At 37.8% G+C, this 60,948-nt stretch overlaps 1 protein-coding gene across 1 annotated transcript; it reads right to left on the bottom strand.

The window, feature by feature from the left end:
* Positions 1–3,815: 3,815 nt before the first annotated feature.
* On the bottom strand, positions 3,816–60,731 carry ADGRA3 (adhesion G protein-coupled receptor A3). Its single transcript, XM_074147276.1, has 19 exons — positions 60,390–60,731; positions 45,008–45,079; positions 38,038–38,109; positions 36,726–36,797; positions 35,761–35,832; positions 34,019–34,179; positions 32,372–32,585; positions 31,242–31,406; positions 24,355–24,556; positions 20,847–20,996; positions 17,886–18,047; positions 17,420–17,623; positions 16,126–16,339; positions 15,762–15,970; positions 10,419–10,543; positions 9,784–9,907; positions 8,387–8,532; positions 5,688–5,783; positions 3,816–5,400 (listed from the first exon to the last, which is right to left on the bottom strand). Exons 1-19 carry the CDS (start codon positions 60,680–60,682, stop codon positions 4,158–4,160), a joined length of 3,996 nt encoding a protein of 1,331 aa, XP_074003377.1. The 5' UTR covers positions 60,683–60,731; the 3' UTR covers positions 3,816–4,157.
* Positions 60,732–60,948: the final 217 nt, after the last annotated feature.

Genomic DNA, 60,948 nt, shown 5'->3' on the forward strand with positions numbered 1-60,948 from the left:
AGGCAAATCGTACTGAGCAAATGCTGACTTCAGAGAAAATGCTATGTTCAGCAAAGAGCTTCATTTGTAGACTCAAATTGTGTATTTTGGGATTTGATTCTTTTTGGTTGTTGGGTATATTGGAGGGTCTCTATCAGGGAATACAGCGATAGGACGAGGGGTAACTGTGTTAAACTGAAAGAGGGGAGATTTAGATTAGATATGAGGAAGAAGTTCTTTCCTGTGAGGGTGGTGAGGCACTGGAACAGGTTGCCCAGAGAAGCTGTGGCTGCCCCATCCCTGGAGGTGTTCAAGGCCAGGCTGGATGGAGCTTTGAGCAACCTGGTCTGGTGGGAGGTGTCCCTGCCCAGGGCAGGGGGGCTGGAACTCCATGATCTTTAAGGTCCCTTCCAACTCTAACCATTCTGTAATTCTATGCTATAAACCTAATTTAAACTAAAACCAAAACTCCCACAACAGAACAGGTTCCCCAGTTTTGAAAGCAGAGGATTAAAAAGCCACAGTGTTTGTTTAAATTAGAAGCTTTCTTCATGTTTCATCTGTTAATCTCAAACTGTAAGGACAACAGTATTTCTCTTTGCTATTAATCTCTAAGATCTAGAAACTGTGACCCAAAAAACCCAGCCAAAAACACTGAACAAAACTGATCCATCAGTTTGCTCATGGATGTGGAAAAGCAGCAATACAATATATGAGCCCAACAGCTTCAGCCAGCACCAGTGTCTGCACAGAACTGGTCAAAATGGGATAATGTAAAAACAGAAGAACTTAATGAAAAGTAATTGTTTCTTCCTCCCAACACCTGAAGTATTTCTTAACATACAGAAATCTAAAATAAGTAACATTTGAGCTGTTCTGGTAACACATTACCTATGAGCAAATAGTAATACAGGGAGCTCCTTGTTCCGTGAACAGGAAAACACTTGCACCGTCACGTCTTAATCCTACATTCAGGGAATGACTGTTTGCGTGTGTGAATATTGAATACAGATGGTCACTGAAACAATTAAAAAGCTCCTTTTGAAGATTTACCTTTTTGGTTATGAAAGACACTATCCTCAAAGATGTCTGTCTAATCAAAAGTGACTTATTTTCTATGTGGTTCTTGACGCATTCCCAGAGATTACAGTTAACGGCACTCCAACAAGATGCCTTTCTGCTACCCTGTATGTGCCGCTGTCACGTCTATTACACACCACGTAAAGTACCTCTGTTGATGGAGACACTTTCCCCATCTGTTCCATTATCACCGTGACGACCAGCACCAACCACTCTTTCCAGTCTCTACCTGTTGTTTTGGTTTTTTTTTGGTAGAAAGCAAAGTTATCTCCAAAAACGCTGTTCTCACCTCAGTTTGTTTTATCTACTCCCCTTTCTATACCTGATGAGTGATTGCAGCTACTTTCTCATTGTCCAAACTGCCAAAAATGAGGGGTTTGTGTGATTTTTTTTTTTTTTCCATTGGAGTGATTTAGGTGGCTTTTCACGCCAAGTTTAATTACAACTCTGAAAAGGAGCTTGCTTTACGCTATTAGGAAAGAACATATGAAAAAGTCTGAACGTTTTCTGTTTCCAATTTCCTTATAAGATACTGTACTTAACTCCACTTTTTCACAGTCTAACAACCTGCCTTCCAACTTTTAGTTACGTAAATTCTTTCATTTAAGATTCTTCACGAGAAATGCAGGAGATGAGTGTGTTCTTCAGTATTTGTCAAGACTATATCCGAGAAGAATGGCTGAATTCGTCATCACCTGAGCAAAAGCACTTGTTAGGTTAGAAGAGAATGCAGCTAACTACGTAGCTGGAAGTGAAGGAAGCCCGTTTATTAGCGTGGTGATTTAAGAAATATTTTTACATTAAAACCCCCTATATGTACCAAGGCTATTCATAATTTATTTGGTACTTGGCAAAGAGGTTTTTTTTAATGTCATCAAAATTTAAGGCGAGCTATCAAGCTATACACAAGTATTACATACAGAATTAATTTTAAAGGCATTTTTAAGATCGGTTTTCAAGAAAGACTTAACAGATGTTCAATTCCAAACCTCTGCAAAAGGCATCAGTCCAAAAGCAAAGGGCAAGTGGGTTCTAAAAGATAACTGATCTTATCCTAAATTACTATCATATCTTGTTCAAATAATAAGAAATATTTGGACATGTTTCCCTGCTGTATATGGGTTATATTTTTCTAGGCCTATAATTTTAAAGAAAACACAAGGTAGGCTTAAATTACTTCCATTAGTACATATATTTTTTACTATTAAAAAAAAGGCAGCATAGTATATATTCCTGATTAATATAATCTAAAAATACCTGCGTTTGGGGTGACAAACTGTGTATGAAGGAACCTCAGTGAGTTTATTACTGCTCGTTGTGTAAAATCTACAAATTCAGCTGAGAGACGAGATGAGTGTTTGCTTCTCTTCACACATGCCTTTACAACTGACTTGTCTGTAATTCAGTTTTCCTTCAAACCATCACTAAATCAAAAGACAGACTCGCAGCATCTGGAAGGTAATGGGATCAAGTCACTTGTTTTGACCTCTAGGTTCAAAAAGTATTTCTGCCATCAAGACAAACTCCCCCTACACCAAGCAACAACCCAGAGACAGCTTTTCTTGCTTGTCTGATAGCTTAAAATGTAAATATTTTACACATATTTAGATATTTAAATTCTTTTCTTTGGTAATGCCTATAAATTCCCTTTTTTTGAGTGCCTATCCATAGGGTAGCTGTAAGAGCTACCTCTCTGGAAGCCAGTAAAACAAAACAGCAATCAAAACTGAGTCATACACTTACCAAAATGTTGCTTAAGAATTCTTAAATGGCAACTACTCACAAGAAGCAAAACCAGAATCCAAACCTGAGCAACTGTCCCACTGGAGAAGTTCATACATCAAAGCGATGAGTAGAGGGTGCTGTAAACCTGGCGAGCAATAATTAAACATACATAAATTATTTAACACAACATTTGAGTAGTGAGAATGTTAGACCTGTATCTAGATTCACACGGACCCACTTTGCTAAAATATTCAGCTGTGACAAGTCTGATTTAGGTAACAAGTAGCCACTACATACAACCCAATTCCATTTGTTCCTCAAAACTGAGTTGTGGTATCAGCACTAGATACAGAACCATTTTCGGCTATTTAATACACGTGGTTTTAGCAACCCGGGTATCGGTACCAGAAACAGATAAAGCCCTAAGCATTACTCTGCAAATACAACCTCAAATTTGTCACAGCAGCAGGACGACACAAAATACAATCTTGTTTACATTGAAGTGTCAACCATTTTAAGTACAGAAAACTATATTTATAATTGGCAGACAATCTACTCTATAATATTTATTTTTACATAAAATATTTTTACCTGGACTCTTAATTTTTGTAATTATGTGCAGTGAAATTTAAACTAAGAGTTTAATTTAACTACAATGTTTATTTTTCAAGATTTACATTATTGCATGTTTTAGCTATTTCCACTGCAGGAATTTACATGCTTTTTAAAATTGTTAAACTTATTAATTTACCTCTGCTCCTGAAACATTTTGGTGGTTTTTTTAAAACACAGATGCTCTACGGTACTGGAGAAGATTTTTCTGCAAATTGCTGCATACGGATGGGGAAAAGTGAATTTGCATCTCAAAACACTATCTAACTGAGATATTTGCATTGTCTATTTCAGACACCAAATATTTTCTTTAGTACCTGAAACTTCCAAGTTTCAGATACTGAAGTAGTAAAATCAAGATGACATTCAGTGCGATAATCTGTAAAAAGCCAACAAACCATTGCAACATTGAGCTGCTGGGGAAAATACTATTTATTATACATTTAAATACAAATTTGAAATGTGTTGTGGACACAATCTGCAGGGTTACAGCTAAAAAATAAAAACGTACAAAGTTACGTTCTGCATCGCTCAAGATTGACGCTTCAAAAAAAAAAAATAATCTCACAAAATACCAAAAGTTCATCTTTGTAAGAACGGTAAAGATTATAACCAATACAATTCTTTTGCTTGGCCTATTATCTTTGTTCCCTCCCTGCATAAAGTACCTAGAGCTTGTAAACAGTCTGTCAAAGTGTTAATAGCTTTAAGGAATGTGTGATCACAGTCCGGATGGATTCGTCCCGCAATGAGTTCTAACGCTACACAGTAGTTTCGTGTTTCCACAACCCAGTTCTAATATTCCCGGTACTGTCCGCAGTGAGCAAGGGGCCGTCCTGCCCACTGCTTTTAAGTGGTCCATTCTGAATGGCTAAATTCAAGCCGTAAGATTTTTGTTGGTTTTCAAGTTCAACCGCTATCGGTTTCCTTAGAATATCTTTTTTGTTGTTAGCGGGTATTGTTTTTTCAGTATTTCTGCTACTTTTTGGAAGAGTACTGCAAGCATCGCTGCTGTCTTGTTGGGACTGGTTGTACTGACGTTCTCTATAGGCCAAATAGGCCCTTCGGCTCCTCGAGTGCCCTTCGCTGTTGCTCTGTCGACTTTTAGGCAAGCCGTTCTGCACGCTTCCCTCCACGCTGGTGGGAACGTCGTAGGCGTATTCCCGCAGCACCGCGAGCCTGCTGGCACGGTGGCCCTTGCTTCTGTTCTTATGGTGCCGACTCGGGTGTCCGTTTGTCCGGAACTGTACCTCTAAGGGCGCCACGTGCATTTTGATATCGTTATCCACTGAGTGTTCGGTGAGACTGTTATCCAGCTGAGGACCCGTGTTCAGCGGCAGAGGAGTAGGGTGGCACTGCGCCGCGGCGGCCTGTAAGTTCGTTAGTTTACAGCCTTGAGAAGAATTTTTCAGGCTGGAGGCGCTTTTATTTGTGCAGGAGGATTCCGCGCTGCTGTTGGTGCACTTGGGGGCCTCTCCGTTGGTTCCGCTGGAACTGGAGGGCTGAACGTTTACCTGCACCGAGTAGGTACTCCTGCCAGGGCAGCAGGTCGTTATCCAGGCGTGCCTGACGTCCTCCCTGTTAACGCAATGGTGGACCATAAGAAAGGCGCTGAGGCTTAAACAGGTCACCCCAAAGAAACAGCTGAAGATGAGGTCCATGGGATAGTACAGGGAAACCGACAGAGCTCCAAAGATCCACAGAGCAACGTACAAAAGCAGGGTAAGGCCCACCCCGAGCAGCTGGGCCTGGAAACTGTGCTCGTTCTCCAAAGCAGACGTGGAAACCAGCGACACCGACAATGAATCCTGGTGAGCCAGTTCCCCATGTTCGTTGGTGGCCAGACGCTGCTGCTCCTCAACAGGTTCCTTGAGTTCGTATTTACGTTCAGGGTGACGTTTTAGTTGTATGAATATGCTGAGGAAATACATACAGTTTATGAAAATGATAAAGCTCGCTGGTCCGTAAAATGCTCCTAAGCTGGGTTCCCAGGTCATCCAACAACTGGAAAAGAAACAAATCAAAGAATCAAAATTAACGTCTTCTCACAAGTCACTTACACTTTATCAGTTCTTAATGGTACTTTGAAATTATCTTGGCTGTGTTACATTTTCTGGAAGAATCAGAATTAAATACAATTGAGTACTTAGAAAAGCAAACCCGCAAAATCAGAATCATAGAACGGTTTGAGTTGGAAGGGATCATCGAGTTCCAACCCCCCTACCATGGGCAGGGTCACCTCCCACTGGACCAGGTTGCTTTGACAGAGCTCTCAGTTGTACGGTACTTACTAAGGAGCATTAGGTCTGCTGCCATAATTTCGGATGTTTGCTGCTGCTGTTATTCCACAAACTATGATGGGGATCCCTCCACCGATAAGGTAGAACCTAAAAAAGTAAAGCCAGTGCATGCTTAATGGCAATGGATTTTATTCAGCCACCAGGAAGAAAATGAGAGCTTTCCAGGATTCTGGGAATATGCAAGTTCTTTAAGAAAATAAATAAGGTGAATAAGGCTTTAGCAGTATCAATTTTTTCTAAGGTTTCCTCACTATGATTTTTTTCCTCCTGTTGTAAACCACTTCTCTCACAGTTGTTCTCCTCCCTCACAGACACATACACAGTTAGAGGGAAGAAGCAAAAGCTGGGGGTCAAGCTGAAAAAGAATACGGAAACTCAGAAGAAAAATATTAAGCGGTACATCCTTTGCTCCGGAGATGAACTCGCCTGACACTACGGACGCTATGTTCAGAAGGTCAGCCATAAGAACTCTTGTTGCTTGGGGTTTTTTTGTGTGGAGATGTTTGGAGGGTGGTGTTGGTGTTGTTTTGATTTATTTATTTTTAACGGACTCTATAATTTCATAGTATATACCTCCTGCTTCCCTGCAGTGGTAATAAAAACGGTCTGCCTTCCCAAGGAGGGGGGCACAAGTTGTTGGAGTATTGAACTTTTCATTCCCATTTCTGTGAATTCACATTGAATTCCTTCGTGGCAGATCAATAATTACTGACAGTTGTTCAAATTAATGGCACTCTGTCTTGAATCTTATGTTAATCCAGCCCAAAATCAGGTCGGAACCCACAGTGAAAACTACTGCTGTGACACATGGATGGGGAGCTGGTTTTGTCAACAAGAGACACCTATTCCAATGGTCCTGGACCTTCCCACTGCATTTCAGATTATTCACCAGAAGTTACTGCTGTTCCACTTCAGACACAAAACAACAGTCTAAAGTAAATTAAGTCTTTCTTGGAACTCTAGGTACACTGAACATATTACATAGTCGCTGAATCCTACAAAGATCAAATCCTGTCATCGTTGCATCAAGATACGGAATAAACCAATCAGGGTGGGTTTTTTTTTCTGTTCCAAAAGACCCTTTGTAATTCTGGAAAGGCATAGGAAGGAGAAATATAAACAGCGTGGAGGCAAACAGAGAATCAGTTGTTCTGTCTCCTTAAACTCAAGAAAAAGGATGGCTGATAACAGCAGGTGACCGGTTCCAAACAAACAAGCAGCTCTCACACAAACTCTTTGCCCTTTGCCACTAGAGGTAGTTTTGGTTTGAACATAAGTTTAAAAGACAACTGAATGAGAGAAGAGGAAAAAAAAAAAAAAAAAAAAAAGTCCTTCTATGACTGTTCCATGCAAAAACCTTGCAAATCTGACAACGGAAATCCCTTATCTGCAAGAAGCTGGACATTGAAAAAATCTGAAAAATATGAAGCATCTTTCCCCTGTTCTGATACTCATCTCCAGGGTTACTGCCACAGTCACAGGTGAGGTGACCAGAGCTGAAATGGTACGTACACCTTTATGCCTATGCAGTGCTGAGCCTGTGAGGCTGGGAATTGTACTCTTAAAACTTTCCAAAGCAAGAACTCCATGACAAAGGATGAAAAATTTAAAAAAAAAAAAAAGTCACAACACACATTGAAAAGGCTACTCGGTACCCTGCTGGAAGGCACACTACTGGCGATGGGCATGATATCCTACAGTAAATAAAAAAGATATACTTTTTTTATTAAAATAAAAGTAATAAAAGTTAAGGAAAGCAAAGACAGCACCTAAGGGGTATAAATATTAACCTTCTACCTTGTGAAATATTTCTATAAGCTTGCATATAGTACTGCAAATTTTAGTTGATAATAGTCAGAAAAGCCCTTCTGGTTTTTGGTGTCTCTGTACTTCAAAATCAAGCTTTCTAAATATTTGCTTATAACTAATCAAAGTTAATCAACTTCTGCCACCTTGTGGAGAATTTCAGCTTAGCAGTTTTTAATTAATACCCAGAGGCTCAGGAAACTACATGAACAAAGTATGTTAATGTTTTCTATTAAAATTATTTCACACATGGTGAATTTCACAGCTAATTCATTTTTCCCATTTCAGTGATTTCAGAAATAAAAAAAGGAAAATCTAAGAGGAATGCCTCACAAAGAACATTACTTTCATTTGACAGTGAGTGATACCTATTTTTTCAAATTATTTGTAAGCAATCTTTGGAAAAACATATTAAACTTTATTTACTTAAATTGCAGTTAATTGTGTGATAACTCAGTTCTCCATATTCTTTTATGATAGTTTAATGGGAAGTGTTGCTATCTAAAGTCCTAATCAAAGCTCCAATGGTAATGCTGAAATACTACCGATTTCTTAATTTACTAATCAGGAACACAGCATTGCAACTAATATAGAATCATAGAATGGTTTGGGTTGGAAGAGACCTTAAAGATCACCTGGTTCCAATCCCCCCTGCCATGGGCAGGGACATCTCCCACTAGACCAGGTTGCTAAGACAAGTCTTCCTTCACCTTATTCTCCTTGACACAATGCTGAGGAACAGAAGGGACTTTACAGACCTGGAAAGAAAATCTTCTATGAAAGGCACTTGCAAAAACCAGTAGTGACCTGTTATGTTTTCTGGTGAGAATATGCACGTAGAGACCCGGGAAATATTGAGCTGCAGATATGAATGAGAGGCTCACCTCAGCATCGGTCTGGGTGGAGGAGGCGGCTCATCAGGATCTTGACATCTTTTTGCTTTTTTGGTTACTTGCTTGTAAATATTACGAGATGTCACTCCCAGCCACAGTACTGTCGCAAGAGTGGAATAGTGGAGAATTATCCCAACCTTAAAAAAAATTAAAATGAACCCTCAAACATTTCCTTTATACCAAATTAAAAAATAATTATTTAACACACAACTTGCATAAAGTGTGAATTTTCAAAGCCTCAGTTCAAGAGAAGAAAAACCCCTCTTATTTTAATACAACTGTTCTAAATGCCTAATCATTGTGGTTTTCAAAAAGGTAAAGCATGTTATCAAACCCATCTTCCTATCAGGTGAGTCTGGAAAGGCTCCATAGATGCAGTTTCCTCTAGTGGAAGGAAAACTTAATAACACGGGAAGAACTTTGCTGGCCAACATTTCCCATGTTACACATCAATAATACACTTTAGGAAACTGTATTTTATGAAACACTCAACTTTAAAATGTTTTGGGTTTTTTGTTTGTTTGTTTTTTTAATGTTTAAAATTTTATAAACTGAACAGCGTTTTCTTAAAAAAAGCTCTTTGAATTCCCAAATTCCTGCAGTTTTGTTGTGGAAAGGCCCAATCTGGTTGCCCTGTATTTCCTTACTTAGAAGCCAACACCAAGATTAAGTGACAGCAAGAAGCAGGTTTCATATCCCCCTTAAAATGACACCTAATCAACCTAATAACTCCTGTAAATTCAAACAAAAAGCATTCTAGAATATTACAGTGAGGGATTAGAAACTTTTATGTATCACTGGATGTAATAAAGAAAATATTAAAAACGTGCTGATATCACTCCAAACTATTTTTATACTGCAACTGAATTAGAGATGGCCAAACCTCAGCAGAACAAATCATTATAAAAGAGGAGTCTCAACAAAGCTGGTGATGTTTGTTTGGAGAAAGCAAAAGTTGACTTGAAACACTTCTCTCCCCCTCCCTTCAGGATATACTGAGCAAATAGAAAAATATATTTTAATATCTATGGAAATCAGTTCTCACACGGTCTGTAAAGGCTACAATACAGGCCTATAAACCAATTCCATAATAAGTAAGTTTCAAAAATTAAACTAATGGGTAAAACTTATTTTTTGTGATAGTGTTTTGAACAAAAAAAATATTTCTGTTGCACTTCTGAAATACTTTTCCAGTTTTCAAGTAACAAATTAGTTTTATCGTTATGGTTGGATGAAAATACAAGTGAAATCTGTAAGGTAAAAAAAAAAGGTGATTTTTTTTGTCTAAATTTTACATTCTGGTGAAAATGCCTGTACAGGGGGTGTATACATATGTAGGAATATGACACTGGTAACTAATTTTTTCAAGCATTTGCATGTTTACTTACTGCTTGGCAAATACTGGCATTCCTGGTCTGAGTTATGCCTCCAATAAACATCACACACGTCAGGAAAATATGAAAGCTCAGGTTAACCAGCATATGCCAGCTTTTTACACTGATCCTGATCACACTGTTAAAAGGAACAAATTAGACAACATAAAACACAGCTGCATTATTGTCTTTCAGAAACTAGCAAGATACACTTGTGATAAATGAGATATAATTACTGTTAATGATTGTTTGACTACCACATACTTTGTAATCAAATATAATCTCTGGTCTTCATCACAAGAAATTAAACCACCCTCCTATTAACTAGCTTTATACAACTATTTGGGGCCTGATTCAAAAATGTTAGGCTTCAAGCCTTCACATCAACAGAAATGTAAAAAGCTGAACAGTTTGTTAAATTCTACCATCATTCTGGAGTGGTCTCTTCTTTCACCATGAAGCAAAAGTGAAGAATTATAGTTATGAGAGCTAAAGTGTCATACTGCAGAACAGATGAAATAGCCACTTGCTTAACTGTTGGTTTGCATCAACAAATTTTGTAGGAAAAAGAACCCCAAATGCAGATTACTATATCGTGTTCCTATCAAAAAGAAAACTAATTTTTTCAGCCTAGTAATTTTGATTCTTACCTGTGATGGTACACGTAACTGATGATGATCATCAACAGGCACATCAGCAAAACCATGGCAGTGGCATAAATCACTGGATGCAAAAGATCCGCCGGCTGCGTGTATAACTCGGCTCCTGTCAAGTCCTGACAACAAAAACAAAATTAACATTAGTCCACCTTATCTCTTCATTTTGTGTGGCTGGAGAGAAACGACAGAGGAAACACAAAATAAAGAAGTAATAGGAACCTTCTAGATGAACCTTTTCCCCCACCACAACCTTCTAATTATTTATTATTTGATGTTCCTGGCTTTCTTCCACAATTACCGGCTATTCCGGCTGACCTTTACAGATGCAGTCGCACATCTTAAATTTCACATATGCTTGAATATAAAGAGAAGTTAGCAGCTACATTTTTTGATTCTTAAAACTATTTTTTTTCTTCTTAAAACACTTATATGTATAGCATGTAGAACTGAGTTTCAGTTATGATTATTGTCTCCTGCAACAACCCAAAGGCGGTTAGAGAAAGTGCCCTCGGCAAGTCTGCAGATGATGCTATCGACTGGGGAGACTGATCAATAGATTGGAAGATATTCAGAGGGACGTTGGCGAACCAGAGAAATGGGCTGATAAAAGATAATGAAATTTAGCAAAGGGAAATGCGAAAAGATCTGCACTTAGGATGGAATAACAACAATACAGGCTGGGCACTGGATGGAATAAAGAAACATTTGAGGGGGACTGGGAGGCAGAAGTTGCCCACAAGACAGCAGTGCAGTCTGCAGCCCAAGACTACACTTCACAAAACCACCGCAAGTGAGTGAATTGATGATTCCCTTCTGTACAGCACCATGAGACCACCTCTGCAGAACTGTCTTCAGTCTGAGTCTCCCCAGTACAAGGAAGGATCCAGTACATACCGGCTGCAACAAGTCTAACATATCACTGGGATGACTAATGAGCTCAAGGACATAATGTCCAAGGCTGAAGAAGCTGGGTTTGTTCATCTTTAGGAAGGAAAGGCTGAGAGAGTTGGGGTTGTTCAGCCGGGAGAGGAGAAGGTTCCAGGGAGACCTTATAACAGCCTTCCAGTACGTAAAGGGGTCTATAGGAGAGATGGGAGGGACCCTTTATCAGGGAGTGGAGCCATAAGGATGAGGGGTGATGGTTTTAAACTGAAAGAGGGGAGATTTAGATGAGATATTAGGAAGACGTTATTTCATGTGAGGGTGGTGAGACACTGGAACAGGTTGCCCAGAGAAGCTGTGGATGCCCCATCCCTGGAGGTGTTCAAGGCCAGGCTGGATGGGGCTTTGAGCAACCTGGTCTGGTGGGAGGTGTCCCTGCCCATGGCAGGGGGGTTGGAACTCGATCTTTTAAGGTCCCTTCCAACCTGAACCATTCTATGATTCTAAAAGGAAGATGGAAGAAGTTTCATTGTTGTATTGAACTACCTACTGGAACTGTATAAAGAAGACTGAGGCAAACTCTTCTTGGAGCTGAACCATGAAATGATAGGCGGCAACGGACATTAATAAGCGACACAGAAAATACTGATTAGATACAGGAAAAAAATTCCAATGAAAGTGGTCACATACTGCCCAGAGAGACCGTGTAATCTCTGTCCTTGGAGATACTCAAAGCTTGACTGAATATGACCTGGAGCAATATGATCTGACTTTGAAGCTGAGGAAACTCTGAGCAGGTAATTGGACCAAAGGACACCCAGATGTTCCTACCAGACTGTTATTCTATGATCACTGCTTGACCCGTGTAGATAGTTGGTAACTCAAATAGAATTCAACAGCTCATATGCATCGTTTAAGTTTTCTGAACCCACCTGTCAAAACATTACCCAAAAAGTAAGCATGGAATGGAACCTTGGATTGTTCAAGCATGGCAGTGTTTCAAATAACATCTAAGGAGTGACACTTTCCTTTACTAGCAAGCATAACAAGAAGAAATAATTCTGTTTGGATGCAGTAACAATTTACTAGAGTTCCATTTCCATAAAGGTTATCAACACTGAAGAAACCCTTCAGTCCCTTACAGCACAAAATAAACCAAATTTGCTTAACTAAGATCAGTGGAAAAATCTATTAAAAATAATTTTTTCATAACAGACAGGATACAGAAGCTTCTCTCACCTATAAGTCTGTTCAAAAGTGTGCTGGGGGAAAGGAGAACAAATTTGGCATTCACAAGGAACGGTACAACATGAGGAAGAAGCTTCAGTTTGTTTTGAGAAAAATCACAGTGATATACAATCTCTTTTTAAGGTTAAGACAGGTAATCTGATTTCATGGACAGGAAAAGAGTTCTTGAATTGAGGCTTACAATTAAATTAGAGTCAACAGTCTCTTCACCACGCCTTCAACTCTTCTTTCATCAGAATATAAACTTGTTGTTCCTAACTAACTCCCCAACCTCATTTCAAAATAATTTAATCATATTGTCAGTTTGATTTTTATTTATTTGGTTTTCTTTGGCACCTGGAAAAAACACTTTGGGAAAGATCATAAGATACTATGCCTCAGGCAGCCAGCGTCAGCTGGTTTCAACACTACCCATGGCCTGGTTGACATCCAGCTGGAGATCCTGAAGAACTCATTGCTGATACAACCACGAGGGAACGTATCGTCACCTATAGCCGGTGAGTATCAGAGAACGGAAACTGTAGGAGAATTCCAGTTGCTGCTTCCAGATTGGTGACAGGTAACAAGATGTCACGCATGTATTGGGATGTAAACTTGGAGAACAAGAGCTACAGAATTGCAAGATTTACAATAGTCTTCTAAAACATCTGAGAACACCCAGTATTCCCAGCCTAGGTCAATGGAATTCTTACCGATTGCACTGACATTTTTTATCAGGCCTACTAAAAGGAGAGCTAAAAACGTTGTTTCTGAGCTAAACTGATCCTAAATAGTAATTTAATAAAAAAAAAAGAACGACAGTAAAATAACAGTAGAGATGACATTAAAAAGAACATTGGGGCATTTATAGACAACTAGGAGAACTCTGATTCTTCTCAACTGCCATTGCTGGTTGTCTTCCTCTGTTGCAGGCCTAGAATAATGAGATTTCAAGCTGAGCCTCCTGGTTATCTGTTATTGAACAGTGGTCAAAATTATTTCCAAATAAATACAAAATTTTATAACTGTATCTTCGTAAATCACTGGATTATAAAACTAGGCACTCAGTTATGGGTTTCCTTCTCAGAAAGGACTTTACATTATATTCTGCAGTAAGACAGGCAGTATATTACAACCTACACATGTGTACTAGAGTAAAGCAGACCAAAAAAGAGTGAAATAACTCTGGTTAAGTCATTTGCCATCCAGCCAGGATGATGGAATATTGCATTCAGGTCCCTCCTGCCACTACTGTTCATTTATTTGACATTAATGACAACTGCTGAATTAAAAGACAAGCTTCTAAAAGAATTTCCTACGAGCCTGGGACCAGAACTCAGACTTTCACAACACTATGGGAGTCTACAGATGACATAAGCTACTATGGCTCTTTTAGTTAATAAATGCATAGGCATTATGAAAACCTTTTCCAGCAGCTACTTGGATATCTAGAGCTTTTTGCAGTGTATTAACTGTGTGCAAGGAACAGCTAACAGATGAACATTACTCTGTCCTCTTCCACCCACCCTCTCCTCTCCAGTCCCTACAGCCTAACATTTGGGGAAGTAGCTAAATATTTAAGAAATACCAGTTCTGAGCAAGCACAGAATGAGAGCCATTGGCAGAAAAGGAAGAAAGCTGCCTCTTCCTCTGACTTTTTTCATTTCTGATTGCCAACAGTTCTCTATACAACTTACAATGACATATTGATTATAATCTTACCATGTATTAATTTAGAAATAGTCATTTACAGCAGCAGATTGAGTATGGTCTTCATTTTTCTTCCTCCAGATGGCAGGAATGTGACCAATTTAAAGCACCCTCTCTCTTTACATGCATATTACACATACAAATGAAGTTTAATTCTGTTTTAAAGAATGCTGTTATGTTTTAGGAAAGGATTATATATTTTAAAAATATCAAAGGGAACTGTAGGATTATAACAGCTTGAAGTCATTTAAAACACTACCTTCAGAGGTAAAGTGAAAAGTTGCTCTCTTTGAGCTCTTTTAAAAAGCTTGCCACGTAAATAATTTTTATTTATGTTTAGCTTTTTGGTATACTACTATTCTATTGAAAATTTGAGTTGCAGAACAAAAATAGCAACTTCTTATGCACTGATCATCATAAAGGAATCCTCTTTCTTCCACGTATAATTACATAGATATATATATTTTAATTCCACACAGAGCACGTTAACTACAACAAAATCTATACCAAAGTTGCACCTAAATTAACAATATTTCCTAAACCTCTTCCCATTTCACTCAGCTTCCTATACCCTACCGTTTTCCTGTATCACATTTTATCATTTAGCATCTGTGGTGACGACTGATGAGCTGGGTAACAGTCACCACCTGTAAAAAGGGAACCTTCCCAGGCCAAATTCTGAAACAAAGAGCTCTGGGAACAACCAAAGAAGAAATCCTTCTTCCTAATCGAAAAGCACTAAAACAAGGCGTCTCACTCCTTTTTCTTTAGCCATCGCTATATTTTAGAATCAGTTAACCATTTTATTGACATCAATACACTAAGACTAGAGCTCAGACACTATTTTTAAAATAATATTTCAAAAATATTTTGGATAGTAACTGGTTTTATTTTGTTTCCTTTCTCAGTCAATGTCTTCTAGTAACAGACCTACAGGCTAGGGAATGAATAGCTAATTTGCAGTGAAATAGCTATTTCTGGTTATGGATCACAGAAAGAAAAACCCTGGGAAAACACTCCTGTCAGACAAAGCTAACAAATCTAATCTAACACTGAGAAGATAGTTTAAAATAAAGGTAGCAGTCGAAAAAAAACCTGTCATTATTAGACTAAAGTTCATAAAAGCCCATTTGATTATGGAGCTCATTAAAATGGCTTCCTGTGACGGTTGGACTTGATGATCTGAAAGGTCCCTTCCAACCCAGACAATTCTATGATTCTGTGAATATATATAGTATATATATATATAATATAGTGCTTTCCTTATGAAAATTCTTTTGTGTCTGGTATATTCAGCAATTAATTCCGCTTTGACAGATTTCTACTTAAACGTCATCTTACATCAACATTTATATCAACACAAGCAAAAACTCAAGGTTTATTTCTTATGTCTAGTTTTATGTTAAATGGAATACAGGAATGCTCATTCTCTTTAATGCAAGAAAAAACCAAAACAGAATTTGATTGGAATATTTTTAAGTTGCAGAAAGAGACGTGTAATTCTGAGTGTCCTACCATTAAAACGGCATAGTTGCTGAGGGAGTAGCACTGAATGGTCGTAATATTTTCATCGGACAGAAGAATGCGACAACCCTCAGATTTCCATCCCCCTTGTCCGTTCAGTAGATCAAAGTCCCACTGAGCTGCAACAGCATCTGCTCCGTGCGCAATGCGCCGCAGCGTCACGTTTATGGGAGCGTGGTGACTGGCTGGGCTTAAACCATCTGTTACAAAAGAAATGGATTTGCACATAAATTTCTCAACACGTAACACATTAGAAGCTAAAAGCCTTTTATTAGATACACACTAGTCGAAACAAAGGAGTCAAAAATGGTTCTTATTTTTAAAGATCATAAAAAAGTAGTAATAAAAAACAAACCTATCTTGGTAAGAATAACTGGGGTTACAACCGTACGACGTTTTCCATCATCAGCCAGATTTGTTGAATTTCCTGTTGCTGGAAAAAGCTTCCCATTGCGAAATGCAATAAGCTGGAGCTTGTAGACAGACTCATCCGCTGGTCTGATTTCTCTTTTTTGCTTTTGGGTGAAAAGGGAAGCTGGCAACTGGATAGACGCCTCTACAATTGTGTTCTAGAAATAAACAAATTTTTTAAATTTTTAAAGAGAAAAACAAATTCTTTACAGAGATAAAATTAGCAACTCCTCCAACTGAAGAGATGAATGCATTTAGCAGACTATGTGTTGTGACAAACCTATTTGTCCAAATAAGCCAATATAAAATAATTGAATCAGGTTATTAAAGTCTTAACACTTCTTCAAAGAAAAAAAAAGGTTAAGTATCTGTAATTACCTGACTTGTTACAGAGACTAAAGTTCAAGTTGAAATCAGTAAACTATTAAAGAGTTTTCTAGATTAGACTATTGGGAACTGGAAGCAATGGCCCAGAGAAGCAGACAAAGAGAAATGCTCAAATTGTGCATTAGCACCATTCAAACTGAAACACCGTACACAAACAGGTTTTGATAACTTGTATATAAATAATACTTGGGTAGGGAAGCATGCATGTAATTTCATAGAATTACATAAATATAATTTCAAATGCACACCCTGCAGTGACATTCAAGTACATTGAGCGATAAAAGCAAACCGGTACGTAAGGAAATGTAACTGAAAAACTACTTTTATGGAACATGAGGAAGTGTTTCCATTCTATAAACACCCACCCACCCACACATACATACATACATATATGTGTGTGTGTGTCCACACACAGAAGTAAAATTAACCTTTCAGGTCCATTTTCTACTTCATGCTTAATTACAGCATCACCCTGCGCAGAATATTTCAGATATTTAAGGAGACTGGTAATATTCAATTTAATATGTAAGGAAGGTGAAAATACAGCAAAATAAAGCCAACTATTACTATGAACTAGGGAGCGTTTCAATTTCCATACTTATGAAAAGGTCTGAAAGCATCTTTCAACTTAAGATGTTTTAATAAAGAAACCCACACCTACTCATTAAAAATTTTTTCTATAATCTAACTTTATTATCCTTTGTCACTTTAATTATCTCTTGTCACAGTAACTCTGCATTACGTAAAAACGCCACTTTAACATTAGAAATTAATAATATAAGTTTGCTTTCCAACTGATTCATATTTAAGATATTATTACAAAGTCAGTAGGGAAACAACGAGTATCTGACCTTTAAAGCCAGACTTGACAGTGTATTTGAAACGTTGCACTTAAAGCTTAATTGTTTATCTAGATTTCCATCTGGATCTCTTCTTCCATAATCGCTGAGTCCGGTACGGTCTGATGTGGCCACTTTCTGAAACACGGTGCATGTCATCCCGGTGAAGCCAGCAGCCTTTATCACATAAGCCTCAAGAGCAATATTTGGAGAATACTGTGATGACAAAAAAATCAAACATTACATAATTTTTACACAATAATCTTAGAGGGATTGTCTGCCAGAAGAGGGGAAAGAAAACCACTCAGGAAACCATTTCTGTTCATCTGGCAGGGGTAAATCTGTTCAGAGTATTTCTCTTCTCCCTACAGAAATAGTAAGCATTTCAGATAATGTCAACATCTATTAAGAAAAATAAAAAGCTATTGAAACTCAAAAGCCAGTAAAATGTCTCCTAAATAAATACATTTATACTTACAGTAGAATAAACTTGAGCTCCGTTTGCAAGCCGATACATGGCGATTTTCTGCAGACACTGTACAATTCTAGTGCAAGCCTTGGCTTCCCTTTGCGCCATCCAGAGAACACGCTCATCAGCCAACATAATGTTACTCGCTATGTCCACCATCACGTCTCCAAGCTAACAGGGAAGAGAAATAAGACCGTTTTATACCTTTGAAAGCATTCATCGAGCAGGATCATTATCAGAAAATACAAAGCGACTTGTCAGCCTAAAAAAGCAAAAAGGAAATTGGCTGTTCCTATCTCAATCACCACTTGTCAAGTTGAGATACTGAAATGCTTTGACTCAGACATTTACCTCCATCCAGGAAAAACATTATGCCAATGTCATTTGTCTGTTTACATTATACTTGGGAAACAAAAACATGAGAAATACAGATATTTCAGTAACAGCAGAGTGTGTAATACTCCACATTCTACTGTACGAATTATTTAAAAGAACTATTTACAATCTGCTTTAAACCTAAAATAAATAAAGCTTTTAAAAATTCTATAAATCAGCAATAATACAGTTTGCATATATGGAGGAAGGTAGTAAGAAAAAGGTATTGCAGGCAAAAGTAACATGTAACCCTTCGGCTTCTCTTCCTTTTGCTATGTCTGCTTTTTCTTTGATTCCTTCCTTGCTTGCCTTCAATTCTCCATGAACTGGTTTAGGTCGCAGGTTACATGAGAGAGACAGCAAATACCCACGGGTACCTGAGCTGCTTCCAAACCACCAATTACGTTGTTGTAAGTTTACGCTCACAATCCCTACCCTGTCTTCTGTATGACAGACAAAAAAAAAATTATAAAGGGAATTAATTTATTTAGGCCACAACTCTGCCAAAATTAATATGCACCTACATTGGCAACATTGACCTAGACCGGATTTTCACAACATTTCAGAAACATTGACAAATATTGGACCAAAAGTGAAGGCATATGTATTTTCTAGTTGAATTGACTGAAATGCAATTCACAGTGCCCAAATTTAGGGACTGGTATTTTCTGCCTGAAGAGAGACAGGGTGGGGTGGGGAAAACATCTCCTTTACCATCAAGGCTTCCCAATTTCTTTTCAGAATATTACTAATAAGGAGAGAATACAATAGTTTGTTGGGTTTGTTTTTTGGTGGGTTTATGGGGTTTGTTTTTTTTTTTTTTTTAAGTCTTCAAAAATGAAGGCAAGAACAGGAATATAAAAATATTTACTGTTTTAAGAACTAGGTTTTTTTTAGAGACAGAAGCTACAATCAGTGAACATTCTCAACAGCTAACACAGAGCCTCAAGCAGCATCTGCAGGCTGTAGCCCTTTCCATTAAATTCTCAAGAAGAAATCAAAGTTAAATTAAATTGAAGATGCTTATTATGACTTATTACTACTTGAAAACTGGTAACCTGTTTTACTTATCAACAAATGGCGGTTTTACAATAAATTACCAGTATAAAGATCCTTAAGTCACAGGACTCAAGTTGTTTCACGTTTTGTACTTTTATAAACTATTACACCTTATTCTTTCCCCTGCTTATCAAGGTACGCACAAGTTCTTCCAACTGCATTCTAATTTAAGACAATCTAAGAACTTTCTGAACATTTGTCTTCTGTTTGTTTCTTCTTCTGACGTGAAAAAGGAATTAAATGAAACTTTTTATAATTTATACTATTTATCTTTCAGAATAGCCACCATAACGCGAACTAAAGAACTGACAATAAAATGGTATAAGTATTAAGAAAACGTTTGTAGACTAATACCCTAATAAGAAATAATTGTCTTTATTAATAGCTTCTAAAAATTATTAAATGAAATTGTACTCATGTTCCTTGAATAAATCAGCAAATCAAATGTTTACTTCAAATCAAATCAATTAAGATTAAAAAATACATCACCTAAGACCAAAACTACCTATGAATTTAACAGATTTTTTCATATCATCTATAACCTTCAAACATGGCAAAGTAATGCCAGATTGTGTCACCCTACGGACAATAAATCACAGCTGAGAAAAGAACACCCTTATAATGTAACAAATCATGAAGCCATCTAAAATATGTTTCTATTTTTGACTGGGTACAAAACCAGCCATTTAATGAACTGCTTGTATAATTCCAAAATACACCAAGAAAACCCAAACTATGACTGTAAAAGGAGATTTAGCCTGAAAATTCTCCAAGGAGTTCTGCAAAGAATTTACAACCAGCATTTACGGTTTGCTGAGAGCGGACGGGGAAGTTTGGGGGGGTTTTTTTGCCTTTTTTTTTTTTTTGTGCAAGTTTAAAATTAAGGCATTGTGGTCTCCAACTTCCCAACATGCACTGTGCAGTGAGAGCAATATAACCTCTGTTCAGCAGTGAAACAGAGAGTTCCTACCCACTGGTGGGACTATTCAACCACTCGCATTTTTTCTCTCCAACAATGAGCGTTCTCTAAGATTTTTATTTTAACGTCTTATCTTATATCCTGCAAGATATAGGAATAGTGAAAACCTTAGAGATACAGCTCAATACTGAATAAAGACAGCCTACCGTGGTGGGAGGGGAGAAGATAAGTCTTGTTTTATTCATTATTGAGAGGATCTCTGAGGCTTTCATTATTTGTATTTTTTAGATAAGAACATACCAATGAAAACCTGCATGACCCACTCCATATTAAATAAAAACAGACTTACTGTACCCATCTCCCTGCTCCAGTGCTGACCAGAGGTGTTACTCACATTACAGGTCCAGTGAATGCTGGATCATCTCAGCTCGAATGCAAAGGCTGTGACCATGGGTCAGCAACTTCAGGGACCTACTAAACAAACAAAAACATGGGATAGAATCTGATAATCCTCTAAGTGAGCGCCTGCATCTAACGTTGAGAAGGTTTCACGGCTCAGAATACTTAAGGATAAACACTTTGATTATCTTTAAAGCGATGGCAAATTATCCAGTTACCTCTTTATATTTTTCAGCAAATCTTCCAAATTTCTCTATCATTTCAGCCACAAAAATAACATCCATCTTATCAGAAAAGTTTGCTGCTTCAACAGTGTAAGCCAAGAGCTGTCTCGCTGTTGCCACCGCATTAGTAAGGTTGAGAGGCATCTACACAGAGAACAAACATAAGCAGTTTAAAGAAGTGAAAATTAAGCACAAGATAGCGGCAACACTTCAGCAATTAATAAATAAGCATTTTCCCAAAGAGGATAGCAATCCTCACAGGGATCACAGTGTTTTAAGTAGCCAGGGATTACCACCTTATCTGTTAGCAAAAACATTTCCCACAAGCCAGAGAACCAGCATTTGTACCTGCAGCCAGAAACTAAGTCATGTCCTGTTGTCCTAGAAGGGAGAGAGGTGTTGCACCTCTCTTTTGTTACGTAAAGCTCCTAAAAGTATGGCGATTGATAGCAAAAGAAGCCAAAAGAAATTCAAATACACCACTGCTGTAGCATTCACTCGTGATTCTGTAATTCCAGAAAGTATTTGGAATGGAACATACAAAGCAAAAAAGCCCCAAGATAGATCTTCTCTATGACAAAGCTCATGATTTCATTCTTGAAACAAGCACCACGCTGGAAAATTCTTCGCTAAATAGTACACAACATCAACATGTCCCTGCTGGTCTTAGCACTCGGTACATAGATTTGAATGCAATTAATGCAAGATTATTTTTTTCCAAAACACTAAGAGTAATGCATTTAAAGTGTAAATAAAGTTCAAAGTCATAACACACACTGAGCAAAGTCAACTTTCAAATTCAGATATTCTGTATAATTTCTTTGAACTTTTTCTGTAAGCAAGAATTTCTTTTCACATAAAAGTATACCTCTACGATACACAAACAAGAACAGTGAAATATAAATGTTCTTGCATGAATGTTACAAAGGTTTCAGCTCTATTTTCAACTTGGACCTCTACTTGATTTAAATTACTTGGCAGAGTTCTGATGTTCAAAATGGCTCAACTACCTTTGTGTTCTCTAAAGATGCTTGTAATATTATTACATTTAATATCAAGTCTCAGAGACAATAAATTTCTGTGCAGAATACTGCTAAAAATTCCAGACCTACTACACATAAAAAGAGGAAGGCTCTAATGAGTAAAAACAACTCCAAAAACTAAAACATGCCACTTCTCCCTTTAAAAAAAATAATATTTGAAGCCTCTGTTTCAGTGTAACACACCTGTGTGCATGTATTTTTAAGCAGATTATAGGAAGTTACCTACTTCACACATGGAAGTTATCCTTCTGAAGATATCGATCTGACCCTCATATTTTAAACTTCCTAATGCAAAGTTGGCCACATTCTTCCACAACCCGATAAATGTTGGCTAAGCAAAAGCAGTTATAACAGGCTGAAGGAATCTAGGCTCTGGAGCAGTTGGGCTGCAGTACGTAGGCAGGAGTAGCATCAAGCTGTTACAGACCTTGTGGAAAATATATATTACCAGGCGAGGACAAAGAAAATCAGCAGCATCACAACTCTCAATAAGCAAATACTCAACTATGCTGTGTCCCACAAAGGGATTCCCAGCATTATGTCCCAGCTGCTACGCACCACCGCTCCCCCTTCCAGCCCTCAAAGATGCTACTTGTGACTAAGCCACAGCATGCACCTCCAGTGTGAGGGACATAAAGTAGTAGAGCACAAATAGTTATGTTAGCCCTCAAGTTTAACTTGGACCAGAACAGGCCTTTCCCTTTCTCTCCTTCTTCTCTCTCTCCTTTCTCTCTCTCTTCCTACCCATTCACTTTTTTTTACACCAGTCCTCACTGGTCCTCAGGGAACCAGAGCAAGAAGCTAAAAAGCTGGGTCTGCGTTAATAAGTTAATTGAACACAGAGGGAGCAGGTCAGCAACAACCCAACACAATACACAGTTCGATGCTTTCACCTCAAACTAGATTTAGCCCAAGCCACTGGATGTCAAGGCTTCACCATGTGTACAAATTGGAGACATCCAAAGGGCAAATACCAGTTTAGATCCTGATTGTCCCAGTTGGGGACTGTAGTGCTCCTGACCCAGAGTGACGTTTTCCCTAGAAGAATGTGAGCTCGCACATTGAAACATTCTGAACACAGGCAACACGCAGGAATCCTACCGCAAGGTCAGACAAGCGCCATGGCCTGTGTTAAACATCTCAACAACATCATCAACCCGAGTGGCATAGCTGGATCATTAGAAAAAAAAAGGCAACCAAACAAAAAAAAACCACCCAAAAAACATTCTCAGATCTCCACAATTTCACCTGTTGCATTGACACAACAGTGATGATCTGACAGTATGCACTGGAAAAAAACAAATTTAAACCAGAGGTTTAAAGCTTTATGAAGTATGATACAATAAAGCAGCTCCACACAAAAGGTTGGGTACCTCACTGCAGACTGGTGTTAGTGAAAGTGTGCAGTAACTAGAGACAAGCCTCAAAAGGAGTTTTGAGCTGAAAAATTTTGTTTCACAGCTACGTTTAAAATCTAGAATACTGTCTTGTATCTTGGCAAGCACTGCCAGATTAGAGAAGCCTCGTTAATACTCACTACTTTCCCTAGTTAACTCTCATCAGCCACATCGAGCCTATGAAGAGGTTTACAGCAACAGAGGCAGAGCAGTGTGACCACCTTCTGTTACTACAATGGAAATCGCTGTTCTCCATTAAAACTTCAGGCTGCCTTGTTTCTTTATAACCTGTGGGCAGGACAGGGCATCCTGTTAATGAAAACAGTCATGGCAAGGACCATTCTGTTATGCTTTACACAAGTACACCAAAGAATAACGTCTTCCTTGCACTTTCAATCTGGGGGCACTCATAACAGATATTAAACCAAACTCTTAACATAGATCTAGAAGCTTCAGCGTTGTACTCTGAGGCACTGGCCCTCGTCCTATCGCTCCACTCCCTGATAAAGAGTCCCTCCCCATCTCTCCTGTAGCCCCCTTTAGGGACTGGAAGGGGCTCTAAGGTCTCCCCGGAGCCTTCTCTTCTCCAGGCTGAACAACTCCAACTCTCTCAGCCTCATAGGAGAGGTGTTCCATCCCTCTGATCACCTTCGTGGCCCTCCTCTGTACTCGTTCCAACAGGGCCATGTCCTTCCTGTGCTGAGGACTCCAGAGTGGGATGTAATACTCCAGGTGGGGTCTCAGAGTGGAGTAGAGGGGTAGAAGTACCTCCCTCATGAGGCACTGGGACAGGCTGTCCAGAGAAGCTGTGGATGTCCCATTCCTGGAGGTGTTCAAGACCAGCCTGGACAGGGCTTTGAGCAACCTGCTCTAGTGGGGAGGTTGGAACTTGATGATCTTTAAGGTCCCTTCCAACCTGAACCACTCTATGATTCTGTGTGTTCACCATAATTCAACTAGACCATCCGTATTACCAGTTTAAAAAAATAATAATAATGGAGAAAGACTTGTGAGTTTTTATTTTCATTAAAGAATTTGATTTTATAGAAATGCACGAATTACCTGGTTGAACATATAAAGAACTCGAGTCACATCATTCGCATATTGGCACCTGGAGTAGTCCTCTTCTGCCCAGTAGCCTCCCCTGTCGCATCTGCGCCAGGCTCGTCTCTCATCTTGTGAGTTGCCAGGATATATCCCACTGCCAGCAGAATAACGTGTACACAGCAGGTATGCTGTAATGCCTGCCAATGTTCTAGGCCACCTGGGGAGTCAAAAGCAAAAAAAAAAAAAAAAAAATTTAGACAAATTTGCATGACAAGTAAATAAAAGGATTAAACACTACAACACAAAATAAAGAGACACTCAAAACTAAGCGTCTCAACTACCTAAAGGGCCACCTTGGCTCGCCTTCAGTATTTTCAAGCTGTTCATATTTGTGTACTATTAACAAAACAAGTTCTAATACTAGCATGCTTTTTTGAATTCTTTCATGAGGTTGCAGGTGGAGAGGAAAAGGTGCTTATAAAATTACTAAAAATAGTTTACAATTTTTTTAATAAAAAAAACAAAACAAGACACCCTTGCCTACTTCACAAAAAATTCCATTTTAACACTATAAAGACAGTTAAATACATAGCAGGAAGCCCTGCAAGCTTTCTACTTGTCCTGCTCACATGCATCAATGTAACTTTCAAATGACTGCATTCACATCAATACTAAACCGCAGATATGAACAGAAGACTACATTTACAGTAATTAAGAAACAGTAATGCAGACACTTTAACCAATTTTGCAACTAAACATAATACCAAATGGAAACTAACAGGAAAATAAAGTGTTCCTAAAGTTAAGATACATCAAGGTACGTGGAAGTAAGCACTTTTTAGAAAACTTTTCACACTCAACTATCCTCCTCTCTAATTTTACTGCATACTTTATCTGTATAAACATATACACAGATAAAAATTAAATAAAGAATAAATAAAAAATTGCAATACACCTTTAGTGCACTGATCAGAACTGATTAAAAGGAAAAATAAGAATAGAAGGAAAACAGGCCTGAATTAAGCTGCAATGCTGAGAAGAGAGGAGGACAGGGACAAGGAATGGCAGCCAGACTGCCCCTGCTGCCGGCCCTCTCCCCTGCCAAGATATGCATAAGCAGTATTTTATCATCCAGAACACTAATGCTTAAAGTTTAAAAGGAAAAAGTATACATACCTAAACTGCAGAATGCTAAGTATGTCAAATCCAGCCACCCAACATACAAGGTTTAACTAAAACTGAGAACAAAAGAGCTTCATCTGATCACCCCAGGCTTTCTCCACCATAATTAAGTCAAGGTCCTTGACCAGCCTTAAGAGCCAACATACTTTTTCCTCAATTTTAAGTATTTCAAAGGGCCTTGCACAAAGCAGTTGTCGCCAAAAATTGAAGTGGTCCAACAAAATATTCTGTTAGATTACACTGGGATTTAAAGTTTGCTTTTTTATCTGGACTGCACTTCAGTAAATGGTCATTTAGTCACGACTATCACCTAAATTAAGAAATGCTTAGAACATATCTGTATTTTAAAAAAAAATATTCTGTGTTTGCAGAAAGATGGAGTAAATACCTTGAAGAATGTTCTATTTCAGGAAATTAAAATTTAAATAATATTGCCAAGGCAGAGAAACTGAACAAGTCAGCTCCATTCTCCCTTTTATTATTCATTTGTTAAGTAACTTCTCCTACTGAAGACGCTGGGATTTATCACAGTTCTTTCTCGAAGAAGAGAGTAACTCCAGGGCTGGACCAAGGCAAAAAGCCTTTATATTAAATGATGCAAGAGATTAACTTTTGGGGTATACTGAAAGTCTTCTCTATCTCAAATCCTATTTATTCCTAATCAGCTCCAACAGAACAATTTTAGCATATTCAGTAATGGAAGACAGACTCTTACTTCAGGCCATTTTGGCAAAGATTATTTAGGTTTGGGCAACAAGAAACTCAAAGATAGCTCCTGGTAGCACCCTTAAAGTGCACAGGTCATGGCAACAACTATAAAAGCATTCCAAGTCAGTAAGGTATCTAATGGAAAACACTAGACAAACCAAAATGGAAAACAAAGGCTTAAATTTTACTATCTTTTATAACAGCTTTGGCATTACAAATCAGTTCTCCATATTGTAGTGACATCGTTTAGTTAAGAAATGGAGACTTATTATTATGACCATAACCATAGTATCCGAATACTAGAAGAGACAGAAGATTTGAGTATCACCCAACCTAGCAAATATGCATACGCTAATTTCCAGAGCCTCTGCAGCCACTTCAAGAAATTTACGCAAGTGTCACCATTCAACCTTTATCAGAACAGAACTTACACCAGAACTGGTGACAATGGAGATGGTTAGAAGAAAAAAAAAAATAAATTAAAAACCCCATTAGCACAGTTTTTAAATGCCAAGAATTACATACAGGTGTTTTAGAGAATGTAAATTAATTCAAAGAACAGGTAGAATCTGCAATGGTCATGTAAATTATTTACCATCTTTTCTACTGTATAGAAGAAAAAACAGTAGAAAACAGAAACCTTCCACAGAAAAATCCTAACAGCCTTTGTGAATTGCTGCAATCCCAGTAGTGACCATTACATGCACCCTCGCAAGCCAACAAAAACATCACTTTGGATCATGTCTGGCCAACTTGGATCATAGATAAGAGCAAGTTACGGATCTGCTGGGAAGGAAGGAAGGGATAAGGGGATACAATACATGTAAACTCATCTAAGTCCCTGAAATTTCTGTATGGACAAATTAAAATAAAGTCCGATCAACAAAGGCTGGTGGAAAACCAAGCACAAAGCTGAGACACTTGAATGCTCCCACTTCTTCGGGATACATAAGGAGCCTGCAGAGAATGAAGCCAAAAAGAACACAGGCAGATGAGGACAACTAAGAAATCAGCTGGCACAGCGGTTAGAAGACACACAGGCCCACAAATACCTTGCGGAATGCACCCAAACCTCAGCTTCCAGAACGCAGAGTCAGGTTTCCAGAAACAATGACGTGGCCAAAACATCATTTCCAAAACAATTCTATCAACACTGAAATTTCTGTATTAAGTTTCCACATCAAAGATGCCACTTTGAAACAGATATCTGTCTCCCTCCTTACAGACTGTTGGTTTTTTTTTTTTTAAAGTTGTGTTTTTCCAAAGCATTTTAAAAGTTAGAGCATGGTCAGCTCATTTTTTGACTGAATGTATAGCCTTACAGAGCAGGGGCCACATGGCCTTAGGATAATTTAAACACTGCGGTCCTGGCAGATGTCCTGTGACACAACCTCCAACACAAATATTTTCACTGAAATAGGGCATGTGCCATTCCTTTCCTCACTCTTCACACCCAGCACTAAAGAATCAGAAAAAAAAAAAAAAGAGAAAACAGAGTAAAACACCAGGACTCAAATGAAAAATAGGTTTTTCAGGAGAACTTTAATTACTATATTTTGAAACAAGTATAATTTCTAAGCTATATAATCTGGAAGTTCTGTAGCCATCAAATGGAAGAAGTGAGAATTTCAGTATTTAACACTACTTCAAAGGTTATTAGAGTTTCACAGGATTATTTGCCTGCTCTCACTGTTCTCTCCGCTTCCTCTATTTGTTTTTAATCCACCTCTTTCCCTTTTGATACTGTCCCTTTATTCCTACTGCATTTACTTTGCATTCACCTCCCTACACAGCATTTTATCCTCTTTTACCATGATCTTCTCAAAAGAATGTTAGTAATGCCACATAGTCACGTAGCTTGTGCTACCTTTATAACAAATTTAGGTATGTACAGAAACATTTTATTAATAAAACTAATATATTATTCATCTAATGATTGAGAAAGATTTCCATTAAATTGGACATAAAAGGCGGGCAATTTAAAACTCTCAGCTTCCTGCCATGATTTCACATACACAGAAAGAACACAAATGCATGGTGTCTTTAAGAGAACTGCTTTGTGGGCAACAGTACCCCTTCATCTTCTTTCCTCTCCCACTCGTAACACCCCTTGTGCAGGTACAAGTTTCTTTACAGCCCAGTGGTGAATGAGACAGGAGAACCGATTCCAGCTCTAACTACACTTCCCTTATCCCATATTTTTTGCAAAGTGAGTGCTCATCTGGACCATTCTCAGCCACGAACTGTTTCCTCCCAATACCTCTATGGGATGAGCTGATGAGGCGCTCTCCACGAAGCCAGAGAAGACAACCCTCTGGCCCAGCTCAAAAGGTGACTAATGACATGGAATTCTCATCATGCAAACAAAAGCTACGTAAATTGGACTGTATTCTTAATTTCTTGGGAGCCCAAGCCTGAATACCTTTCACAGTTTACCCAACCGCTAGCAGAAGTGCAAATTTGGACTGTATTAACACTCTTATTTCATCACTGTTTATAATTAGGTGCTCAAAATTTATCACATATACATGAGAGTAGACAGCTGTGGGGGAAAAAGATGGTTCATTTACATTTAAGTACTGCAATTTCATTTCAGGAAAAAAAAGGCAGACCATGAGATTATAAAAGAATTCTCTCCTTCATGCATATTAATTCTTTTTTGAAAGCATTCATTTCTTTAAACCAACAATAACTTTCAGTCACAATGAGTTTTTATATTATAATTTCATTAGCTTACAGGTAGTTTACTGTTTTTTTTCTTATTACATCCTAGTAGTTCTCTAAATTCAGCATAACTAGTTTTAAGATTAATTACACCCAGCAAGTAACAGTTTTCAAAAGGATAATTCTTATATTTAAGAAAGAATTCTATCAACTACCAGCATAAAATTATTCTAAACACAACAGTTGAAGGATTTACTGAAGCAGAAGCGTTGGGCTACTTTTTAACATGCAAACTGTATTTTCCATTTAATCATGGATAGCAACATATTCAGGAATATTATATGAGCAAGACTTAAAAGAATATCTAAATAAAAAAAAACCAGATTCCACGATGAAGACAGTTTTTGCCCAATCTTCATAAACTCATGCTGAACTACTATTACTGAGCCAAAGACTCTGAAGGCAAACATCCTCCTTTGCTACCCCATGTCTGAAAGGATAAAAATCTAGATGCCAGTTTTGAAATGGCTTCCAAGCTAAAATGACTAACCAGTTCCAACTAAAAAACTATAAAATCAAATTCACCTAGGATCATTTACAGCCATCTGCTCAGAACCATTTTCTCACTAGTCAAAGCCTTATTTCCATATGGTCTCAAAGGTGAAAAATTACTCTTTATTATTACTCTACCTAAACTACAAATGGAAGTCTGTTATAGTAAACCCAGACATAGTGAACTTTTTGATAAGCTGAACATTTCCTGAAATCTTATTTCTTTCTACTGAATTCCAGAGGGGGGAAATCCTATTACACTGAACAGTCACTGAACAGCACAGGTTAATTTAATGGAAAACACTTTGAAATAAGCCTTTACCATCTGTTTTCTCCTCTAATGGCAAATCAAAGAAGAACGATTCACACTTGTATCATTAAAAAAAAAATGCATAAGTGATTTAAATAGACATGTTCTTTGATGAATACAGCATGCATCTGTTTGACTTTCTTAACCTTTTATCTTAAGCAGGAAGTTCTCATTTTCTAATGTAATGCTCATCCCTGCAGTTGAAAGCACCACAGTGTAAAAAGAGGATACACACAAAGTTTCTTATATAAATAATTCCTCACAATGCCAAAGTGAAGCTCTTCAGTAGTTCCAAATTGCCCCTGTGTAGCAAGTGATCTCAACACCCCTTACTAACAGATCCTCATACTCGGACAACACCTACCTTTTTTCCTCAAACTGTCCAACTAATGAACATAAAGATGAGCTCAGAACAAATGATCTCAGCCAGGACTTCACCTGGATTTTTGCTACAACTGGAGGCGGCCTTCTGCAGTTGAAAGCTTGTCTCTTCTCTCCCCCAAAAAACTTTGTCCCAGCAACACGCTTTAACTTACCTTTCATTTCTTAAAATAAAAGATTTATGGTCTTAGATTAAGCTGTATAGAAAGAAGATGACTTTAAAGAACTCTAATGTACACAGGGAAAAGAAGAAAATGTTATAAATGTAAATGTAAGATCAAGCAGAAGATCAACACAGCCAAGCAGCATAAGAAAAGGGAAAATAAATAAGTGGGTAAAAGCAGTTATTACAACATTACGAAACCCTACAAACCACAGTGAAAACATATGCTATGACATACACTAATTCTCAGTAGGAGCTACTGCAGGGCAGTACAACACAGAGTAGTTATAAAGGGAATTACCTTACATATAGAGAATCTATACAGAAGCTATCTGTTACAGCTGGCACCTCCAGGAGTAACGGGTTGTTAGAGTGACCAGCAGCAGAAAGATCAGAAAAGGGAAAACAGGTGAAGAGATAAGAACAAAAGATAAAACACTCTGCAATACCCAACACAATGGAATATCAGAGCTACCACTACAGTCCCAAGAATCATTAAAAGGAAGCACCATTCATAATATTTACTCTAATACTCACAAAAGAAAAACTATATAATGTGTTTCTTATGTAGTGATTTTGTCATACGGGAGCAGGAGGCTTTTAAAAACCTGGTGGAACCCCCCCTCAGTATGCAGTTCAACTTTAACTTACAATCATTTCAAAAGTTTCACTCTATTCCAATAATTTCATTTATATCTTTCAAATATCATCACTTACTTTCCATCTATTCCAAAGATGTGAGTTAACAGGCTCAAAGTTTACCATTTCATGGTATAGCTGTGTGCCCTTCTTTGAACACATACTAACTTAGAACAGTTAAAAATCTATTGCCACTTACAAACGAACACCCACATACGTGCCTTTAAAGCATAGTATCTTAGTTTAAAACAAAATTAAGTGGACCTTTCTTTTTTCTGGAACAAAAAAACTGAAGTTACCAACCTGAAATCCCCTTTATTGTTGACAACCCTCTCTGGAGGGCAGTACTGCGCAGAGCTTTCCAACACCACAATGTCTACTGTCCTCGTGTTATTCCCACGTCTGGTTTGTACGTGGCAACCCCAGTTTCCCGTGGAGCCAGCCTGAATGTTTGAGATTGTCAGCGCACTGGGAAGATAAAATAAACAAATAAAAGGCAACAGTCTTGCAACAAAAATTTATATAAGCTTTTGCCAAAAGATGAATAAAGTACAGAAAGACAACGGGAGGAACAATCAATTACAGACAACTGTGAGTGATCTCACAAAACCAGAGCTGTCTATGAATCAATGTACTGTAACTAACAGAGAAATATTTACTATTCTAGCTCTCAATTCTGCCAAAGTAGGAAAGAAAAAGAACAGCCATGGGAAAAAGTTCCTTGACTTCAGAAAGAAGAGATGAGAAGCCAAAGTTCCCCAAGTGTTATCATTGCTCTTCAACACAAAATTTTTATAGTTATTCCAGAAAGGCCAAACTAAAATAACTTCCCAAATGCGTGATTTGTGATAAAGTTAGAAGCCCTAATTTACTAATACAATTACAGAATATGTAACAACTCTACAGATGCTGAATGAGTCAAAATCTGCTGCAGGCTGAATAAATTATACTTATAGATCTCTGCTGGAGAACTTCAATACTATCAACTGTGGTGTGCTCAAAAGGAAGAGGAAAGAATCAATGAGCAGTTCACTTAAATGCCTTGCTTTCATAATTTTCATGTTCCAAGAGAACAAATGTATCCTACCACAAACATATTTTACAGGAACTGCATTGGGTAATGCTTGGAGATAATTAAAACCCAACTGCAACAGTCCTGGGCAACCTGCTATATCTAACCCTGTTTTAAGCAGCTGGGTTTGACTAAGCCAATCTCTAAACCACCTTCCTCAAACTTGATCATCAGCAACAGTAACCAAACCCAGGTATTTTAAGAGATAGGTGAAGTTACAGACTACTTCTGTACTTGGGAAGTGTCTGTCTACATAGGTTCACTCAGTAAGCACATGAGAGGTCCTTACTATTTACAGAAACAGCCACTAAATCAGAGCAGAAAATAAGGAGTGGGAAACATTTGCTCTTTATAGATTCACCTGGCAATCAGTGAGCAGTTATGAATCATGTTTTTTTCAACAAAAATACCCTGGGACTCATCAGTTTCCACTATTTTTCCATCCTGATACCACAAGACTTGCATGTCTTGATCAATGTACGAAGCCATACACTGGAAGGGTAGACTATCTCCTTCAAAGACAACCTGACGGTGAGACGGAGTCATATAGAAAGATGGTAATTCAAGCGGTGGTTCTAGAATTCAAGAAATAAAATCACAATTAACAGCAAGAATCTGTTATGTACCTAATTTTCAAAAGAGGAGAAAAATACACTGAGTATCAATTACTGATATAACCTCCTTCTAAGCTGCACCTTGCAAGATTTATATAAAAACAATATTTGATGCATCGGATATTGAAAAACACAGATTATCCTCATATTCTTTTCCAAAATATGTACGTATTTAATGTAATACACTTCAAAAATCTTTTGCTAGCCCACACCCAAAATCTGTGAAAAATATAAACTTGAATGAAAAATATATTTAAGCATTTTATTTCTTCACAATTTCTCACTATTAATATTTCAAAATCACGAATATGTATGTTTTATTGTTTTGACAGATGGAATAACTATGATACAATAAAGAAGTTAAGCAAGTTGATCATCACACCAAGGCGGATAATGAACAACAGAATCTTAGGAATCTTATAGGAAAGTAAGTCATAAAATGAAGACCTTTTAACTTTAGAAATTTGGGCTTAGGATAATTTGCACATCTGAAGTCAGATAGCTAGACCTTGAAAAAAAAAAAAATCACTTTCTGATTCTTCTTGTGAAGCTCAGGTAAAAATGCCTGAAAAACATGGGTTAGCAGAAAAAAGGATTTTATCTTCAGAGTGCTACTCATCCCTAGTTTCTACAGACTAACATCCACGATCACCAATTTATTATTTATTTCCAAAAGCAAACAACACAGTCACAACTAAAGATCAGCCTCTGGAAAAGAAACCCTATTTACCACTGTCATGTAAGTGCTGAACTTTAGGGAAACAAAACAAAGGAAAAAAGCCTGCTCATTAATATTAACAGAATATGGAAAAGAAGTATCTTGGCACTGGTGAGGCCCCACCTCGAGTACTGTGTCCAGTTTTGGGCCCCTTACCACAAAAACAGACATTGAGGTGCTGGAGCGGGTCCAGAGAAGGGCAACGGAGCTGGTGAGGGGTCTGGAGAACAAGTCTTATGAGGAGCGGCTGAGGGAGCTGGGGTTGTTCAGCCTGGAGAAAAGGAGGCTGAGGGGGGACCTTCTCGCTCTCTACAACTCCCTGAAAGGAGGGTGTAGAGAGGCGGGGGGGGGGGGTGGTGTCGGTCTCTTCTCCCAAGTCACAGGTGATAGGACAAGAAGAAACGGCCTCAAGCTGCACCAGAGGAGGTTCAGGTTGGATATTAGGAAAAATTTTACACTGAAAGGGTTATCAAGCATTGGAATGGGCTTCCCAGGGAAGTGGTTGAGGCACCACCCCTGAAGCTATTTAAAAGAGGGGTTGACATAGTGCTTAGTGACATGGTTTGGTGATGGGGTTTTTTTATCAGAGTTCAGTTGATGGTTGGACTAAATGATCTTCAAGGTCCCTTCCAACCTGGACAATTCTATGATTCTGTCAGTCACCAGGATTACTTACCACAGGTCAGAAGCTCCTGCTTAACACCAGTCACCGTTTGTGACTGAAGTGACTTGGGATAAGCACATTTAGTTTCACGTACAGTTATATTTCTTTCTTTTAACCACTGATGCATCCACAATATGTTGCAATCGCAAAGAAGATAATCAGTCTGAAATTCTCTGAAATACAAAATAGATGTTCAGAGTGACAAAAAAGCAACACTCCAAGGTCTGAAAGCTGGACATCAACAGCTGTACAACACCTCTCCTTGTCACAGTCAACAAGCAGCCAAACCCCAGAATACACCGGATTTTCCTGCCACTACATACTGGAAGATGCTCCAATACTCTGCCAGCTGTGGCCTGAGAACGAAAGTACAAACTCCCCAGAAAAAAAGGAATCCTCTCCATAAATATGAGGAACATCTAATGCATTAAGAAGTTTCTAGTGCTTTCTTTCACAGAGGAACTTTATGTTATTTTAGTGAGAATTAACAAGGAATTGCTTGAATATGTACCACCATAACTTAAGAACACGCTTCATTGCTTCATTTTAGCAGTCAAATGCTTTAACACTAAAATCAACAGAAACATAAAAATAGCCTCTCACCTATTTCTCTTTTCAGAACCGCTATTCACACAATTTTAATGATAGTTTTATTTTGCTTTATATGAAAGCCCCATAAGGCTTTTCATGGATTCATAGTCTTCTCTGTATAATTTAATACTTTCTACTAAAAAGACATACCAAATGCCCCCATAGGTGTCTGTTGTAGTCAGCTAAATTAAAAGAGAACATAAATATTTTATCTGTTTAAAAACAGTTAAAAATGTATCAAAACATATCACTGTGTCTACACTGGTTTTTACCTCTAGTGAAAACATATTTTATTTTTATTTTTGCAAACGTCTAGAGGATAACACAACATTGCAGGCAGAACACTTCAAACACTAAAACAACATTCCTGTGAAACTCCTTTTGGTCTTTGTTCACAGAAATTCCCCCAGACACACACATTTTTAATGGCAACAGTTATACCCAGGTTCTCTTGACAGACCTGTGATGTGCTTGGACAGCAACCTTTACATACACAATTAAAATACCAGGAAAAACAACTTATGAACAATTAAAATAAGCTGGAGGAGGGAAAGAAACATTTGTCTTTATAAACAAGAAATTAACTTGGTGTCAAAGCCAGAAGTCAGAGCTTTTATGAAAGTCCCAGCACAATGAGGCAACTAGCTTGTATTTTTTCCTGGTAGTCATGACAATGGGTAGCACTGATAATCTTTTTCATTTACTTTCTTCCTTACCCAATATTACAAGTGTCATGAAATTAAAGGAGAGAAAAATAACCTGAGGTTGAGATGTACCCACTGTCTTGTACAACAAAACTACACTGTTCTTCAAGGAGTAAGATCTTCCTTAAAAGTATTTGTTCCCTTTGTTAAAAAGGTGGAAAACACTATTTATTTAATATAAAAGTAATAAATGATGCATACAGAATAAAACTTTCAGAAGCCCGGATGTGGATATAGCTTTGTTCTCTCAGAACTACGTAACAAATACCGATCATCTTTTGAAGGAAGTTATATAAACACCCAAATACCTTTCCCATGCACTTGTTCAGATAAAGAAACCCGTTATGAGGTTTAAAAATAAAAATGCAAAACTGTAGTACAAGCAAGTATATATAAAATGGTTTTTGTTACGAACACAAGTGACCACGCCAATTAAGACTAGATGCAATAAGTACTTACAGAGACTTCAGTGAACCAAGATGATCGAATGTTCCCTGTGTAAGTGTAGAAAACAGATTTCCAGAAAGATTCCTAAGAAATAAAAGTGTCGTGATTTGATGCTCAAGCAACTGACGTTTGAAATCAGGAAATCTCTCCTCAAGACAGCATTATTTTAAAAACTACAAGATACCATTATGACACACTGTCATAGCTCACAGGACTGTAACAATAAAAATCAGGTCTGACAGCCTAGCAAAAATCCCAAAATAAACTCTTCCCCAATGCTTCTTTTTTAGCTGAAGAATTTTAAGATCAGAAACAAAGACTGAAAGCAAACACTTTATTTTCATTTAAAGCACCAACTAGCACATGTTGAGCATACATTTCAAGAAGTTTAAAATTAACTTTGGTGTTCACAGTGAACTGATATGTTGCCATTAACATGCTGCAAGAAGCATGTTTGAACTAGCAGAATGTATTTTTTTAACATATTCTACATCCCACTTTCTCTGTGTCAATGAAAGAAATGCACAAGAGGATGACAACCAGTGCAAAGAAACATTCCATAAACTTACATGTTATTTTCTTCCAGTAAATGAAGAACTACAAAACATGCAAGAGAGCCAGGCAAAACACCAACCACACTGATGCCGTGGTAGAAGGAACGGATATTAAAAGATTCTATATAACCCTGAAATATTTTTGTAGGGGAAATATTTCGTACAGCCTGCTATTTCCCTACCCTCTCCCCCCGCTATACCTTCTAAGAAACTGCAAAATGGTTGCAAAGCAGACGGAGCACTGGGTAGTGTGGTTGGGTTTTTTATAATCTTGCTACTGAATAGCATACCACAACAGTAGCCACGCTGCACGTCTTTAAAGCGCACACGTAAAGAAAACTACTCCCACTGAAACAAAGAAAGTTAACTTACATAAGACTAAAAGTTAAGAAATTAAATTACATACAACAAAATTATACTTACAATCTAATAAGATTTACGAGTCCTCTAAATATATCTGCATTCAGGCAGCCTATTCTGTTGTTCGTTAAGTCTCTATAAATAGGAAAAATCAGAGTAAACTGTTTTATTTGCAAGTGACATACAGGCTGCAAACAGAAGCATTTCAAATAAAATCCATGAGTAACAGATTGCATCATATATACATTTAGTCTACAAAACGCAAATAGCGCTATGTGGGTGTATACACATGCGCATAGAGTCCTTATCCCATTTCTAAAGTAATAATGGTTTGCCCATATATAGTTAAATGAGCCCAGTCTGACCAGTAAAACCCCTTAGAACAGGCTTGGCTTATCTCACTACAAAGTAAATTTTCATATTTGTACAGTATATTCATCACATGCGCTACATCACTTTTTTTTTTTGATGTGCCAGAGACCTATACTAGCGCCTTTACTGCACATAAATAGGACCACTTCTATATTTAAACTTACAGAAGTCTTTAAATATTATATTTTATAAAATAGGTCTTAAATCGAATTGCCAAAAAATCTTAAAGAAATAAAAATTAAGTTTGCAAGTAGTAATGGTCCAGAATTGGTCCTTCAGCTTTATTTTTAATGTTTTTAAAAGTGCAATTACCAAAAAAATTTCCTTTTAAGTGAGCCAGATCATCTGATCTGTGACAAATGAACATATATACCACAAAAGTTTAAGAAGAAAAGTTGTATTCTTTGGAGCAGAAAGCAAAATCACTAAGACTTAAAAGCTGTCTCAGATATTCCGAGAATTTGAAGAGTGTTTTAATAAAATAAAAAGGGAAAAAAAAAAGGGGAAAAAAAGCCAAGGTATAAATCCCCCAAAAATGTGTTAATGGCAATGTTGGCACAACCTTCAATAAAGCAGTATTAACAGTGCTGTAACTTCAGTGTAGTATTAATAGCAAGGGACTCTCTTTTCCACTATGACCTTTGGAAAAAAAAAATAATCATGAGTTTAACATCTAACAAAGCAAGACTTGATGGTATCAAAGCTGGGAATGAATGTTCACCCAGTGATGTTTCAAGCCACTGAAATACAAAAAGGGAGGAATAATACAAGAGCCTGTCAGTAAGAACAAGTGAGACTGCCAAGCCACAGGCAGTGGATGTTCTTCAGTCATAAGACTGAAAGCAGACTTTATGTGTGTGTGTATATTTAGACAGCATCTACATATTCAACTTTTAATATATAATAACTCTGCTGTCTAAATTTCCAGAATCTAAGACTTACTCTACTCTCAGAGGTTTTTTGTTTGTTTTGTTTAAACTGACTAACTAGATGTAGTACTTACAGTCTTTTCAGAGATGAAAGCCCCAGAAAAGCTCCTGGATCTATAGTACTAATAAGGTTGTTCTTAAGGTCCCTGTGGAGAAAAATTAAGACATTATATTTATCACAAGCTACCCTTTAAAACAGATATAGATGCATGAAGTCACACTTGTCTCAAGTTGTTTGAAAGCTGCCCAAAAGACCCATACAACACATTTCTACTTTCTCTAACATAGCATCTTTCAAAATTTGAAAAAAATCTGTATTTTAACTACAAAGAAGAATATAAACACCAAGTATAGTGTATTCCTTTAAGTATTCTACCAGTTCCTGTGACGTGAGAGGGTACGGAGTCAAAGATATTTTGCCACAGTGCCCCAGTAGATTACAGCTGCTCACGGTGTAACGTCTGTTCATTACACGGTCCAAAACTGTTTAGCACTGTGCTGTCTTCTTCAGCCTACCCAGTTTTAAACGCTTTAGTAGTTCCCAACATCAACCAAAAGCAGCAAAACAAGATCCTAAAAATACACCAAAAGACACAACATGGGAAGTTTCCACCAAAAGCAAAGGCCTGGCTGAGAATCCCAAATAAAGCTAGTGAAAAAAAACCTCAAAGCACAGATTTTTAAATCTTAAGTTTCCAGAATAGGAGATTGCAAGGAGAAATGTAAAGTAGCTATATCATTAAACTGCTTTATTAATTGTACAAGTTATATATGAGTTTTAACTCCTGAATCAAGATATTTTGCAGATACAGCTTAATTTGAAAGGTCACAGAAAGCATCTACCAGCATCTACAGAGTTTTGAACAAACTTTATCACTGCATGAATGCTAAAATTATTTCCACCTCCTTATTCATCCAAGATTTTTACTATACTATTATCTGAAACTTTGCAGGCACGCATTACTATAAGAAAAATTTCTCATTCCTTTGTAAAATGTGCATGTTCTGCATTTGAAAAGAAAATTAGTAATTTCAATTAAAAGCAACGTTTTAGTAAGCAAGGGCAGAAAAACACATCTCCTAAATCTACCACAACATTAATAATTCTGCCTGAAAGAGAACAATACCAGAGGATTACACGTACCATCACACAGATATGCATGAGTGAAAACATAAATTCATCCCAAGATTTCACAATAACATTTCCTGCAGCCAGATTAACAAATCACAGTACGACAGACACTGTTATGCACACGGATCACAACTCAATGTCATACCTAATAAACATTTTAAATACCTGAAATACTTTAAATACTTTCAATTTACCTTGCAGTATAGTAAATTAATTTTCAATAAAACTATGACATATATACACTTCTCTTATCTCAACTTTATGGATTCTCACATAAAAAGGAAGTAGGGGAGACAATCTCATTAGAAAGTCGTGTTTGGCTTAAAAGTTTTTGTTGGTTTTGACACTTATAAATCCATTTATACAAACAACTGATTTTCGGCAACAGGCATTTACTCAGCCGCTGATTTTAATCATTTTTGTTTGGCAGAGCTCAACTAACAGGATAGAGTTATAGATATTTATTTACCCAAATAAAAGAAAATCTGTCCAAAAGAAATCCATTAGAAGAGGATTTCAGTCAGGGTAATATTACAGTTTCCACAAGCTCTAGCTTATTGGTACATCCTTTATCTTACAGTAACTATATCCTTCATCTAGCAATTAAAAATACTGCTAAAAAAACCCACAAGCCAAGCAACAGAGATATCTTAGAATGAGAACCTATTAAAAAAATAACAATAATTTTCTCTTAAATCTAAGTAACACTGCAGATGAGGATGTCCCTTACCAACTGAGGATGCAACTTACCAACAAGGAGAAGTATTTTTAAAAGCCTGACAAGCACACGTAACATTATCTTGTTTAGATAAGAAAAACATGTTAATGAAAGAATATTTAAATGTAACTGGTTTGCCATGTAAAAAACAAAATCATTTCATTAGAATTTATAATGCAATGTTTCAGTGGCCAGTTGTCTATGACTTAAAAGGGCACATATACATACTGAAAAATTACTTGTGTACAAATACCTGTTACTTATAGCATTGCTTTCTGTCTCAGCACAACGAAGATTGTTTTAATTATTACTAAAGCATCCTGCAGCCACAAACAAATGATGCATATATATCTATACACACATACTGACACATATATGTTATTTTGCTCTCTGAACTACCATTGGATAAACCGTCTTTTCTTCCTCAACAGAACTTGAAAATTAATATTGGACAAAAAACATGTTAGCTACCATGGACTTATACTATATGAAATGCCTTTTCAAAAAGATAACGTGGAAAGACGACAAAGAAATTACAAAAATAGGTTAAACATTACAGAAAGTCAGCCTGTGCCTCCCACAGCTCGATGGGGTGTAGATTTTATGCAGGCAGATCCAATAAATGCTTATGACTGATTAAATAATTTACGTTTCCTCATCATTCAGTGCCTATGATTTAAATTCTACCCTACACATACACAGGCTTTCTCCCTAAAATATAGCAGGCTATACTTATTTTAATTTTTCACCATCAGTGTACCAAATATTTAGGGTACTACCAAAACTGTTGATAACTGAAAGCCCAATATTTTATTGCATGCAGGTCTCAGATGTAGAATTCTGCTTTCAGGTCAATATATTCAAATTGTACATGAGGATCAAATGCTGCTGGAGCTGTTTCACCAGGTTCAAGTAACTCTCTCTAAGCAAGGAAAACTGGCTCAAATCTGTCACTGACTTCTCTATATTAGAGTCATGCATGGACAGAAATCAACTGAAGAGTTCAGGTTCATAAGGAACCATGGAAGAGGAGACAACAGACAGTGCTGACACTCAGACATTTTCCAAATGGAAACTAAAGTTACTAAAAGTCATCTCTTGACTTTTCGAAAAGTTCTTACTTATGCTTTTGATATCCCCTCGCATCTAAAGAAATCAACAGCAGCTTCGATCACTTTCTTTGGCTCACTCCATCATATCACCTGGGACATGCACTGATGAACTACAACAGTCAAAATTTCTTGAAGATGTAACGCAAAAAAGTTCAAAACAAAAATAAAAAAAATGCTTGAGACTACCACACTTCTGCAAACTAAACAAAAGCTAGAGCCTAGACCGGAAAAATCTTTGTTTCCTTCAAATAATTTCTGTATTTCCAACAGCTCAGAATACTCCAAAGCATTCGCTTTCACAGCACAGATTTTTTTCAGCAGAGACTAGAAGCACATTTCCCCTCCCTCACCACTCGTATCTCAGAAATTACCCAAGAAGCAGGTGAGCATGAGGAAAATAAATACTTTGTTAGCCTAACACACTCAGTCTTCTCCTGAAAGGGCCACAGCTAACGTAGAGATGGAGCTTCCAGAACCAAAACCAGAACTAAAATTAAAGTGAAAAATAAGTTCCTGAATACTCATAAACCCGTTTCTCTACTCAGTAATATTCAAACAAGAAACTCTGAAACTTTCCAATCACTTTTAAAGACTGAAAAAAAAAAAAAAAAAGTTAAAAGAGCTCAGGTCCACCACTAGGAGAATTCAGGTCCATCTTTTCACCATGCTCTGCTGCACTATAACAAGAATTAAAACCAGAAATTGTTACTGCCTGAAAACATATTAGATGCTCCTATTTTTATTTAAGGCATCCATATATCTGTATAGTCTCATTTTTTTTTCTCCCATTTTTACAGCACCTATCTACAAATAACACTCCCTTCACACTGCGTATTTTCCTTTTCAAAGGCATATTAGTATATCCTAAAAATACATTGGTAAACCCTTGTCGTTATTTACAGTTCAATAAATATCAAACCCTTCTTTTGCTATCTAAATGTCTCACTGAATTCCATGCCTGTCTCTTCCTCCTCTTCTCCCTCATGTACAATGAAAAAATAGTACTTCATAAATACATAAAGTCATCTTCCTTATCCTCACAAAAATCAACAGGCAGTAGACAGAAGACAGCAGTTTGCTTCTAAGTAGCTGGATGTTGACTAGTGCTATATAAAGTCAAGTATCTACTAGATCAAAAATTATCTGTCACAAATTACTTGTGACAAACTAATCAAAGAAGTCACTTCAACATTTAAACTGTAGAAAATTCATAGCAAAACACAGCATTAACAAAGTCAGTGGAGATTAAAATATTTAACGTCTTTAATTATCACTGATGGCAGTAAAAATCTTTGACCTGCTTACTGTGATTCAGCTATTATTTGCATGATTTTTTTCCTATAAGAGGAGATGTAGGCATTTTCTACCGGAATTAACAAACATTTCAATCTCCTGTTTTCAAACTCCTGTTTTGGTAATCTTATCACCCTGTTTACAAAATAATGCCTTACCAAAATTTAAATTTTCATAAATTAACACGTGCACAAAGTTATTAAACAGATTTGAAATTCCCATGAGGCCAGCATTTTAAATGTACTTCCCCACATTTTTGGGACGTACGAGTAACAAATAAAACAATCTTTCCATTTGAACAGTAACAGTGAAGAATTGTCAGATGGAGATGAGGTCAAGAGGTAACATGTTTGAACAAAATGATAACCTAAAGGGCAACAATTTGCCAGCTGCAGATACCATATGCCCAAGAACTGAAAAAATAATGAAAATTACATATTTGTAAATGGTTTCTGTTAAGATGTCCAAGAACTAAACAGGTAAAAACAAATTTATAATTCATCTGTTAACACACTAAAGTTGTGAATCTGTATTTCAGGATTCCAAATATTCATTAAAATGCAATTAAAAATGATTATGCAGGTACATGCTCCTGACATTAGTTTGATTTTTCACTTTTTTGTTTGGTTGGGTTTTTTTTTTTTTTACTCTTTTTTTTTTTTTTTTTTTTAGGCTTTGGTTAAATGTATCTATACATCTAAACACTATCCAAAAATTATTAAGGAGAAATGGTAAAAATATTTGCCAAGAGGTATAACATTACAAGGAATGAACACACAAGCATTAAACGCAAACAGAATCTCTCCCCTGGTAAGCAGGAATGTTAAGCGACAATGCCACTGTCTGAATTAACTATTTAAATGCTGACTGAATTTATTATTTTTCTCTCCATTTCGTCTCTTAAATTAAAAGTGGGGGAAAGAGCGTATCTACAAAGAAAGAAAACACTCATATGAAAACAAGGGATAGTACAAATAGTAAGAAAAAAATAAAAATAAGCAAGAAACTGTCAGAAAAGTGCAATTTTAAAGGCATGCAAGTTAACACAGTGAACATTAGGGAACAGAATTTGAAACTGCTGAACATAATGTTAAGGTTTAAAATAGTTACCATGGGCTTCAAATTTTTTTCCTTTTACTCTTCACTGTTGAAGTTCGAAAAATTATTTTTATTACAAGAGTAGCTTCTGTCCAAGGTCAGAAGAACATTTAAAGACGAAAAAGTTTACTTTTACTGTGGTTAAACAGATTTTTTTTTTTTTTTATAAGTCTTGCACACAGACATGCAAAAAGAAAAGAGATGGTTATTAACAACTAGCGTATCATGGTAGTTATCCCTTCCTTCTTTATGATGAAGCATTTGGCCATTAATAATAATTTTTTGACATATTAAATCCTACACCAGTGCACATAAAGTGTGTTATCTCCTTCAGATGAGACCACCATACCATCTAAAACACTGCTACCCCAGATCACTTTAAATGCTCAAAATGCGATGCCTTACTGCTTTCTTTTCCTTTTCATGGAAGAAGATATTAAAATAACCTAAAAAATCCTTATAAATGACAGGAGTTAAATGGAGGAAAGCTGGGTTCTTATGATTTTAAAGAAAATTAAGATTTGGATTCATAAAGCAACTGTAAACGATTATCTCAAACTAATTAGAGTTTCAAGTATTTCCTGTCTGAAAACTGTAATGAGCTACAACAAATAACAACTGTCAGCAGATGCCTTTATTACCTAAGCAAGGATGCCAAAATAACGCGTAAAGATCTAGAATGCCATCACTGCTGATAACCTTGCTTCTTTGGCACCATAACTAATTTCCACAATAAAGCTCATCTACCGGTGCAGAAGACAAATCTTTCTTCTGGCATGTGGGGGGACAGAATGGTGAAAGTATTTGATTTTATTTAGGCCAGGTGACCGGGATTGCAGCCTTCAGGTTTTAGAGGAAGAATAAAATACTTTTAATCCCCTGAAGCCAAAAGTCGTTTGGAACTCATCCTAGATGTTGCGAGCTGATTATGGAACTGGCTACTTTCCCAGTCAAATGGCCTAGAAAAATCCTTATCTCTAAAGTTTCTGCTTGCTCCCAGGTAGATCAACCTGCCAATCCTGACCTTCTACCAGCTGGAAAAAAGCTGACTGTAACAGAAGCTACAACCCTGCTTCTTATCCCATAGGTGATATATCATCTGAAAGGGAAAGTGAAAACAGGAAGCAAAAGGTGTCCAAGAAGTCATTCCCACCAGATTCACTCCCATTTCCCTCCCTCCATGCACTGGGTATATACCAAAGTTGTAAAGTGAGCAGCAAAACTGTTAAAATAAACGACAATAACAAGCTTACAATAAATCTAGCCTCTTTTAGAGACTCTAATACATCTGTTTCCCCTACAAATATACTTTACAATGGTTTAATAAAGGGGTTTGACACTTCATAAAAAAAGAAATTAAAGAAACAATTTTCTTTACAACATAAGTTTTCATATTATGAGACTACCACCAACAAAGCAAATCCTGTCGTCACAGCATTCCAGTGAACTTCCCACTGAAACTGCCCTAATCGCCCCCGCAGGTGAGATCACCCCTTTATGCTGACACACGATACAGATATCCACGAAGAGAACGCTTAATTGTGTTAACTCTTCAATCACATAAAAACCATCAAAATAAACTAAGAACACATCTCTTAAATAAGACATTTTGTTCTCAGAACTACTAATGAAACATAAACAGCATAACACTTAATTTTTTAAGAGAAAATAGCTTTTTAAGAAGTGCTTACAATCTTTCAAGAAGGTGTAATCCAGAGAAGGAACCGTTCTTCAACTCTGTGATTTTATTGTTACTCAGAATCCTGTAAACAAAAACAGGGAAGAACAATATAAGTTTGGTAACAAAATTATTTACTGCAGCTTACACTTCTGGTGTAAATCTTTTTGTTTAACGGCCTTTATATCAAACTACAATACCTGGCTCATTGTCTGGGGTGTATATAAGAGCACTGCTTTAATATTATGAAGGAGAAAGAGAGGATTTTCTATGTCATGTGCCCTATGTACCATGCAAGCTTACATAAATAACACAGGAAACCCATATAGGATTATCACCATAAGACACCAGAATTGGCATAATAGAAAATGAAGTATTAACCAACCAATCTACACATGGAAGAACAATGTTGATTTTCAAAATCACACAGCAAATCACCTGTTCCCCATTGCCTTTGCTGTCACCCTCATCCACTCGCACACGTTGGCCCCCCAATGCTGTGCCACCCTTCCCACTTTCAGCCTTCTCCTCAACGCAATCTTTTTAAGACATCTGCAAATAAACTCAGCAAACACTATTTCCCTTCTATCTATCCTTTCTTCTCTTAAAGGGATACACAACCGCAAATTCCCTCTTTCACACAAATAACCGGATCAGGCCCATCTAGCCAAGGACCCTATTCCCCAACCCCAGCTGTCTGCAGATACAAGTTTTCCTCAAATTAGGAAACCCCTCGTATAGCTGGGTGCTTCCTTACTTAGGATGACCTGCTTCCCATACAGCTACATATTTCTCTGTCACAAGAAAAAGCTTATTTTTCTTTTGAATCACATCAAATTTTGGCATCCGCACACGCCTTGCCTTACAAAAGGTTTTGCAGGACAAAGCTCTGTTCCATAAAGAATGTCTCACGTTGTCGGTTTTGAATGCAGCTCCTGCAGCTTCATTTGATGGTCCCCACTTCTTACACTGAAACAAGCAGTAATCAATCCCCACCCACCCTCTCTCTTACCACGTGTAATTACACAGAAACCTGGATGGTGTCCTGCCAGAGCGAAGATTCATATTTTACTTACTCTTCACACAAAAGCCATTTTGTGCCACCTTAATAATCTCCAGCTTTATTACACCCAAAAAATTCTGAGATAAAACCAGTACTCAACACACAGACAAGTCACAAATCTACGTAATAGGATAACGATCTTCTGGTTTGTTTCCTGTTTTCCTAGCAAATCCTAACACATGATCTGTCTTTACCACTTGTACTAAGAATTGAAGATTCCTGCTCAGCTCAGTGCCCATAATCTTATAAATGAAGACAGAACGGTTGTCTTCTCCAGCACAGTTTTCATTTTTCTACAATGTGCTGCTTCTGCCATTTTATTGCCCAATTATTAGTTTCATAAACTTCCTCCAAAATTCTTCACTTTACACTCAACCTTATTACATCAAGCAACTCGCCAAACTCTGTCAAACCCGTACTAACACTGTTTTACAGGTCATTAAGAAATGTGTTGTGGATTATGGGTCCTTCAGACTCCACTCAAGTGAGAAGGCTAATCATTTACTTCCACATCCACTTCTTAGCCTTCAGCAAGTTACTTGTTCATACAATGATTTTCCATTTTAGGCTGACATACTATTTTCATAAATAATCCTTTGGCGAGGGACCAAGAGATGCCTTTTGGAAAAGCATTTATGTCTCACTACATCCACTGGATCATCCTTGCAAACATTTTGCCAATTCTGAAGAACTCCAAAGGTTTGTGGGGAAGAGCTTCCCGTTACAGGAGATGTAAATTTTCCAGAGTACATCTCTCTATCCAGGTATCCAATATATTTATTATAAATTCTACTGATTTGTTCAACACAAACATCAGACTTGGAATCATGTAGTTCCCCTGAACTCCTAATGTACTGATAAAAAAAAAAAAATAAAGAGAAATCAGCATTTACCACCCTTCCAGTCCTCAAAAATCAAGTTCATTCTAAGCAAGACTTCAGACACTCATTTGACTTTTTCATCCCCGAGTTCTTCTAAAAACTCTCCAGCACACATCATCTTGTCCTGGAAATTTATTCACTCTGTCAGTTTGTTCCATAACTTCTGCTACAGTCACTTCAATTTCAGACAGGTCCTCTATCAAATGCATCCTGCAGATCCAACACGTCCATGCACTTCTTCGCTTACACCAGTTACATCTTCAGGCTGGGTAACTACTTCTGCAATTTAATAACTGCCACTAGGAGATTTCTTTCCAGTCTACTATGTCTTTCAGATATCCTTTATAATAGCCATAAACCAAACACATACACACAACCCTCTTTCCTCCGATACATAAAATTTATTATCTAATGACAAGGATTAGTACTTCAAAACACATCATGAATAAGATAAAACTAAAATACAGAAATACCAATCTATGAAAACAGCATCATTTTGACACAACCATACATTACGCTACGTTTTCTTCTCCAGGTCTCAAAGACTGCCCCAGGCTTCTGCGCCTTAGACATACATAGGACAGGCAAGTTTTTGTCTCAAAGGTCTAGTTTTGAGTCAACTTCTCGCTCTCAGTCTCACGCACACGTAGAATCAAGACAGCTGAACAAATTATTTGAAAATCTTTCAATTTCTTGAAGTTTAGATGAAATCTAAACCAATCTAAATCAACCAAGGTAACAGTTCTGGTGCTAAAAGGAAGAGAACCCATTCCTTCTCCTCCCCTTACAGGAAAACCATGTATTTCTGCAGCTCATCTCAAGTCATCCCTGGTACCTGCTGCTCCACAAGCAACAAGCATTAAACTACACGTTTACCCTAGGCATCATCCAAGAGATTAATTTATATGTCAATTGCAAAAGGGTGATCAACACAGTACACTACACAGCTAATACCAGGTGAAGACAGATCACAGGAACGGTGGAAAATATGAGAAAAAAGGTACTTAAAAGTATAGCGAGGATTTGCTGTTGTACGTGCCTATAATACCTGTAACATCCACTGGAGTGTCATCTAAGAGGAAAATTTCTCTTGTGAAAATACAGTTCTCAAGTCAAATAGATTAAGCTACCTCACAGGAAGGAAAGAAGGAAAATTGCCCGCTGGATACAGCTGGGATAACCTAGATGACAGAACAAATGAAACACAGATTATTTTTTTAAAAACAGATATACAATTCAAGGAAGCCCGGGTACCCTTCAGAAATCTACGTGTATTTCAAGGAATCCTTGCATTAAGGAAAGTTCAACACTAACAGAAAACCAGAGTACACATTTGCAAGACCACAAGTTTGGTAAATAGCGTAATAATATACAGCTTGGAATGCCTACAAAACTAGTAAAATTTAACTGAACCACTAAAATCACTCATTCTACAGTCTTGGAAACTACTTTCGTTTCTACTCAAAGAGAAAAAGGTTTCAACCTAAATAGTAAGTCTTATTTGTAGAAATGGTAAGTATAGAATTCATTCTGCGAGCCATATCTATTCAGAGCAAAGTACACCTTTATTTCAACATCCTTTCTGATTTCAGAAGTGTATGCAGGAAGAAGAATATATAAAAAAGATTAATGAAGGAGCTTATTAAAAACCTAATTAATAGTTAATACAAACCAAACATAAGGCATAACAGCATCAGCAAGAAAAAACAGACCAATTTCAGACTTACAGACAAAATAAGAAGGAAAAACACAAGGTTCAGAAAACATCCAAGGCATCAAAAGCAAGTAAGCAAACTCCAATCTTTGGTAGCACAGAAATAATTTGTCTCTTAGTTATAATTGACTTCATCTTAAGATTTATTGATTTTTACCTATACTTTTTCTAGAAAAAGGAGCTTTTCAAAATGGAGCAGAACCACTTCAAAAGTAGCTACAACTGACCAAACTAAATTTAAACTGAATAAAAATTATAGATCTGTAAAAAAAAAAATTAGTTTTCTGACATTGCCTATAAAATAATAGGCCTAAAGTAGAAGCCTTTGAATATCTGTGCACTAGGTAAATTTCTCTCTGGAGTGTGATGTACAAATTATAGTCAGACTGATTTAGTATTTTCTCTGCAGAGGCTGTTAGTTGCTCAACCATAAAGGTTTAGTACAATAAATGATAGATTTTACAACACTCCATATAACCTAAAACATTTTATCACACTTAAAAGTGTAATATTTAAAAAAGAAAAAGTATTTTAAAACTTCCTATTAATATATTTAGTCTATACATTATTTGAAGTGTTAAGGTATGTGGCATAAGAAGACAAAACACAATAAAGCATTCACCTTGAAGTATACGTTTTATAGTCACTTTCACAGTTTCTCTGCAGTAATGTACAGCAAAATGATGGACTATTATGTACCACTTAGACACAGAAAATTATTTGTGATCAATAATAATTCTAAGTTAATTCTAACTTAAGACTGTAATTTTTCCTAAGAGGCAAGTAATTCTGAAAATATGCGAACTTTTCCATCATTAAGAAGTTTAAAGGGAAAATGGTAGGGAGCTACAGATCTCCACTCATCCCCATCTTCTTCAACTCTTCTTTAACACCTGACTTTGCAACATAAATGATGTACCTGGAGATTTCATGAAGGTGTTTCCATAGCCCAATATCATTGTTGCTCCCTACGTCTTACAAGCTCCAGATCAGATTATTTTTTTTATTTTTTAAATGATCAACAATATCTGTTTGTGTTTTGCTTTTCCAACCGTTACAGAAAATAAAATGTGGAACTACTGCATGCAATCACACTCACAGCTGTGGGAATTAACACAAGAAACATGGAGGTAAAAGCAGATGGAAAGCAGGTTCTAGAAAGCATTATGGACAACATCTCAAGTCTCCTTTAAGCAACACATTTCCCTCTCCTTTGAGCAGAATAGATGCAGAGAGAAAGAGGTGATCTGCAACAACGCGCCTCAAGAAAAAAAAACAACAAAACTTTCAAAAAAAAAAAAAACCACAAAAAAAACCCAACCACAAACCACCACACCACACCCCAGCTTTTCACCCATTCCAAGAACATTACTGAGATGTTCCTTTGTTGAACATGGCTTGGATCTGGAAGCCCTGTTTCCATTTTGCTCCATAAAGTGGCAAAAGAATTTGGCAAAACTCTGCAAAGAAACTCACCTCTGGCTCTTACATCCTGGCGAGAGCTTTAGCAATAGATGCCCAGTTGCCAGCATGCAAAACCTAACGGTGCAGTCAAACCCAAAGTCTGTCCTTTGTACTACAAAGAGTTTTAGCAACAGATACTAAAGGTGATGTAACCATCATTTTCTTTTTGATACAGGAGGAAAAATAAAAAAAAAAAAAAAAAAAAAACCAACAAGGCTTGATTTCTTTTAAACGTTAAAATAAGGTAATAAGCACTATGTGGAAAAAAGTTTTGTTCTAGGAAACAATTTTGGTTTGTCAGCTATATAACAACCAGCACTAAGACAGCAGTCAGCTAGAGAAGAATTCCGAATGCATCTCCAAACTTCACAAATGAACCCTTTCACGGGATACTATTAAAATACACACACATCCAGTAATACCGTTACAAAATAGTCAAAATGGCCTCCAAGAAGCCAGTAGGAAGACTGGGAGACAGTGTAATTTTTAGCTGAATGCTGAAGTAGCTTCCAGAACACTTTTTGAGAGACTTAAATAGAGAGTCAGGAAATAGAAAATAAATCAGATCATTTCTTGATGATGGCTGTATACTCTAAGGACTGGGAAAGCGGCCACCAGCAAAAATTGAACTAAAATAACCAACTGTACAACCAAGAAAAATGCTTTCTGCTGAAAGACGTGAACATGCAAACAGAAATACATTTTTTGAAGTTTATCTTGTAGAAGCTGTGGTTTAACAAGGATATAAACCCACTATTTTTCAATAAAAACTTGGTATCTTGCCTTCCAGTGAGTTACTGGTGTCAAAGGGAAAGAAACCTAAGTAATGGACTGAGCAGAACACGAACCGCACTTGCTTAAAAGTAACCCTGAAATGAAAACACTCCACAAACTACAGACAGAGAAAGAATTACGAATCTTTCCAAGGCCCCTAACAAAAGGGGACAGTATTTTCCAGTTTAACAAAAACATTATAACTGAGGAAAGTTAGTAATGAAACATCTGCAAAATAGAAGTTTGCACCAGATAAAAGATTTCCTGTGCTATTTCATTATTATGCACATTAAACAATATTAAGGTTGTAAACTAAAACACTCAGAAGTAATAAAATTCCAGAATTAAAACTGTGTCTATTTATATCATTCCATTTTTAACTGGGAATGTGCTAACTTTATATGATGCAATGATGGACTTCTTTGTTTTCTACACAATCCCTGCATCATTCAAGCAACGATGCTCACTTTGTGCACTGCTATTCAAGATATTTTTTTCTCGATATTCAGTATGTGGCCACACGCTTTATTTATTGCCTTTCTTTAAGGACAAACCGTTCTCTAAGGACAGAGTTCTTTATTTATAGTGAAACACAGTGCCAACCACTGAAGTACCTCAGTGAATTTTCTATGTAAAAGTACTAAATAAAAATCATCTCAGAAAAAGGTCAGAACTGAGGGGCAAAACAGAATATAAGAATGAGCAACAGTGTTGCTGAAGATGACACTCCTATCAAAAGAAATTCTTGTGAAATTATAACCTTACCAACCAAACCTCTCTTTCTAGTACTTCCCCAGGTCAGAAAGCCTTCCTAAGAGAAAATTAAGAGGACACAGCAACATCCAATTTCTTCCAACACTAACTCTGAGTTGCGGTTCCTAAAGCTAACCAAAAGCAGTGGGTAGCTAACCTTTGTGACCATTACCTTCTAGGAAGCTTCCTCCAAGTTCTCTCTTACCCCTCTTATTATCTCTAGCCTGTGTATTAATTAGTTTAAGAGACAATGATTGACTTTTTCTGTAGCAACCCTCCTGTCTTACTCTCCTCCCTTCTGTTCCCTCCCAAGTTTCCCACTTCTCATCCAGCACATGTACACTTTTTAGGGTTCAGTGCAAGTTTACTCTGCCCCTCCAGCCTCCATACGTACATGCAAGAGAGTAACTTGCTTCACAGGACATACTGCACACACACAGACCCTCCTAACTTAAGCTGTTATGGATAATACATTCTATGTGTCATATCACAGTAGTATTAATTATAGCATGTGCTGTCACGCCCAGGCTCCCATGTATTATTTACCTTTCCTATCAGGTATATGTGCTCTCTAGAAAGTGCTTTGTCTAGACACGTTAGCAAGCACTTCCTATCAACTGCTGGCACACGAAGACACATTTTCACAAAAATTTTTATCATCCTAAGCCCACAGAAGTGAACAGTTTTGGGGTAGTTTAGCTCCCAACTGACTAGGCATGGAGCCAGACAGCCAAGGGAAGGGAAAAAAACCCACCCACACAGCCAGAGACTGGGAGGTGAAGGTACAAACACGCCAACTCCAGCTCAGGCTACAGTTTTACAGGGAGCTGGATATGGATGTTACTTTCCACACTCAGAGGGAGAGAACTCCTTTCCCCTGCCCTTGCTCCTAACCACCCCTGTGCCAGACACAGGAAGAGAAGGTGGAAGAGGACCTCCCTGAGCTTTAAGGCCAGCTCACTGCAAGCCACAGAAACTTTAAACCAATTCTCAAAATCGCATGTCAACAGGCTCACTAAATTCCTGTTAACACCAGAGGCTGTTATCCTAAAACAACAGTTCGAGGTATTAGAATCAGTTGTTTGGGATGTCTTACAGGATGCTTTTAGAAGCCTGAGCAAACTTGCAAACTCTAAGTTTCAAGGTAAAAACCTATTCTGTAACCACATGATTACAGATAACTAATGATTATAGTAACATGATTACAGGCTAACTAATAAGGTGTCCTTGTACCTGACAGAAAAAAGATTTGACATTCATCTCCTCAGATGGAAATCGCACATCACATGGACAGTCCCAGAAGAGTTTTCTCAGACTGTGTTATAACACTACCATTTCCTTCTATGATCCATCTTCTCCTACTGGCACCCAGTCACTAATCCTGCCCGATTTTGTGGGTAGCTGCTGAATTTCCAATAATTCTTCCCCATTTCTCAGTTAGCCAGGTGGTAGAATCATAGAACAGTTTGGATTGGAAGGGACCTTTAAAGGTCTCCTAGTCCAACTCCACTGTAACGAGCAAGAACGTCTTCAACTAGATCAAGTTGCTCAGAGCCCTGTCCAACCTGACCTTGAACGTTTCCAGGGGCATCTACCACCTCTCTGGGCAACCTCTTCCAGACATTAGGAAGAAAGAATTTCTTCCTAATATCTACTCTAAATCTCCCCTCTGTTTAAAACCATTACCCCTCATCCTATTGCTCCACTCCCTGGTAAAGAGTCCCTCTGCAAATAATAAGATATCTATTTCTTAAACATCTTTAACCAATCTGCATTTATTATGTTTGGGTTGATGGGATATGGGATATTTTTTTTTCCCCCAAAAAAAAATCTCTTAGTTGGTCTGCCTTGCCAAAAAGGTCAAGTTCCTGCTCCAAAAGGACAATTTGGCAGCCTTGCTAAACCTGGCTGACTAGGTCGGATCACACACTCCGCCAAAGCCTCTATGCTACTATGGGACCGAGCAGCTCTGCAAGGCTTCCCATCAACTCTGAGGTGGCCTGGAGATCTGTAGGACACCACAGGACATACCCTGTGTCATTACCGAAGGAGGAGTCACGCTACAGTAACGCACATAAACAGTAATTAATGCATATGATCTGTCCCACTGTAGCACTCTAAGGGCAGTGAGACATTGCAGTTTTCAGTGCTAAACAGCCAAGCAGTGAAATCCAATGGTGAAAATAAAATTCTCACCTATTTGCTGTGTTAAAGACTACAGATATTTAACAGACTACTTAAGATTTTACAAGTTAATGTTGAAAAATTCATTATCTCACTGCAGAAAGCAAAACTCACAGAAATATACTTCACTTATCTTAAGGTCTTAAATTTAAAACAATTTATTTTTACTAATGAAAAGAAATGCTCAACCATTTTTTAATCTTCATGGATTAACTACTGGTACAAAGAAAGCATTTAAACTGTATAGATTCAAAAATTATAAGGACTTATTATCAGGGAGCGTAGTGATAGGATGAGGGCTAACTGTTTTAAACTGAAAGAGGGGAGATTTAGATTAAATATTGGGAAGAAATTCTTTCCTGTGAGGGTGGTGAGACACTGGAACAGGTTGCCCAGAGAAGCTGTAGCTGCCCCATCCCTGGAGGTGTCCAGGGCCAGGCTGGATGGGGCTTTGAGCAACCTGGTCTGGTGGGAGGTGTCCCTGCCCATGGCAGGGGGGTTGGAACTCCATGATCTTTAAGGTCCCTTCCAACCCAAACCATTCTGTGATCATGGTGAAGACAAAGATTAAGGGAGTAATAACAAATCCATGAACCTGCAACATATCTGGCCCATGCAAAGTACATATGGGAAGCATTAAATTCTGAAAAATCTAATCTTGCAGCTCCATGCTTGTTTTTCATTACAAAAATAACCTTCGAAACATGAACAAGCTGCAAGCGAAAGGAATGACACACGTGTAGTTGTTCATTCCTCATTCATCATTGCAGCACAAATTCTAGTTCTATTTCTTTAATTCTTGGCATTAACTTTTAAATTTTAATATTTTGCACTTTTGCCATAATGAAACAAAACCAGGAGTACTACTGATCAATAAAAGACAACAATGAAAGAAAAAAGTATTACTCCTGAAGATTAAAATCTCTCTTCCTGAGGCTAGATACAGCATAACACATCAAACATTTAATACTCACTGAAGGGCTAATAAACACATTAAGGGCATTGCTTATATTGAGCAACTCTACATTAATATTGTGGCTCAGAGAATTAAAAAATAATTTCTCCTTATTGCAAAAATTTAAAATTTGCTCTCCAGAATTTTGCAGAATGTATCTCTGTCCTTCTCCCTTATTTTTAAGTCAGCAGTAATCAATAGATAGCTCTCATTCAAAATTTGAGCCCCAGGGTTGTATACAGCAGTTATACCTATGGTACGGGAGCCATATTTCTAATTATTTCCCGTATTTAATCAAAAGTACAATCATCTCATTGCAAAAGGCACCTAAAACAATTAAAAAATGCTTATATAGAAGAATAATCTTTCAGAAAATAATCAATCGATACAATCATTACTGCATGAAGACTATTACCAATTACAACCCACCACATTTAACTTTAAACATTTTAAAGCCATTATTGCAACACTAAAAGAAACTAGAGAACACTACTCAAACTTGACTGGGCATCCCAGTGGATACGTACTAGCAATGCAACGTGATGTCTTCTGAAGTTGAATAGTTATTTAGGTAAAACAAAATATTGCCATTTAGAAGAAAACACTGTTCAAATTGTGACCTCGGAATTTTCCTGCAATACTCAAATATACACAAAAGCATACAAAATCCTAACAGAATACTGTAAGTAATCAATACGTTATAATAATAACTCCACAATAATGAATCAGTGTTGGAACAGGGCATAGAGCAAAGCACGCATCTGCTTTTGAATGTGGATTGCCATCTATCTTCTCAACAAGGTAAAAGCGATACACAAAATCTGATAGATGTATACTGAATAGGTCTACTAGAATAGAAGCCTAACAGAAAATGAAACAACAGTAACGATTTTTAAAAGTCGGATACCCCTGGTAAAAACGCATGCACCAGTACTTGTGAATTACTAAATTATGGGTACAATTCTCAGGTACTGACTCTGTACTGCCACGTGTTCATGAGTAAAATACATTGTGCATAGTCCGTGTATCCACTGACCAAAGAAAATTTTAAGATAAGTTTTAATGGGAGTTATTAGCCCTTTGTGTCTTCAAAAAATGTTATCACTGCCCAACGTATAAGTACTGAGCACTTTCAACAGTCTAAAATAGACTATTTGAACAAGAAAGGGATTAGTTGTCAAGAGTACCTTCAAGTTAATAATGGAAACGTACTTTAAAAGGAGAGGCAAGCTTCCACAGAAGACATTTACTAAGCCTATACTTCCTGTTTGTCAATAGTTTGGTAAAGGACACTTTTCTTTCAAACACATAATAGAGAAAGACTAAGTAAAACAAAGGAAATGAAAACAGTTTAGCAAAGCATCAGATCCTGCCTCAAAGAAGAAAAGAATATTAAAAAAATCATAAATATAAGTCATTATGTAGTATCTATTTGCTTTCTTTTTAAAACTTGAAGAGGACTTTTTCTAAAGAAAAGAAAAGGAAAAAGTTACTGGCATAGTTACAGAGCAGTCATGTAATTACAGTGTAATCACACACTGTGATACAAGTGACTCCTTGCAATAGGAATGACCTTTTGCTTTGAAACTTTTGGAATTTAGGCATTTGTGTTACAAATGGAAAGGCTGCACAGATATCTGGAAGGCCAAGTAAGTATGCCTTTCAGCTGCTTACTGGATGTAGTTTGACATGATTATATTTAGGAGCTGGACAAAGAGCGTGACATTTTAAGATGTTCCTCAACAGTGACCCAGTTAAGCATATCTTTGAACAGTTCTGAACAGCAATCCAGGCTAATGCTCTGTCTTGTAAATTCTAACACTTGCAAGTGTAAACTCTGCTACTTACATGTTCCTACCAGGAGATGTGGGTAAGCAAAGTTGTTTGCAGACCAGTAAGGCTCCTGATTCAGAAACGTAATTCTTTACTGCATACGCACTCTTTTCCTCTGTTTATTTAGATTCCTATTCCTATAGGATAATCTATGCTTAATGGGTAGCTAAAACTATCAACATATAACAAGGATTACAACTTCATGGGCTTGCCTACAACGGGATTACACATTCTCTTCCAGAGAGCAAAGTAATGGCTAATATTCAACACGTTACGACATCGTCACCTGAGCTTGCATCCAAGAACCAGAGCAGCAATGGGTATCTTATCTCAGCCTTCTGTTACAAGAACATAGTGTGTTCCTTACTTAAATGTGAATCACTGCAATGGCTCCAATATCTACTGAAGTACAGGGCACGTCAGCCCTAGCACCAAGTTACATTCACCCAGTTACATTATCTTCACACCAAAAGCATCTCATCCGGCCGGTTGAACTACAAAGGTCAAAGCCATCTATGGTGTTCATACAGTTACACCCCTCATTTGCATCCCAATCAGTTTTTATTATATAAGACTATGAAAACTCCCTTCCTTGGCTATAACTAAACTTGAATTCACCTTGGAATTTGACCTAACTGCTCAGCAAAGCACCAGCTAATTCTACCTGGATTCTAAAGGAATCTCAATTTACAGTACTGCCAGAAATCCTAAACATAACTTATTTTCCCATAGACTCCTCTCTATACTTTAATACTCTTCTTCCAGTGTTTGCTTTCCTTGCTTGATCATTAAACAAACTTACTTTGTCTCTCATCGTTTGAAATCAAACTAGGATATTTTTTTCTGAAGTGTAACTAAAGATTCTAATACTGACCCGAGTTACTGGGACAATAAAATGTTTTGTGGAAAACAAATGCCAAGGCATTTCATAAATTAAGTGACCTTGCCCAACTTACCAGTATCATTGTTAACTGCTAACTACAATGGTGTGCAAGAATGCAGGAACCTGGCCAGCATCCTCAGATGCTACTCATTTATTCTAATTTCCACTATTTCTCTTATTTCCTTACTTTTTAGAGACTTTTGTCCTCAAAAATATTTCATTGGGGGTAAAAAAATTGTAAATGCTAAATACACAGCAGCTGATCTACTGAAAGTCGAAGAGTTTGATCGGTGATAAAGACGGAATCAGGATTTCCAAAATGAATATAATCACTTCGTTTGAGTCATTCCCAGCTCACTCAAAACCCCAAAAGTTATATAAAACTATATAGGTCCTCCTATTTCAAATTGGTTTGTGCAAAATAAAAGCCAACATAAAAGAAATTAACCGAATTAAAATGCAGCTGATCTACACCACACTGATCTATTTTCAGCTACTTATCTCTGTGGTGATCCACTAATCCAAAAAGCTATAATAGAACTAGTACTTATCTTAATAGAAGAATCCCACAAGAATCAAGATAACTCAGGGCAGTTTGACTCTAATCAGACAACCTTCCACTATCCACCAAGTGCTGCAATTCTAAGTTTCAGCTTGGGAAAAAAAAAAAAAAAAAGAACAAGTAATTTTTGGCAAAAGATTACATAACGATTAACCCAGCCACTACTAATCAACATGTTAGTGAAATGGCACTTGGCAACACACCCCATAAATCACCACAACTTTCTAACCAGGTTAAAAAGGATTCAGTAAAAAAACAAAACAAAACAAACAAAAAAACTCTCAGATACGAAAATCACGCCTCAAAATTCAACAAACTTGAAAGATCCTGAACCGCAACAGTTACAAAAAGTAGGAGCATTGGTTTAATAACCTTTGCCTTATATTTAAGCAAAATTTCAAAGTGTCTTTTCACGCTAATTGTATCAACACAGTTATGATACTTACTACAAATGACAATGAAAAAATCATCATGTTTCTTGCTATGTCTAGTAAAAAGTTTAAAAGGGAAAACCAAATGTTTCAGAAGTTGTCATGAACTTCAAAAGCCAGTTAAAACTGAAAGCAACTAATTAGTTTACATAGATATGCTCTAGATACACTCTAGATAACGGAGTATGAAAATCAACATGAAAGATGAACGATTCTTCCGAATTCTTCTGTCACTGCAATTATTAACAAAGGTCCACTCACAGCAAGGCTGCTGTGTTTGATACCTGCTTGTCTTTCACACCAATGAGAGCTGTGACTCCCAAGTTCTTTTGAACCAAAGACCCCCACTGTCAACTTCAGCGTATCAACCATACTAATATCTACTTTTATCACCATTTTAATGGATAATACTGTACTTTTAACAGTTAATCAGCTGCAAAGCATTTGAGGCTAACAACTAAAATGAATTTGTTGATCAAGCAGATGTCACCTTCTACTTTCTGCTTTCTCTTTCTACTTCAGAAACTTCACATATGAGTATTTCTGGTCACATTCACAGGTCATTTAGAAATATCCTCTGAGTCCTTACAGATTGCCAAAGGAGAACAATTACTGTGGCCTTAATCACCTTCCTTTTTTTGGCTTTCCCTTTTCTCATAGGTCCAGATGCATGCATCTGATGTTGACTGGATCCACACCTCACTAAGACTTCATGAAGGAAGCCCTTCCTTGGTGTTTCAGTGCTGTCAAAGCTCACGAAAGCAGCAGTCAGATTGCGGTTCTCATGACAGAACTATAAACATTCTATGCTTATTAAACTTGGATTATTGTGATTTCCAGTTAAGTAGACAAATATCTTAAGCTAGAACTCATAATTCAGTTTCTTTTCATTGATTTTCTTGCATACTACTTGGTTATGCTTGAGTCTTCCCATGGTAGCACAGGGCACCTCAACGTTCTCTAAAGCGGGGATTAGGTTCCACTTTTGGGGCCATTCACCTTGGAATGTTGCTGATGTTCAAACCCATGGCTGGGGGATTGGGTTAGATTCATAGAATTCCATGATTCTATGAACTTTGCTAAAGCCACCAATTAATGTCTCAGGAAGAAAAACAACTTGCAAATCCTTCCTTCCCATGCGCATACTCATATCTAAGTAAATAGCAACATATTTCTTACTTTGGAATAAGTTGCACATCCTGTTTGAAACTTGTTATTCAAATGGATGAGCCAGGATTGCCTCCACATAAAAAGTGCCCGCCTACTGCTACATGGAAGTAAACTGACCTTTTTTCTTTTTTTTTTTTTTTCCCCAAAAGAAGAAACAAAATAAAAACTTAAGTTGCTGTTTACTATTGCGAAGCTTCAGGCCCATTCTCTATTAGCACTCGTGGAGTTAAAACTACCTCAAAAAACACCGTACTCTGACGCTGACTTTCTCCTGAGACTAAGAAAAATAAGTAAATTGAGGGAAGTTTGGTTTTTTTGGGTTTTTTTTGGTTTTTTTTTTTTTTAAAAAAAAGGAGAAATAAATAGAATTGTGGAATTACTTTTAGTAAAGCAACACCTAAGCCTGACCCCTTTGATGGGGAGCAGCCCCCAAGGAGGAGCATGGTAGGGGGGATGCTGCTCCGCGGGGGCGGGCGGGGGCTGCGCGGGGCGGTCCCGCTCCGCACTGCCCCCCCGCCGGTAACGGGACGCTCCCCCCACCCCCTAAAAAAAAAATAAAAATCACCATCCTGGGAAATATGATGGAAAACACCGACCATGGGGCTTTCCCCGGTAGCAGAGGGGGTCAAGCGCGCCCGCCCCCCCGCCATTTTACCTCAGGCCAGCGCTCCCCTCCTACACCCCCCCCCCCCCCTCCCCAAAACCTCGCTCCCGGGGACGGTACTCACAGGGTAACCGTCCGGTTCGGCAGCGCCTCGGGAGGCAGGACCTGTGCGAGCTCCAAGTTGCTGCAAACTACCTTCACCTCCACCGGGCCGCTGCCGCCGGCCGCCGCCGCCCCCCCTTTGCCGGCGCTCTTGGGGCGACCGTCGTACTTACAGCCCGGGGGCAACGCGGCGCCACCACCGCTGCCCCCCAGCGCCGTCAGGAGCAGGAGGGCGGGCAGCAGCCCCGCCGGCCGGTGGTGGCGGCGTCGGCGGCGAGGTGGGCGGCAGACAGCGCGGCGGCCCGGGGGCAGCATGGCGGGGCTGTGTAGGGCCCCGCTCCGCTCCTCCCGCAGGGGTCGGCTGGGCCGGGCCGGGGCGGGAGAGGAGCGAGCGGCGGGGACGGGGGAGGAGTGCGGGGCGGGGGAGCCTACTTCGGCGGGGGCGGCGCCAGGCGCGGCCGCAGCGCTGCCGCCATGTGGTGCGGCGGGCTGAGGGCGGGTATCAGCCACAGCCGCCCTCGCCTTTGTGTCGGGGCCGGGCGGGCTCGGCGCAGCGGCAGCAGCGCCGCCTTCCGCCGGTA

The sequence above is a fragment of the Numenius arquata genome, chromosome 5 (assembly GCF_964106895.1).
Source record: "Numenius arquata chromosome 5, bNumArq3.hap1.1, whole genome shotgun sequence".
Taxonomy (NCBI): domain Eukaryota; kingdom Metazoa; phylum Chordata; class Aves; order Charadriiformes; family Scolopacidae; genus Numenius; species Numenius arquata.

Excerpts from the sequence above, each read along its gene's own strand:
- ADGRA3 (XM_074147276.1), bottom strand. The coding sequence starts at position 60,682 with ATGCTGCCCCCGGGCCGCCGCGCTGTCTGCCGCCCACCTCGCCGCCGA. Across the intron at positions 10,544-15,761 it reads GCAACTATGCCGTTTTAATG|GACTTGACAGGAGCCGAGTT; the intron begins GTAGGACACTCA and ends TTTTGTTGTCAG. Across the intron at positions 5,401-5,687 it reads AGCAGACCTAATGCTCCTTA|TTGTTGGATGACCTGGGAAC; the intron begins GTAAGTACCGTA and ends TTTCTTTTCCAG.